The 61,547-nt window shown below is 33.9% G+C and overlaps 1 protein-coding gene across 2 annotated transcripts; it reads left to right on the plus strand.

Annotated features, from left to right (window-relative positions):
* The first annotated feature begins 21,724 nt into the window (after positions 1 to 21,724).
* Positions 21,725 to 56,507, plus strand: LOC123549463 (probable methyltransferase-like protein 24). 2 transcript variants are annotated; one of them, XM_053545346.1, is made up of 6 exons: positions 21,725 to 21,859; positions 38,299 to 38,342; positions 43,213 to 43,341; positions 48,952 to 49,026; positions 54,196 to 54,334; positions 55,585 to 56,507. In XM_053545346.1, the coding sequence occupies exons 1-6, from the start codon at positions 21,752 to 21,754 to the stop codon at positions 55,939 to 55,941; spliced, it is 852 nt and encodes a 283-aa protein (XP_053401321.1). In that variant the 5' UTR covers positions 21,725 to 21,751; the 3' UTR covers positions 55,942 to 56,507. The 2 variants fall into 2 exon arrangements, with proteins under 2 accessions (XP_053401321.1, XP_053401322.1); XM_053545347.1 differs by lacking the exon at positions 21,725 to 21,859 and adding an exon at positions 31,143 to 31,476.
* Positions 56,508 to 61,547: the final 5,040 nt, after the last annotated feature.

Genomic DNA, 61,547 nt, shown 5'->3' on the forward strand with positions numbered 1-61,547 from the left:
TTACATTAACAACATAAAATATCATTTTCTGGTGCAAAATTAGCTAGGAACACCAGAAAACCAAATCATTTATTATTTTATGTAAATTGAAAATAAAATAACTGTTATTATTGCAATAGTAAAGATATTAAAATAGTACGGACATAATATCCATGTATATATATTATATTTACAACTTGTTCTCCCCACCATCCATTTTAATATTCGTTTTGGCATCACAAACAAACTATATAAACTGGCTTTAATGCCATATAAACATTAGTTACAATTTTATAAAAGCGGTGTGCTGTATCAATATGGTAGAAATAACTCATGTAAACCATTTATTCTATCTCTGTGTAAAGTTATCGCTCTTAGAATGAATATGGTCTCGGTTGTGCAGCTTATTTACGCGTTTATATCAATATGTGAAAGAAGCTTTAATCACCTGTGTAAAGTCTTGCAAACATGACAATGAAAAACTGACTAGATCAGTTATTTGTTAATTACTGTTTACAGCGTTAAATCGAATTTATTTTCTTATCATTGGCAATTAATGAATGTAGGACATTTGAATCCACCCGCCCCAAACCCAGGACATTTGCCTGTACTGAAAACGACGGACAACTGGACATATGTCCCTCAGTTACAATTGTACATTGTAGTAAGCACATTTGCCGCCATCGCTTTTTAATGGGCATTCCCAACCCCATCCCTCGATTTCATTGTCCTATATGTCTTTAGATATCGCGATGCTCTGTGTTGTTTTATCATTTAAACTACTATAATACTATTAAGCAATTTTTGTCCCCATAGAATCTAATGTGTTTACTGGATGAACATTCAATCAATATGTTAAATACATAAGTGGGAAAGTCTTACCTTTTACATACTATATAATATCAAATGACGTATAAAATATCTGACTGATAATCAATATTTGAAAAAGATTTAAAGCTAGAGATACCCTCTAATAACCACTATACATTACACATACTGTCAAATGAAACTAAGGAAGACTAGATATAAAGTATAAACTCGATGCTTGAGAGACATATCCTTTCCGCAGCCGAAACGTACTAAAACGTATTAGCGTCTGATGGCCCTTTCACGCTTCCGTAGAAACAACATTTATTACACGAAACTTATTTTGAAAATATTTCTGAAATGTCTAGGTCTGCAGCTCTCAAATACGGTTATATCTTACATCTGAGGCATATACTGACACTCTCAGACAACATCAAAAATGACATTTTGAGTGATTTGTAAAGTTCCAAAATTATCAATGTACGCTTGGTCCGTTACGGACCCCTGTGGGATTTCTGTTTATCCAGAACTCAAATATTTTTTCATAGATTAAAAGCTGACATGCTGTACTAAAGCCCAGGTAATTTCAATTCGTAATAAAGTGCTGAACATTGGCTCCCCAAAAGCAAAAAAAAAAAAAGAAAAAAAAGAAGAAGTCCACGCGCATACATTTAGACGGGGTGACCCCTGCGCGTGACCCCTGACTATCTACGAATCAAAATGCGGCTTTCGTTTTCAAGTTTAGCGTTTCTACTTTCATTTTATTTACTTCCGGAAATAGCTGAAGTTCGAGTAACGTCATTTTCTGTGTTGTCAAAAACATACATATGCCTGGCGAGATTGCATAAATATGTGCTGGCCGTCCTAAGGATATAGTATGTGAGTCAGTGGCGCAGTGGTAAGCAGGTTGGACTACAACGCCAGCGGTGTAGCGCGCCTGATATCCCGACTAGTATATTCAGTACTGAGTGATTTAATTAAATTGGTACTGTTTCCAGCAGTATCGGCCTAGACTGGATGCTGGGAAGGTAAATATGACGCCTGCCGTGGGCTCGGCTGGAAATTAATTGTTCCATTCCAGATGGGGACTTTCGTCGACTTCCCACGTTAAACAAGAAAAATCTTATGGAATTTCTTCATCCAAAGTTGAGTACATGGTATCGTCTCTTAAAGATTTATCTGTCGAACAACTATTTGTTCAAAATGGCGAAAACTTCATTTTTCTTCGAATCAGTTGTCAACAGTTCCAAAACAAATTTTTATTTCTAATAAGCAATTTGAAATGATTGTTTTATTCAGTAATCCAGTGTCAGTTTTAAAATTAATACTTGATCTTACGGAACTGGGAAAAAGTATTTACTTGCAAATTTCAAATCGTTGGCAATACTGTGATATGCACTGTCAAGTGATTAATTGATGTATAATCACGTAGAAAGTACCACCTGTGACATCTGACGTTAAGTTGTACAGCTTGAGATGACACCTCGGGTTGATCGTTCTTGGACACTGTTTTACGTACACAACTCCACCAGTCAATGTAAAACTAATTCTAGATAAAGTATTTACTGTTCTTAGCATGCAACGGTAACGATAAAGATAGATTCTGTGAAACAATTTGTATATTACACCTTAAAACTTTCATCTGCAACAGAAGATTGGAATGCATAAGATAAGGACACTATTGTCTTGGAGACGGTCAAACCAGTAAATGATGAATTGGGTTATCCTTGCACATTCTGCATTTTGCATTAGAATATTCTGATGTTGACTGTTCATATTTATGGGTTGTGTCCGAGCAGATGTTTCTTCAGCCATATCTGGGCCTTGCATGAAATGAAAGTTTTGATTATTAGTCTTTGTGGGCACCTGATTTCTGTTAATAAGTCAGTCTATTGTAGTTGACATATTGGTTCCACAGTGGAAATTCATCGTGTATAACCTTTCCGTTTGCAAATATTTTGGCAGGGTACACGATTTTCACTTTTGTATTTAGATTTTTGGTTCGGTAGTCTTTAAAAATGGGCCACAGTCGAGCTCTTGCAGTCTGAATTTTCTTAGGATAGTCATTGTCAATGGATAAACCAGGATGCTGTTTCAGCATGTAGGCCTTACTCAGTATATACCCTACATCTCCGTAATCACAGACGTTCACTATTATGGACCGCTTGTGAATGTTTTTACCTGGAACTCTGGCTCCTAGTCTGTACGACCTCGCTGTATATACGTCATTCTGATTAATGTCTTATTTTGTTTCCAGAAAATTGTTGATATGTGACTTTCACTGCTCATCTCTCATCCCCGATACTCCTCTGAAAATTAAGTTATTTCTCATAGATCTCCTCACTAAATCTATAGACTTGTACGCCAGTGCTCTAAGCAGTGCTGTTTGAGAATTTGTCATCTGTACAACCTGGCCTACTTTCTCATTCACCTGTGATAAGATTTTTTGAAGAAAAAATAACAACAACGATATTCCGACAACAATCTACCTGTTTATATTTAATACATTTCAGTCGTCAATCGTCAAATATGTGCACTAATTTATCATCCATTGTGCTAGAAATAAAGTATTGCCTAGCAAATCCCGTATTCTGTCCATTCTGTTGAGCACCCATTTCCCGCTCCGTGAACATTTCAAATCTGTTTTGAACCGGCACACTAAAATAGATGAAAAGTTCATTTTTTGACTAAACCGTTAATATTTTCCACTCGTAGCAATTTCTTATCCCAACAGTAAGCAAAGATTTTTTTAAATTCCCGCACGCTTATTCACTAGGAATTAAAAATTTTATCCCTGCATAAATTTACATGTTCACACTGTCCGCCATCTTTAATCTCTTAATGATGTAAATCGTTTTGAATTGGCCAATTTCTGGGTCTGATATCCACTATCCAGTTTCGGAGCTGTGCTTGCTACAAATATCTATCCAGGAATTGTAAATAAGGTTATGTTTTGTTTCAATGTGGGTGTTATCATAGCATAGCACACATTTCGAGAAGTTTTACCAATTTACTGATGAAGATCTACAACAAACACAAAGAAATATTTGAAAAAAAAAGACTTGATTTTTTATTTTTTTTCTCCTCACCAAAATTGATTTTTTTTTCAAAATTACAGTAATTATTATAAAAATGCATTTTATGTGTATGGACTAGTATTTTGAATAATTAGCAAGGATGAAATCAATGGTTAGTTAATGAATGCACTGCAAAAAGCCCCATCGAATAATTAATTATAACTTTAAATTATTAGTAGTCATTTTGGCGACATTTTTTGATTTTCTCGGACCGCACCATGATGAGGCACCATCACCCTCAATTGTCCTGTACTTCAGCTGTTTTTGTAATCATTGATCTCGTTCACACAGACCTCCCCTAGGGCTGCATTAAGCGCTTAACCAAGTAATGTTAGGATAAGGCATACAGACACTAAATAGCCTGAGCACCTATGAAAAAATGGTAGTCGCATAATGGCGGATTCAAATAGTTCTCAGTTTTTTTTGCTGTAAGAAGGATTTTCCTTGAAATCATTGCTATATATTGGTTGAAATCATATTGCATGCCTATACTTGACATACTGGTATCATTTGCATGTTGAAAAAAGACTCCAAACTGATTTAACATGTGAAATTTATTCATACACCCCTACCCTAAATTGTGATTGTCATTTCAGTGTAAAAATTACGGTGTGTCCGTTTGACCAGAAATATTTTTCTTGCATCAAACATGACCCCTACTTTTCTTTGGATATTTTTACAGTATTAATGTTGATCTACAAGAAAATGTAAGCTAAAGAAATTTAAAATGGGTCTAGGTGTGTATTGCAGCATTGTGAAAACTTGTCATTTTGTATAGAATATATAGTGGTGGCTATTTAGTGTGTTATAACCTATAAGAATTGTCACCCGGTAGAATTACTAAAATTTTCTGTCGTCTGCAAATAAAAAAAAATTTGTAAACATTGCACATCAACCCAGACAATTGATTTTTGAAAGAATTAAGCAAAAATAAATGATAATTCTATACCGGTGGGGGAAAAAGGGTGTCGGAAATGGCTTGGTTGTACGACAGTAAATAAAAATCCTAGCTATGGAAAAATAACCACAAAACTGCCTGGAGAAACTGTCAGAAAACAATATTATATGCACAGACTTATGTGTCAGGCCACTAGAAATATTTTAAAAATACCCGAAGGCCTACACGTGTCGCATATATGCCATTTTTCTCTTTGTGTGAACCCGGAACATTTGAGCAGAAATGTGGGGACCAATGCTCAGGCCATAAGTTTAGGGAGTTTTCTTTCAAGGACTGTATTCTATGGCATACAGTAGTTTACTATTTTTGTATAATATTTTTGATAAATATAGCACTATTATATACACAACTTATACAAGGCTTATTTACATTTGTGCGGTTAATATAACTTGTTATATGTGTGCAGTGCCGGCTCAGCTGGCCACAAGGCAGCACAATAATTTTACTTATAACCATCTTTATTTCATCCTAATATCACACTCTATGCATAAGCATGATCTTTTAGGTGTGGGGTGCTAGAAAAGTCAGGCTTGGGGTCAGTGAGACCCTTTGAATAGTGTAAATCTGTATGTAATTTGTACCTATACTGGCGTGATGCAAAACGACTGCGTCTTGCTCGCGATATGTACCTAGTAGTTTTACGCAACTTGTCATAGTACTCTGTTCTTAAAAGGTGTCTGATAACAGAAGAGCCATGTGACAGTTTTACACCATTTACCCTAGCTTTAAGGATAACAGTGTCAGCAAGCCCATGATTTAGTCTTAGAATCTGGCCATGGATACGGCCATGGCAGTTGCGGAGATATGTAACATTTTTGGGCAAGCATGCATTGTAGGATCTGTTCACTGCTTCACATTTCTGTGTAGATGTTAAAAATTTAGTTTTTTCTATGCTTTCTGGACCAAGGAGAATTTCAGTACATTTCCTGAGTAAAGTCTCATCATCATCAGTCATTTTAAGCCTGACATTGTCTAGCATATAGTTTTTTGCTTTTCTGTAGTTGCCAGAACAAACCAAGCTGTATTTAGAACATGAGGTACCACAGTAACCTTTGAAACATAGTACTATTTCTGAAATTATATTAGGCATTTTGTGTTTTATTACTTTCAAATTGCTTTTGTACTTCTTATGTGCACTTGATAGCTCTGAAACACACCTAGATTTAATAGATAGAGCAAATCTGTTTTTAGATTAGACTTCTGTTTACCACGGAACATTTTGTCACTAAATGGTGCCCGGTTAATTTGCCTTTTTAGAGAATTTGCTAGGTGCCTCACATCTTTCAAGTGCACAGTTTTAGTTCCTTGACCTTTGTCTACATCAGAATGACCTTTAGAATCTCCATCACCTGTGTGGTGTGAAATCTGAAGATCTTTAGTAATATCCTTAGATACCATTTCATTCCATTTGAGCAGAGACCAGGTGTGCAGTATCAACACCTTTTTAGTTACATTTTGACATGAATAGTTGGAGAGAACTTGAATACCATGGCCATGAGATATGACTTTAGCTATAGAATGCAAAAATATGCAGTATTATTGCATTTGAGATGAAAAACAAGACAATTTTCCCATTTTTTACTGAAAAATAAGCTTTTTTTTAACCAAAAAAATTCACTAAACACTAATTTTGTTCTATATTTTATCACAGTTGCATAATTATAAGTTTTTTTCAGTGTGGTTGTCTATTCCGCACTTGCTAGTGGTATATTTGATGTAATATCTTACGGGTTTTTTGAAAAAACAGCGTTTAATGACTATATGTGATTCAGCCAAATTTAACGGCTTAAACCGCAGTCTTTGGACAAAATGATGGCTGTACAAAAATAGTGATTTTGAGAAAACTACTGGTTTGTTTGGGCTGAAACTTGTTTTATAAGCTGAATATAGATGAAACTTCACATAGAGAGCAAAAAAGCTGAAAAAAAAATTCATATTTCCTTATAGGCATACAGACACTAAATAGCCTGAGCACCTATGAAAAAATGGTAGTCGCATAATGGCGGATTCAAATAGTTCTCAGTTTTTTTTGCTGTAAGAAGGATTTTCCTTGAAATCATTGCTATATATTGGTTGAAATCATATTGCATGCCTATACTTGACATACTGGTAGCATTTGCATGTTGAAAAAAGACTCCAAACTGATTTAACATGTGAAATTTATTCATACACCCCTACCCTAAATTGTGATTGTCATTTCAGTGTAAAAATTACGGTGTGTCCGTTTGACCAGAAATATTTTTCTTGCATCAAACATGACCCCTACTTTTCTTTGGATATTTTTACAGTATTAATGTTGATCTACAAGAAAATGTAAGCTAAAGAAATTTAAAATGGGTCTAGGTGTGTATTGCAGCATTGTGAAAACTTGTCATTTTATATAGAATATATAGTGGTGGCTATTTAGTGTGTTATAACCATAAAACTTATCGATATATTTAAAAAGAAATCAATACAACGACTTTACTGAGCAGTGAATCAATTCTTATATACGAACACTGACTTTTTGTAGTACTAGAATTTATAAATTTTATTCTAGAGAGGACAATATTTGTACAATAAAAAGGATTTCATAATTATGAGAACAGAGTTAGTAAGAAATATGAAAAATAAGTATGCAATTCTTTTGATATGGGGCTTAGTGTTATGTAGTTTTTTGGGTTTTGTTTGGAAACGACATGAATACACTACGGAACCATCATTACCAAAGGTATTCGATTCCTTTTATTTACAAAAATGTACAAAAATATTTCTGTTATCGAATTTATACTGTATAGATACAAAATACTGTTCCTTCAAGTTTTACCTTATCAGACATGAGTCAAATTATTGTACATGTTTTTAAATATATGACTTTACAGAAATCAAGTCAAAATTATAGATATGTTATGTTTTACATAGTTTTTATTTTCCACTGACACTGGTATCCAAGCAATATAGCCAAAGTCGGGGTATATTTTCCAACTCCGAGAAAAAAAATCTCATAGCTCTATTATGAACTGCTGTAATACGAGAGAAAGTTTTTTGACCCCAAACTGAAACTCCATAACTTACAACTGGCCAAACTACAAAGATGTTATATCAGTAAACTACGGTGTTCCGTTGGGGCCATCGCAGTTTCGTGTTGTCGTCCTTAGGGCGAAATCGCGAAAACACGATATTTTTACACGAAAACATGATGCTATAACGAGAAAACACGAAGCAAAAAATATCGCGCTTTCGCGCTGTTAATATCGTGTTTTCGCATTTTCGCCCTCGATCTGACATCGTCTTTTCGCCTTCGTGGTAAGTAGGGCGAAAACGCGATAACACGGTATTGATAGCGCGAAAACGCGATATTTTTTGCATCGTGTTTTCGCGTCAAAGTATCGCGTTTTCGCGTAAAAATATCCTGTTTTCGCACTAAAGACGACAACGCGAAACTGCGATGGCCCCAACGGAACACCGTAGTAAACTGGTCAAACTACAGAGTCATACAGTTTAGTATAGACATCATATGGAACATCACCAATATCCTTAACTTTGACAATGAGCAAACCCAATGCACGACTAGCACTCGGAGCCACCATCTCGGCAGTAACATTAAGATCTAGATAGTCATTAATTGATAAACCAAGAAATTTGTACTACTTCATGACCTGAACATTATAGATCAATTACAACTCTTAGTTGCTTAGGTAAAATACTTACTGGGGTTTTAAATGAGAGGTTTACTAAGTTTGTTGATACATACACATGTATCTACGAACAAGGCCAACAATAATAAAGAAAATCTCTACTTCATATATAGCCTTGAAACCGCGTCTTCTAGCGTGTTACTATGGTGGAAATCACACATGTTCTTCTGCACTTTGTGTGTGTTGCGGTTTGTGGAGATATGGGCCGCCATGAGAAAAATATTGAGAAATATAGAGACCTATACCACACTGTAGACTGAAATGAGTTATTTCCCATGTATATCTTTCCGGGTACGTTTTGACGTCATAAATATTGCAGCTTAGGAGAAAATAAGAAATCCAAAAAAATATATGACTGCTTAATAACTGCAAGTGACAACGTCTTCCAATATGATGTAATAATTGTAATATTGAAACATGCAATGAATTGAATGTATATTCTAAAAAGCGCTTTTTTGGGAGAAAAAATGATGAGTTTGATTATGTTTACAATGAAAAAATATCTATAATTGTCACAAAATGACTAAATAACGAAATCAAGTCAACATATATTTACTTTATGGTGCAGCATGTTCGATTAAGACTAGAAATAGTTTGATAATCTATCATTTCTATCGTCAAATTACGTATTTATGTATATTTATATACCTTGTGTTAGTTCAGGTTAATGTGGCGACACTGTGGTCAATATGCGATCTCCATCGAAAAAATAAACAAAAACACTTGAATATTATAGCCGAGGGAATGTTGTTTCTGAAACATAAACAGCTTGGAAACAAAACATTTATTTACATAATATCGATTCTCCTATTAGAATCTATTAAAATTAAGTATTTCCACCAAGACCTGAGTTTACTTTAAGACAACTAAAGACGGAACCGCAAGAATTATTCTCTATATATGTTTTTGTACCAACAGACTAGATCGTCAATAAATGTCATCATCGATTAACGTCTGCACTATATTTATGCTATACGTAAGGAACATTATAGTACTTAGGCCTGCACCTTTAGTTTTTCCACTAAACAGGATTTGGTCTTTAATCACGTCACTGAAGTTTGTTCTTTCAAAGTTCGAATTAATGTTCAGCACTATTTGATTTTCCGATGGGTGTTGAATTCTTAAATTGAATAAAAAGATACATTAAGCTCGTTTCATTGCTGATGTAACATCTTATACCACTACTTATATGTTTAATCGCAATTTTTTTTTGTCTAGCTGCTATCAAACCCAACATAAAAAGATATTGCGTTAATGTACGTGCAAACTTTGAAAATAAAAACTATGAAGTCAGTAAAGAATCTGGAGAAATTCTATAAAAATTACAAGGTTTCTTCAGTCAATACATCAGATTTCTTTAGTTTATATATCACTTTACCACATTATGTTACAAATGTCAAACTAACCGCTTTCATTAAAGACATTTTGCCTCGGAAAATATTACATTTCGGGAATTTAAATTTAATACAGATTTTCTGCTTGCAACATTGTTAGAACCCTCTCCGTTATCTCCAGATATGGCGTGGAATTTCCTGACAGGTAATTTGTATTTCGTTGGGAACTATTTGTACCTAACTTGTCGCAGAGTTTTTATGGTTCAGAAAGGCTTAAACGTTTGTGTGTTGTAAACTTTCAGTATTTAGATGGGAATGTCCCATAATGCTTTAGTACAACTACCGTTATAATCAACAGCGGGAATATTCTAGCAAATGTTACATCGTTATTCATATTTAGCAATTTAAAACCACATCTGTGACAAGGTATAGCAAAATACTGCCATTATGAGTAGTTACGTAACAGCTTCCATGGCAATTTCCCCTGTTAATGTATTTGGTAAAATAATAAAATATTCGTAAATGTTTAGATAATTAAACTTTTTAGAAGATATTTTGGATATAAAGAACGTAACTTAGCAAAATAATGGGACTAGGTTAGACTGTGTTAAAGAAATGTGAAACGCCTTTCACACACCCTCGCATAAGCTTAAGCGGTATTCTACATTGATCATATTGAATGTATTCCATAATCCTGAAGGGTCAAAAGTATTTACACCAGCAGTTTTGTGTTTGACATACCATGCCTTTAGTTACCATTGTGTGTATAAGGCGTAAAAGCAGCTGTCGGGGTTTGTTCTATAACCATGTAACATGGAAGGGGTGAAGACTCTGAGAATGTTTTGCTGAATTAACTGTTGTAAACACAACAACGTTGTTTTTGTAGGCGTTCCTTTATTTGTAAGTTTTGATATTGTTGTCTGCGTGATTTAAACAATCCATATTTTTACCATTTTCTAAACTATACATACGTGACTGTATTATTAAGAGGCAACGTTTTTGAAACGTTGCATTAACGTGTAAATTACAAAGTATCACAATAACGTATAAGATGTGTGAAGGTTCGCCCTCATTTGCAGAAAAAAAAAGATTGAAAAAAGAATATGACATGATTGCATTGTTCCAGTTACAACATTTCCATGTACCCTTGATGCCCTTCTGCAATTAATTGAATGTGATAATGAATGTACATGTTAAATACAGTATATTGTAAATGCGGGAGTTATAAATGATTCTATGCGTAAATAGCTATGTTTGGCTAGGTTGAGGACGAATTAAGTAAAACACACTTGGTGTTAGGGTCACGTATGAATGAATATGTTTGTACATACTCTCGTGTGTAAATAGCTGTGTTTTTGCGGGTCTGAGGCAGAATAAGTGTTGGAAGTGAAATTTGAATAAAGTTTGGTTATCATTAATTTCAAACTTAAGAAGACTATTATGCACATTACATTAAATTAACTATTTCTGTAGAACTTCTTCAGACACATTTGATTATATTTACATCAGAACAAATTACGATAGCCAAAGAATACATGCAGATTACACATAATCTAATTATAATAGATAAAACGTTCCTTGTGTTTATATTGATTTGTACTGAATCATTCTAGGTAATGCTTTACAGCAAATTTCGGTAAAATGTATTCGCTTATTTTATGTTGTATTTCTTTTAACTTTCGGAAATAATCGTATTTCAAATTAGTCTCGGCAAGAATTTTCGAACATTATGAAAATCAAAAGGTAATAGCGACATGTAAAAATGTTACGTAAATAAGATGGTAGGGATACAAAGGAAACCGGTAGAAGGATTTAGTACATTTTTCTTATAAGCGGAAATATGAATATCTAAAATGCCAAATTAGATTTTTTTCGTGGCATGATATCTGATATCATAAGCCTTCCTATTGATTATTTAGAATTATTTAGCAGTATTATTTTCATAATCAAACGCCATATTTATGACGTCATTTACGGATCCAATCGCGGTCGCCAGAACAGATACATGTATATTAATTTTGTCTTAGAGTAAGAAATGATTTGGTATTTGTGGGTATATTTCTAAAATGTTTTCGAGCGGGATTACGCACGCACGACGACCTTGTATATCTTTAATGGTATTTAACACGCATCTCGAAATCTCGATTTGCATGTGCTTACTCAATACCTTAAAATTGGGAATACAAATGGTAAAAACTGTTAGTAAATATAATGATATCAATTTATGTGTAAATTTAATGCATTTGACATTTTGTACTTTTTGTAACTTGATTCAACATTAAATCTTTTCTCGAAAGATAGTAATGTTTTAGAATTTTCATGAGCGTAAATGCGAACTTTGCCGCAACGTCTATTTACAACGTTTCCATAATTTTATTGTTATAACATTACGTCATTGCATTATTTCAAAAGTAACTGCCTGAAGATATGTTGAACATTGAAAACGCTTGCAGTGAAAAAATAAAAAAAAAACTCTGCTGTTATTTCCTTTCTGGTGAACTGTAAAACTCTTGCTTATATATATTAAGCTGTCCATCTATTACCATAAAGCAAGTGCTTAACAAATTATGTTGTTGTTTTTTCTGCTCCCATGAACATTTTTCAGTTTAATCTCTGTGGTATAGCTTTGTGAAATATTCTTATATTTTTGCTTTATTATGGTAATTCTGTTAAATATATTGGAAGTTTGTGATTATTATCCATTTTTAAATAAATACAAGAACTGTGATAAAGATAAAAGGAGATATCTTTTCATCCTGGATCAAAGTGAAAAGGAGTGGGGGTGCTTGTCTACCAACGCCCAAACTCTCCTCCTCCCACGTCCATCACTCTGATACCCCTACTGTGCTAATGGATACCTCATACGATAATGATATGAACCGGTATATTCATAACTATTTGACCGCGTGAAATAGCTCAAAACTAATAATAAACAGTCCTAACTGCGTTAAATAGCAAAAAAAAAAAATCCAGTTTTTTTCAAAATTGTTATATCAATAGTTTACACACTTCCTAATACTGAGTAACAATCCTAATAAATCCGTATCCGACATATTTACTATCTTACAACACATAATAAATTTAATGAGGTCTTTTACGGCAGATCTGTATATATTTCTCAAGCATACCAAAAATGCGAAATTGATGAAAAGGCGCCTTAAATTAACGGCAAAATATTATTTTTGTTATAATAAACAGAGTTAAACATACATGATATTATCATGACACTAAATGCAGTTTCCGAAAATGTAAAATATCATGAGACGATTATACTTTACCTGCCGATTACTTGCACGCAAAATGTAATTCAGAACTGCAGAATTATTTTGTCATATGCGAGTAAGTATTAAGTAATTAATATTCAGTTTCTTATCAAATATGTTTCTTCTGGTAATTATCTAAATGACTTTCAAATGAAACATTCCCGTTGGATTTTCTTGCCAAGGTAATTATTTTCCATGGACAATTATTCTATAGGAAATACACCCCATGGCCAAGATATTGGAACGATTTTCCAGTGGAAAATCTAAAAAATGTTAAAAAGGTAGCTTACTTTTCCCAGAAACATGTAATTATATGCCCGGTGTAGTATAAGTCAATCAAATAATGATTTTTCATTTTTAGAAATATGTATATCCCATAGGAAAATTTACCACATGTAACAACACTACCCTGGAAAAACCGCATTTCTATGGGAAAATGGCATTAGATAAAATTGAAATGAAAAGTATGGCTTGCATGAGGACTGAAAGAGCTTTACTTTAGTGAAAAATTGTTTTTTTTTAAGATGGCATGTACAGAGTTATTTGCTGTCTTTGCTAAATATTGGCGTGGCAAATTAAAATTGGCGGTCATTATTAACAAATCAACAGACGGCCTTTACATTTCTTATATGCTGTTTCGTTCAGATATCTAAGCCAGTTAAAGAAGTCGAAGTAAAGATGTAAAGATAACGGACTTCATATAACCAATTTTAACGATTTTATGACCGAAAGATTTATGATGGTATTTATAAACTATGAAAATTATAATCATTTCGAAATGCGTAATATCTGTAAACCATGCACAAAGCCTTAAAATATTACAATTGTTAATTCCGCCCAAGTTGTTAGACCCTTATCAGATAATTTGAGTTAGGGTCCGCCTTTTTCAACTTTAGATCAATGACAAATTAGCGGCAGATTGTGTCCAGTGACCATGGTAGGGGCCTGACTTTGAATTATATGCAAATATATTATATATTTATGTACGTTTACTAAATATAAAGTGCAAAATATAATTTATTGAAGATACTCGTATATATGCATGTTATATTTGCTGCATTTTTTATTCATTATATTTCATTATTTAATTTAAGAATGGACATGATAATACAATTATATAAAAAAGTTGATTATGGGGTGAAATGACTTTTAGCATGATTACTTTTTATTTATTTTTTATATATTAACATTCTTATTTATTTAAATAGTAAATTAGATTGTCGTAGTAATAGTTCTTTCTAATCAAAAGATACGTACATACTTGTAAAACGCATTTTTTTTCCTCAATTTAGTTTAAACAATATTTTATTAATCACAAGTAATTTACATGTACATATATCAGGAAGCTGAAAGCTTATTTGAAATTCTCTCCTTAATTTCTTAATTTAACGACATTATTACGACATTATGAGCTATAGATAGTCAAGCACTGTTATTATAATTTCGCGTTTTGTAATCAGTGATATTTTGTCATTAAAGACACTGATTCTGGTATGCCAGGTATGTGACCTATGGGGATCTTCTTTTTCTTCTTCTAGTTCGCGACTACACTGTCAGACCAGTAGCCTCGATGAAACTTGTGGTTTGCCGCAGATCCTCAATGTCTCCATACAGTTTCTGGTAAATTGAGGTATCTATCGGCCAAGTCGCAGCTCGCTCCTGGTCATGCCTTTTGCATCTCTGAAGTATATGCTCCGCAGTCTGATCTTCCTTACCACATGGACAAATTGGCGATGATGCTAGTCTGTATGTTTTGAACATGTGAGCATTGAGCTTGTTGTGCCGTGAGCGAAGTCTGACCATCATCACTTGTTCAGACCGATCTATGAGATGAAAAGCATCTTCCTCCATCCTTGGTCTCGTTAGTGCCTTGATGATGGTGACTTTTTCCTTGTAACTCACAGGTTTTGTTGGTTGTTCTGACTGAGCTCCTAGCTTAGTCAGTTTCTTTGCCTCTTCATTGCCCGCAAGTCCACAATGGGATGGAATCCACCGAAGTGCTACTTTGCAGGTTATACTCAGGCTCTGCATTCTCCTGGCTAGCTGCGAAGCTTTATTGTTCATCAGAGTTTCCATGACAGACAGTGCATCTGTGAGAAAGACGAATGAGGAGCTTTCTTCAACCATTGAGACGGCCTTCATGAGCGTTTCTGTCGCTGCCTTGTAATTGCTGCAGTACTTTCTTGTGGCTGCATGTAGTGTTTCTCTCTTGCCAGATGGGTATTGAATGAAAACTCCTGCTCCTCCATCTTTGACGGCGCAAGTGGCTGATCCGTCTGTATAGACATGAGTCCATGATTCCAGAGGATAGTCTTCATTGATTATAGCAAGTGTGAGGCTCTTCCAAATACCTTCATCCTCTTGCTTCCCACGATCAAGACAAGGAACAGCAAGTCTCACAGTCACCGAGGACAGATCATTCGCTAGTGGGTTTATTATGTGCTCACTACCTAGGGGAGTCGTTGGTATGTTCAGCTCAGTTTTGAACTCTCGGTTGAGTTTCTTTGTTTCATGAACGAAGCTGCTATATTTGAGCCGATTCTTTGTGTAGCCATCTAGCTTGGCTTTCATGGGATGGTCTTGAAAAGACCTGAACTTCTCTGTCTGAAGCATGACCTTTGTATGTCTCCTGTCTTGTAACGGCTGTGTGCCTATAAGCTTCTCCATGAAGGAGATTGGTGTAGACTTGTAGCACCTGTCATGATCCGCAATGCTTGGTTCTGAACCTTGTCTAGAGCCTGTTGGTTAGTTTTGGCAGTAGTGGACCAGACAGTTGAGCTATACTTTAAATGGGGTCTCACTGTTCCCTGATATACTGTCTTGTGTATTTGCCCATTTGTTCCCCACGTTGTTACAGCAAGTTTGCTCATCATGGCAAGCTTCCTACGAGCCTTCCCTTCTGCTTGACTAATGTGGGGTGTGGCTTCAATGTTAGCCGTTTGTCAAAGGTCACTGCAAGGTATTTTGCCTCGTCTGCTTCAGTCAGCGAAGTATTTCCCATCTTGATTTTACCCGCCCTCTGCTTTGACACAGGGAGAATAGTGTAGGACGATTCCTCTGTATTGATCGATACACACCAAACTTCAGCCCAAGCTGAAAGCTTGTTGATGGCTTCTTGCATCCTGTACGTGGCTGTAGTGGCATGTTCTTCCTTACACCATAACACCAGGTCGTCAGCGTAGAGTGCAGCCTTAACTCCTTTCGGTAGTTCGGACACCAGATCATTGATGAAAAGCGTGTAGGGGATAAGACTCCGCCTTGTGGGACACCATGACGCAACAGGAACTTCCTACCGCTGGCGTGTTCAAAACTGACGCCTGCTCTCCTGTTGGAGAGGTATGACTTAATCCACCTCATCATGTGACCTCCTACTCCACTCCTCATCAGTTTGACGAGGAGTCGATCAGTCCAGACTTCGTCAAACGCTCTTTGCAGATCAATCCATGCTGTATGCACGACTTTCTGCTCTTGGAAGGCGTCCTCTATCTCTTGCGATAGATAAGTTGTCTGGTCCTCAGTGGAGCGGAATTGTCTGAAGCCAGGTTGTTGCGTTGAAAATAGGTTATTAGTCTCCATGTATCACTTCAGGCGTGCATTCACAATCCTCTCCATGGTCTTTCCAACATAGCTGGTTAGGCTGATTGGTCGATAGCTTGCAGCCTTCTTTGGATCCTTCCCTTTCTTGCGGATGGGGATCATGACTGCTTTTTTCCATATCTGTGGAAGCAGTCCTTGTGTCCAGCTGTAGTTATAAATTCCCAGGAGTTTGCAAATTGCTGCAGTGCCTAGATGGGTCAGCATTTCATTTGTGACTCCATCTGGTCCAGGAGACTTCTTTGTCTTCAACTGCCTAAGAGCTGTCTGTAGGTCATGCAGTTTAAGACTCTGCTTCATGCATTCTGCTGTCACTTGGCTTGTCTGCCTTTCCCTTTTTTTCTCTTCGTGCTTTCCTTTTCCGTTCCCTGTTGATGGGGATGTTGGAAACATCTTTGCAGTTAGAGGCAAATGTGTTTGCCGCTTGTGTACCCGTCAACAGTTCACCATTCTCTTCCAAAGTTACTGAACCCCTTCCTGTGTCTTCGACGTTCAGCTCTCTCGTCAGTCTCCACAGCTTTTGGCCATCTCGCTCTATGTTGAGCGAGGCTGTATTGTTTCTTCAGCTCTTCCTTTGTGCTTCCCGTTTGTGCCTGAGGAATTTGGCCTTGGCTTGCTGTAGAGAGAGGTTACTTTCTTTTGAGGGATTGTGTCCTGCTTCCTCCCTGGCTTTTGATAACTTTGCCTGTAGATTCTCCAACTCACCACTCCAGTAGGGCTTATAGTCCTTTTAATGCTCCCCTTGGAATGGCGCTGTAAGCAGGCTTTAGTATACTATTGTTGAAGTCTTTGACAACCCGGTTGATGTCTCTACCTTCCACTCTGATGTCTTTACAGAGCTCATCACTCAGATTTTGGTAAAAGGTCCATCTGACCTTTTTCCATCCGGGGATGTTAGGTGAAGTAGAGGCTATACGGTCCATAGTAAGATGGACTGGGCGATGGTCGCTACCTCCTAGTTGTTCATCGACTTCCCTCTTGACATGTCTATGTATGTCATCAGTACATAAAGCAAGATCAGGGGTTGATGTTGTTCGCCAGCTTCTGGAGTAAAATGTTGGGGGATCATCTGGCTTGTTGATAAGGTTTAGCTTGTTATCATCTTGCCAGGTCTCCGTTCCTTTCCACGTTTATCCAGGTGGTCATATCCCCAGCTTTGTGAGTGACTGTTAAAGTCTCCTACAATGATGAACCTGGTTTCATCAGTTGTAACTTTGTCAAGGGACAGAGCTTTGTCACTTGGATAGTATATATTCACAAGTTTCAAGTTGAACTCGTTCTTTCTGAGGCTCAGAACTTGGAACTCGGAGTCATCCATATGCGTGTTGGTCTGGACAGCGCTGATGTTGTTCCTGACCAGTGTCATCATGCCTCCTTTTCGTCTACCAATTCTGTCACAGCGAAAACACTGGTATCCTCTGACTTTGAAGGATTTCTTTGGCTGTAGATATGTTTCCTGAATGCAACAGACATTGATGTCTTTCTCATGGAGGATATGCTCAAGTTCAGCTTTCTTGTTGAAGACACCTTCCGCATTCTAATACATCAACCTGAAAGGCTGATGCGGATTGGTTCTTCTCCTTGGTATGTTCTTCCTCCTTCTCTTTGCATCTTGTGGATTGAAGGAGGGACCCCCAGTAGCTGTGGGTGGACTCTGTCTTGGCTCAAAGCCCGGCACTGAATCCCCCTGAAGGGACCTCAGAGATTCAGCACCACATTGTTGAATACCGGACCGCTCTGTAGTCATAGCGATATTGCATGGTGCTGTGGTTCGTTTAGAGAGCGCCAATGGCTCAGCACCTCTGTCTTCAACTCTCTAGGTTTCTGTCGGGGCTACCTCACCCTTAGTTCCGAGTTCATACCCTGCCCTGGGAACACAGGGGCTATTTGTCCCATAGCTGGGGGTCTGTTCATAGGCATCAGGGCGTGTCCACACACCGGTCGGCCTGGCATGCTACATGTCTGGGGGCAGATCTCCTCCGAGTCCCCTACAGTTCTGCCTTAGGCCGCAAGGTGTTCAGTTACCATGTGGCGCCAACTTGGAGGCACTACAAAAGGGCTTGTCTGCAGAGAGACTATATACTGGCAGGGAAGACTTACGCACTCGGCTTTTTGTTCACCAGAAGGCTAACCAGCGGTGGAGGCTGAAAGCGGAAGGTGACAAACACACAACACACAGCACATCACACCTGACGCATCAGCAGACCAATGCCACATACCTATGGGAATGATAAGGTCTGCGTATTGGCGGTAAGGGCCAATATACAAGGCTGGACCATTGATACACTTGCTTCTGTTTATCATAATAAGCTATTGCATAGCTATTGTTCGACCGCGTGTTTTGAGCCGTGACTTATTTATGCAGGACAGTTGATTCGCCAAAAAGGGTAGGAACATATATGTAATACATAGTTAAGCGGTACAAGTTGTCGATGAGCGTAACAAATGCATGGCCCAAAGGATATGACGTCTGCTTAGTCTTAGTTACCGTGTAATATATAGTGATGATTAAACATATAGAAACAATGAAAAAACAAATAAGTCAAACATTATTATTAAAATATATAAAATGGTTTTCAAAAAGAGTCTTCAAAGATTCTTGACAAAAATAAAATAAAAAATAATGTATACAAGAGAAAAACTATGGCCGTAATATGGGTTTGAACTCTCAGTTCACGGTTTGTAATCATTACGCTCTAACAAATGCGCAAGCGATTTAATCAAGTTCATTGAAAACAAACACTACGTATCAACTAACTCTATAGAGATTTTTCAGCCAGGTATGGACCGAATATCGATATAACCCAATTGAAAAAGTGTATCATTCAGCCACGGCTCAAAACGTGTGGTCGAACTTAACTGTGCAGTACATAAATTGCAGGTGATATATCTCACCTTTATAGCAAACCAGTTCTCATCTTTATAACGAGTTTAGACAGCTTGATTAAACTAGGGCTAAATAAACAAAGTGATATGATACAACAGTGCTTTTATTATATTTTTAACAAATAAAGTTTGTTTTTTTACAATAATATCTCATCATCGCTGGATTTTTTATCAAAATATAAGAAAATGCATTCAGGCGCCCAGCTTTTATAAATGATAAATTATGTGTATTTTGAACAATGGTATTTCTTTATTGCTGGATTTTATTATAAATAAAAGAAACTTTGTTAAGGCCACACAAGGGGAATTATATATTTCCAAATCACAGTCCTTATCCTATAATCAGAATTATCTGCAGTTAATGAAGTTTTCTTATATATCAGTTCAATTAACACGGGACCCATAACACATTAAAAATGTCTCCAGCCCAATATTCTGTTCATCCACCGTGCCCATATATAATTCTTGTAACTATGTGCAAGTCTGTTAGATCCAACATTTTCATTCCAATAGAGAATTGCCACATTACTTCTCAGCATATAATTTGTATCTCCGAAAGCACCGATTCTTTTATCTTCGAAAACATTCAAAGTGTTATTGCCACATTCCTTTTTTATTCATTAAAAATGCAACTGGACGGTTCTTTAATTTTTACTAAAATCCAGCAATGATCATTTTTCTGGTTTTATTTTATTACTTTAGACCATAATAATTGAATGAAAAAACTTGTAATTTCTCTTATCAAGTTTTAATAATCATTTCATTTTTTTATGAAAAAAGGTGAAAGTTTTCTAAAAGGGGTGAGAATTGCTTTGCTGTAAGAGTTATAATTTGATTGGTCAGAACATTACTCAACATGACTGAGCAATCAAAATTTCAAAATTAGTGTATTTATAGTTAAAATGATTTTGTGTACATTCTAAAGAAAAAAAAATGCATTTCAATAAATAATATGCAAAACACAGGAAATCGCCAATTTATCTGTACATATCAATAAAATTTATTAGACTACATGTCAAGTCTTCAGGGGTTCTATGGACCCTTATCAGACTGGACCAGACAGGATTTTGTTAATTAGGGATTAAGATGTCTGGCATTTGAGGGGCGGGGATGAGTGGGGGTGGGGGGAAGGGGGTCGGGGACGGGTCACTTATATAGGATATTTTCTTTGCCATTAATTACAGATAGAAATAGAACAAAAAATTATAAGCAAATGAATACAACATCACCCTCGTTGCATTAACATATACAAGATGCGTATATTTACAAACAAAACCAACCGATTTCTTTCATTTCCTAACTATGACACGTAATAATAACATATATAGGCTTAAAAACGATCACGTTATGACAATAAATCACGTACCATTCTGTAATAAATACTTCAAAAGGGCCGAAATAAGTTTATTGAAATCTATAACAACCAAAGGAAAGAAAAATTGCAAAATGCACTTAAATTTTCTCAGTATAAGGACTTCAATATTAGGCGGGGAAAGAGTGAATGTTGAATGTAAATCGTTTTGAAATGACCAATTTCAGGGACTGATATACTCCATCCAGTTTCAGAGTTGTGTTTGCTAAAAATATCCATCCAGTAATAAATAAGCTGATGTTTTGCTTTACTGTTGGTGTAACCAGGTTTTGCATCGATTTTTTTTTCACACCAAAATTGAAGACTTTTCAAAATTACCGTAATTATTATAAAAAGGGCATTTTATGTGTATGGACTTGTATTTTCCATAATAAGCTAGGATGAAATAAATAGTAAGTTAATGAATGCGCCACATATCGAATAAATAAGGGTAATTTTAAAGTATTGGCAGTCATCTGGGCGTCTTTCTTCGACTTTCTCGGACCGCACCATGGTGCAACACTATCACCCTCAATTTTCTCTGTACTTAAGCTGTTTTTGTATTCATTATTGTGGTTCACACAGACATCCCCTTACTTGCCTAACTAAATAACGTTAGGATAAAATGTATCGCTATATTTTTAAAAGAAATCAATACAACGACTTTACTGGGCAGCAAATCATATCACTAGCAATTTCTTATATATGAACACTGAAAATACTTTGTAGCACTAGTATTTATAAATCTTATTCTAGAGAAGACAACATTTGTACAATGAAAAGGATTTTATTATCATAAGAACAGACTTAGTAAGAAATTTGAGAATGAGAATTAAAAGTGAAATCCTTTTGATATGTGGTTTTGTGTTGTGTAGTTTTGTGGTTTTTGTTTGGGAATGGCATGAATACTCTACGGAACTATCATTACCAAAGGTAATCGATTCCTTTTATTTATCAATATGTTCAAAAATATTTTTTATCGAATTTTATACTGTATAAATAGAAGAATAATTTTCCTTCAAGTTTTACCTTATCAGACCATTTGCCGTTAGTCCAATTATTGTAAATGTAGTCAAAATTATAGTTTTGTTTAAACATAGTTTTTATAGGATTCGATGGAAATATGGAATTTGAACATCACCAAATCATAGAAGGGAAGTAACTATATATAGGAAATACTCATTCATAAAAATAAGCGTAAAGTGAAACCCTTCTTCTGCCAAACAAACATAGTTTGCTTGCTCCAATCATGTTCATTTACATATTGTAAAACATGTAGATTTACTTTTCAGGAGTTCATCTTATCGGGTCAAGCTAAATTTCTGCTTATACTTTGGGTATAGTCGGTAAGATTGGTCCGCTTATGTTCAACAGACAGGCTACAATCTATTGATATCTACAGTATCAGGGATGATGTGGGTTTTAATGGTCATGGCAAAATATGTGAATATTACAGATTTAGCTGTTTTACATGCTAAAATAAAGCTTTATTTAACGTTTTTCTTGATGTGAATGGTGCATATGAGTTTATTAGACACATGTAGGTTTGAAACTGCCAAAGGATTAAGGTCAGGTTGTTTTGTGGAAAATTTTGAATTTTCGCAAACTTCTGTACCTTTTTTTACCATTTAATTTTCGTTTTTTCTTTTCTTTTATTTTGACACTAACAATAGTTCTGCTTTTATTAAGAATTAACTGATCGTTTTCTTTCTAAAAAATGAATTCTTGGTTACGATTTCAAAGTCGGTCTTCGTATGAGGAGTATTTTTTCTCCCATATGTTTTGTTTTTACTGTGGGACGCCCAAGAGAGGTTTTCTCCTACTTTACCATTAACAGGAGTAAAACCATGTTGAGCTTTTTCTTCATTTTCAAATCAAAATATCTTTTTTCAAATGCATAGAATGCGTCATGACACTGTTTTGTTATTATTCTGAGTTGACAAACTACTTTTGAAAAAACTCCCGTATCCATTATGGGAAGAAAACACCCGTGGAAGATTCGATGATTTTTAAGACCGCATTTGATATGTCATTTTTACTAATATATCCTATATATTTCAACATCAGTTTAAATCAAACTTTGGTATGTATTATTGTGCGAGATAGAACATATATATATATATATATATATATATCTATATATATATATATATATATATATATATATATATATATATATATATAGAGAGAGAGAGAGAGAGAAGAGAGAAGAGAGAGAGAGAGAGAGAGAGAGAGATGCGAAAAGGAGGAATATTCCTACCTGTAGACCTGTATTCCCCACTTTTGCAGAACTTGAGAATTCATGTGTTCACGATTTTATCAAAAGGGAGGAATATTCCCCTCTTTAAATAACTATACAATACTTTGTAAAACAGGCATATATTGTATTAATGTAAAAGGTGGAACGTTCCTCCCTTTTGAGAAACTTTCAACAAAACAAATTTCTTTTAACAAGAAAAAAGGCGTACACTGTATAAGGATGGAACATTTCTCCCTTTTTCAAAACTTGAGAATTCATGTCTAAAAAGTCTTTATTTTACTTATTTTCCAAAAGGAGGAATATTATTTCGAAAATATTGAAAGAGGGAATACCGTTCAACCCGGTTAGTTGCAAATAAGATGTGGCTTCTACTAAATGGAAGGGTGAAACATTTCTGCATTTTGAAAAACATGTTGATTGCTCCCTTAAAACAATAAGACTCTTTTATAATTGATGACTTTTTTTCCATTATAAATTGCTAAAATGACAATTAAAATCATTGGCTAGCAAGAATCTTTTGTTGCTTTTGTTATTTACTTCACATTCAATATTACTTGTGTTTAAATGGCTTCAGAGTTGCAGTTGAAAGAAAATTCCATATAATAATTGTTCAGATTTCTTTGGTACAGATTTATGTTATTGTATATACACATCTGTATCTAATGTTTTTAAAGCCCATAAGTCTTATTTTGTCTCAAAAATGAAAAACCCGTTAGTTTTTACAAAGTCATCGCACAATTTTATTTCAACTAAAATATATGTATGTGTATCTCTTATTACTACTTTATTTTGAATAACTAGAAGACGTGCGCAAGTTATCAATGCATCAAATTAATTTACCCTCCATACTGTTTTCCATCTAGTTTTAACGTATTTATTCATTATCACTGGACCGAAAACTTAATAAAAAATATTGAAATGCATATATTGAAGCGACATTATATAAATGATTAAAATTCTGTTAATCAAGTAAATGCCCCTTAAACCATTCTCTCTCCCACACCGATTAAAACTTTTCAAATGAGATACTGCCGCAAACAAATCCACCTTTATGAGAGGGAGGTGGTCTACGAATGTGCACATCCAAAACTAAAATGTTTTTAGACGGTATAGTTTTCAGAACTAGTTGATGCCAGACGAACATTGAACACATACATGTATTATTGAATTTAAGCATCTAAAATTCAGTAAAAGCAGTGTATGGGATTTATCTGCATGGAATAGAAATAATGTATATTCACACACTACTTTAGCCTTTATGTTTATTTATTTCATATTTAAGTCAACTTATATTTGCTTACATTCATAACCCAGAAATGAAAACAGGAGGAAATGTAGAACAGACTTTTTGCATAATCAAAAGCATAATTTTCATATAAAAGAAGAAACTCCATACGATACATACATATATATAAGTTGATACACGACATAACGCTAAATATGTTGTATAGAGGTTTCTACACAGCATCAGACAACCTCATATTACATATTTTGACATTTTCGGTATACTTGTAAGAAATACTTACTTCTGTAAAAACAGAATGTGTGAAATTATAACAGTTTCTGTAAGTTCATTCTAAAGGTTACACATTTCAGTCTTCAGAATTTTTGTTAATGAATTCATAATCACATACAATGCTTTTTTAAAGCTCTCAAGCGGCTACAGACTGCGTCATCAATTTAGGCTTTAAATACTTATTATCCTCATCATACTCTTAACCGAAATGTTCGCTGGGTATGGGGGTGGAGTGGTGGATAAAAGCTGTGACTTCGACTTCTGTTGAAGTCAAATTCGCCATATCAATCATTGATGAATTAGTAACAACACAGAGCGTTTGGCCTACCACAGCAAAGCTCGTTTACCGAACTGCATCCTTTGAGTCAATACTTAATGCCAACAACAGTGATACAGACTGCATAGTTTTGTTTCTTTAAAAATAAGCGAGAGGTAGTAAAAGGTATCTGACATCATCGTCTTAAACAGTATCTTCTTGCCCTTGGTGCAACAGTGAGTATGCGGAATATCTGTCAGTTATGCAATACACAGAGTATGTATGTGATAAAGTATTCCTTGTATATAATATAATTAATACCTTGATAGTTGTTATTTGTGAATGTTTGGCCCGTTGTAAAGAAAACATATCTGCAATAAAATTTGGAGAATTGTGCATGAGAAGAACTATAACATCTATATGTGGACTGTTTAATATAAGGAACGTTGGTCAGTGAAGTATATTGCATGTAGTATAATCTGGTGTCTGTCTCTCCGTTTTTGATTCGAAGTTATTCATCATACTGTCTGCAAACAAGCATTGGTGATTTTAACGATCTTATTAGAAGAATGATTAAAAACATTAAGACACAAAGATTAACCCATTCAAATGAGTAAAATGATAATAATAGGAGTGTACAGTAAAATACTTTATGCACACATTTGACCTTTGGTCTCATTATATTTTAATGAGAAATCATAAAAAGGATATCCCACTGTAAATATCACGTTTGGTCTGAAGAATCACATTTATGATAAATATCCAAGAATCAACAGAGAATGCCATCAGAGGTCACACTTTCCTTAGATATTGGCAGACTGTGCCAAAGAGTGTCATAAAATTGTCAGAAAATTAAATGTTATCAGCCCCCCTCACCCACCTCCATGCCACTAATTAATTCGAAAATTAGGTGATTAAATACAAAACTGTGATACACTTTCCAAACACCGTTCGAGCCAACGTTTATGCAATTTCTTTTATAAATCACTTAAATATAGTGGCTTTATGCCATTCCGTTGTTTTGATCTGTTTCTGCAACATGACAGTTATGGCACCCCGCACGTCACCCGCTATTGTCGCCCCGCCGAACGTCATTTCATTATGGCACATTACCGCTGAACGTCGTCTCTCCCCGCCGAAAATCGCCCAACCAAACATCGTATGTTGGCCTTCCGGAATGTAATAATTGTACTGATTAGATTAGAGATAAAAGGTGGTTATAGGTTTAATATATTTGTCAGTCCCCAACAGATAAGTGTTTCTAAAGTCTAACCCATCCTGAAGGTTAACATCAATTTAGATGCGCGGTGACAAAACTAGTTAATTGGACTAAAAGGTCTCCCTCAAGACATTCAAGGATTTTCATCAAGTACTCGAATTGATAAATGAATGCTACTTGCTTGGTTTAACTTCGCACCGACACAATTATAGGTGTTATGGCAACTTTCCAACTTTAGTAGTGGGGCAAGATTCAGGTGATTTTCAGTGCATTATTTCATAGTGGGCGGTCAATCTTCTGTTAACCACTCAAAACCAGTTTCAGTATACGACAGCTGGAAACAATGCAACATAATACGAAGGATGATTCCTTTTTGTACAATGACCGGTGGTAAAATTAAACGGAGAAGGCATGAAACATGATATCAAGGTTATAAACATTTCATCAGAACCTCTAACGGAATTGCAATTTTAAGTAAAGGGCTTAAATTTACACCAACACTTTATATCATTATAAAACTAAGTAAATCAGAAATTTTAATGGGTTGGAAGAGAATGATATATTCATTGTAAAAGAACAAACTTTAGCGACTTTTCACCACTGAACAAGAGCTATCGCAAATTGTAACAAATGCCCTCGCAGCGCCTTGACCTTTAACCTGGTGACCTTGACCTTTGACCTGGTGACCCAAAAGTCAATAGGGGTCGTGTACTCAATAAGTACTATTAGCATGTGAAGTTTGAAGGTCCTGGGCGCAGTGGTTCGCGAGTAAAGTGCCTTCATGCAAAAATGTAACATTGGCCCCTGTGACCTGGACCTTTGACCTGGTGATCTTAAAGTCAGTAGGGATCGTGTACTAAATAAGTACTATCAGCATGTGAAGTTTGAAGGTCCTGGGTGTAATGGTTCGCGAGTAAAGTGCCTTCATGCAAAAGTTAATATTGGCCCCTGTGACCTTGACCTTTGACCTGGTGACACCAATGTCAGTAGGGGTCGTGTACTGAATAAGTACTATCAGCATGTGAAGTTTGAAGGTCTTGAATGCAGTGGTTCGCGAGTAAAGTGCCTTCCTGCAGAAAGTTAACATTTGCCCCTGTGACCTTGACCTTTGACCTGGTGACTCCAAAGTCAGTAGGAGTCGTGTACTTAATAAGTACTATCAGCACGTGAAGTTTTAAGGTCCTGGGTGTAGTGGTTCGCGAGAAAAGTGCCTTCATGCAAAAAGTAGATAACTTTAAAAACTGCTTGATGCAAAAAGAGTATAACTACCTTAAAACCTTTGAGGTGAAACAACGGAATTTCTATGGTCTACCGAAAGTTCATAAAAGCCAGGAGATAAACAACGCTTGGTCTTGGCAAGATTCAGAGGTGGTGACAATTACGAATGGCAAAGATTCAACAATACGTCCAATAATTGCTGGAACGAATTGCCAAACTCACATATTAAGTAATATGTTAGAGTCTCTACTACGTCCATTGACAAAATACTTGTAGAACAATATTAGAGACAGTACGGATTTTCTTAACATACAACCGCCTAAAAACTAAACTAATGAACATATTATTCTGGTCATTTAAAAGAACTATCATACATGGAGGTAGAAAAAATATGGGGCTGAATTCAAAAATATTTAATACATAACTGAAAATGTCTTTTAGATGCCATTTTTATTTTATGGCCAAAATCGAGAGAGCAATTAAGCATCTTCAATATAATATTAAATAAACTTCATAAAGACTTAAAGTTCATCATGCAAATCAGTACAGATGAACTGCCTTTTCTGACATCTAAAAGATAATCTCTAAAACTAATTGAAAATGGAATACAGAGAGCATTAATTTATCAATTGATAAAAGAAGAATTGAAAAAGACCAAAAAATGATAAAGAAATAAAACCTTATGTATCAACACACATTCCGAAAATTTTGGATTTTTAACATAATAAGAGGAATCTACCAATTTTAAATAACGACACTACAATGAAATCAATTATTTCACAAAATAAAATTATTAAAAGCAAGAGACAACCAGCCAACTTGAAGAAACTATTGACAAGAGTATCATTTTCAGAATCAGCAAGGAAACAAGAAATAAAGCAATGTGGAAAGAAAAATGTGGACTGTGTAAATTTCTGATAGAAGGGAATAATTACCACTTCAAAAAATGGTCGAAAATTCCGGTACGTGTGAAATACAAAATGTCATATATGCAACGAAATGTTCCGGATGTTCAAAAGACTATATTGGAGAAATCGAGTATATCTTCTTGATAAACATATAAGGAATCCGGAAAACCAAGAAACAGACAAGTTCTAAAGAAGTAGAAAAAACTTTATTAATTAATAATTTTTTTGTGTAGAAATAAATGCAAAAAAAAACCACTATTTTTAATACATAGCAACGTCCCTTGAAAACACTCCGAAGAGTAACGTCACTTATTACAATAAAACGACGTCGTTACCAAGCGACGTTACTTACGTCAACATTCGAGTTTTACTCCTTTACTCCTGAAGATCCCGTAAACGGGTAAAACAGTTTAAGTAACATTATTTTATACTAGTTAATTGGATTAGAATTATTTAATATATAAAAGAAGTTAAAGGCATCTAGATTCATCTTTTCTCCGCTATTGAATATCCGTATTGCCAGTCAATGCATTTTATATATAATACATCAAAATGTTTAAAATGCATGTGAAAATCCCCTCAGCATCATCATTATGTTCTTCTGATCATTCTTGTAGATTTTGATCTTTTAATCGCTGCACATACCGACAAAAAGAATTAACGGGTCCGATATTCACAATCAAACCAAACTTATTTCTGTATGTATTTAATTCTGCTTTCGTTACAATATTTTGGTGACTAATACTATCATGATAAAATAACATCTGATGACATTTCTTGATATATTTATAATCTGGCATATTCATTATTCAATGAGTGAATACTTAATACAACGTTTCGATTACACATACATAGAGTTTCTTTCACAATCGCCAGCAACAGATGCATTACAAGATGTGAAAGGAATGGACATAATTTGTATAATCTAAACCCAATATTTCCAATCCATGTGATAATACTGGGTTAATTAAGAATTAAGTAACATAAAAAATATAGTTTTGTCACACAACTGCTACTAATCTCGTCTTAAAGCACCACATATTGGTGCAAAGGAAAAAGCTATTGACACTACAGCAATCACCAGGTTTTAAATTGTAAAACTTAACAGATTGTTTAATTCTTAATTTGACATTGCTTCTGAAATAGGATAATTAATGACAATTTTTCTTCCGGTTTTCAATAACTTTGTTACAATTTTATGTAAATTGTGATATTAAGAGCTTCTCTCTAATTTTGGAAGTTTGCAAATTTTTCTATATGTTTACATCCCAACTACATTTCGATGCATATATACATATATGGTCGTGGGCTTAACTTTTTGCTAGACTGATCTGAAAAGTTTGGACCTAACACAATTCTTCATAATTGGGGTCTATGGGAACAGAACAGAACATAATTTTTATTAAGTCTTATGTATATACAGCACATCGACATAAACCAATATTCATATTAATAATAGCATGATAGTGACAATAATGGCAATAATAGTAATATAACAGTCATGACAATTAAATTGATGAGAATGTTTAAAAAGGTACACATTTAAAAGGATTACTTGCATAAAGTTAATACACAAGTTAATTATTTTTATACACATTTTACACAATCATGTCGCATCCAATATATACATGTCTTTGCTTGAAAGCTTTGATCAAATAAACAGAGATCTTATGCAGCAATAGTTTACTATTAGTTTTCAACATGTCTACTAATTTAGCCATACTTGGTCTAACTCGATAATATCTTGGTATAAGAATAATACGTAACTCTTTAAATACGTCACATTCCAACACAAAGTGATACTCGTCTTCGACTACTCTTTTATTACAAAGTTCACATATTCTATTTTGTCTTTCTATGCCTCTATGTCGACCATATTCAATATTAAGCCAATGAGATGACGTTCTCAGCTTTGATAAAATGTGCCGATGTTCCTAATTTTAAATTGTTAACAAATATTGAGACATTACATAAGTTTCTTTCAGCTCTTTAAATAACATCGAGCTAGGACTATTGTTAACATTAATCCGCCGTTCAGAAATATAAGTGTCTATCAGCCTACTCTTAAACACAGGTATAAAATGTTTAACATCTACCGAGGATGGAAATAACCATATTTCACCAAATCCTGAAAGGTTTAACATATTTTTGACTTTACAAAGCCAGTTATTATCCCCATTCTCACAGCCCGTAAGCATATTACTATACACATTTTGTAAAATAAATTGGACTTATTATTAACAAGTTTAAACCAGTATCTTATTATTATGATTTTCCAGTTTATATAAAGGGGTGTTCTACCTGTCTCACCATAGATCGCTAGATTACTGGTAGACATTTTCACATTTAATATCCGTTTTATAAATTTCCTATGGACTTTTTTATCGGCAGTTGCAAAGCCCCATATTTCTGATGAATAACGTAATATTGAAGAAACGTATGAAAAAATAAATTTAAGTGAATATTAATTGGTATATCCATGCCTTTGGTCAATGTGTAGATAGAGTTCATGGCTTTTAAAGCTTTTCCGGCTAAAGTGTCAATGCCACTGCTTACAACAAATCCCAAGTAGTTGAACAATTCAGCCACATCAATTTCTACATCCGAGTACGTCCAGTGTTCATTTTGCGCTAATCTTACGCCTTTTCTGAATACAACAATTTTTGTCTTATCAATGTTTACAGTCAATTTCCATTTTATACAATATTCTGCCAATAAACCAAATGGGACTGAAGACCCTCGGGCGTATCACTTAATAAAATAAATCGTCAGCAAACAGTATGAGATATATGGATATCTAGTCTAGATTTATACCGGGAAATATATTAGTCTGTAACGCAATTTCAAGGTCGTTTATAAAAAGAGAAAATAATATGTTTAGGATAAATCAGTATATTTAAAAAGAAATTAATACGACAACTTTACTGGGCAGCAAATCATACCACTAGCAAATTCTTATATTTGAACACTGAAGACGTTTTGTAGTATTCATAAATCTTATTATAGAGAGGATAATATTTGTACATTGAAAAGGATTTTATAATAAAAAGAAAATAGGTAGTAGGAATATGAAAAATAAGTATGCCATTATTTTGATATGTGGCTTAGGGTTGTGTATTTTTGCGGTTTTTGTTTGGGAACAGCGTGAATACACTACGGAACCGATACAGAAGGTAATCGATTGCTTATTATATAATAGCAAAAATAATAATTTTTATCGAATTCATACAGAATTATAAACTGTTGTGTCATGTAATCAAGGTCGCGTGCGTAAGTGTGTATTAATTCGCCGTGTACTACTTTAAACAGGATCGAGTTTAACAAGTCAATATATGCGGCAAGTGGTGTTTTATGTGTTTTGTCATCAAAATTGATTTTGATGATTGTTGTTTTTCGCAGACAAAAAGCGACCGATTGTAGAAATAGGTCGGGGAGAATTTTTATTAAGGATTGTTTTTGTTACGTCGGCAAGCATCTGAGGATTAATTGGATTTAATTTAAACGGTAATTAAAAGGTAATTAACTTTAATTATGTTTCCTTATTGTACAGATTTTTTTTGGCCAAGAATTTTTGTAGCGACTATCATTCTTTCTAGAAACTTTGACATTACGGGTGTAAAAGTAAATCATGCCTTCCGAAAAACGGAAGAAAATTCAACTCCACAACGAGCGTGCTGAAATTGCGCAAACAAACAAACAAACAGGAGTTTAACTTCGTTCTTTAAAAGGTAAATAAATCTACATTTTACTTGTTTACACTTACTTATGAAGTAATTTATGTTTCTGAAAATACAGCTTGGGAAATATTGATGCATCGTTCACGTCGTGACGTGCGTCATTGACGCGCGTCAAATAGCCCGTGTAAATTCATTTTAGTTTGTGATGCAGACAATACTGTTTACAATTTAAATAACTAAGGTAGACTTTAATTTCAATTGTTTTGTTACCTCTAGTCACAGTAATTCGAGGTCGTTCATTATGAGATATTTTTATGTTTGGTCATAATCTCCATAACGAAGGAGACAAATTAACAATTATTTAGAATATTGTTACCCCATAAAATATGCATTCTAACATTATCAGAAAATACAACACCCCAACGTTTTCTTTTTCATATAGATCTGCAGATCATTAAAATATTATAACTGAACAAAAGAGAAGTGTAGTACATGCGGCTGAGAACAAATTCATCGACAATCTTAGACAACATAAAGAGCCGGCTAGAGAACATCGACATTATTGACGCGATTAGCATATTTGACATGTCAGGGAAAGGGTCATTTGATAGAAATGATGAAATTGAACTGTTGGCTGAATACTTCAGTGAGGATGTAGAGTGGGACTCACTCAAAGACTGTGTGGCTGATCTCGACCCAATGGTGAAGGGTACCTCAGCCCTCCTCAAGACACTAATGACAGTTTCCGCTGCCATCGGAAACACCTATCCAGTTTTTACAAAATTGTGTTCAACAGCCGCTGTTCTCCCTGTCAGCACCGCTGAAGTTGAGCGGGTGTTCTCCAGTGTTAACAGAATCGTGACTGACCTGAGAAATAGGTTAACTGTTGAAAACACTAATAAACTTCTCAGTGTACTAAAATGATCAATTCATCAATTATCAAGCAGTGGTTAAGAGATGGCTGAAGGCAAAGCGTCGCAGAATTTGAAAATTAACATGATGATAAACACAGGGCTATTTTTCCCAGATTTTGGGAAGCAGCCCTAGCCTGTTTATGTTGGGAAATTCAATCTAAGTGAATGATTCAAGCCTGACTTTTAAGGAAATTAGTGAATTGAAGCCATATTGAATTGTAATATAAGTGATGAATTCTTTTTCCATAAATAGTTACTGTTTTTTGTATTAAAGGTTTCGTGTGACATGTATATACAATATATTTTTCAAAGTCTTATTCAGTCTAAAGCTTCAATAAGAAATACGACTTTACCACACTCGTACAAACTTTTATACAATATACAATGTAGCATAGAGTTTTCAGAAATAATAAAAGTATTTTGAGATAAAGATAAAGGAAGGAATAATTAAATTCATACAAACATCTTGATTGACTGATGCTGATCAAAAAGTAAATAACACGCATTTGATATTTTAAATTAAAACAAAACTAGTTCAAAATCACAAAATTTCACTAGATGTATTATTTCTAACGGAGTTATATTCTTTTAATACAGTATTTTGTTCTTGTGTTTTTGTGTATTTTACAATGTATTTTATTGTTTTAGTTTTTCTGTGTGCCTTGATTGAAATGTACTGACAGTTTCCCATAGTCATAGAAGACAATAATAAATAAATAAATAAATTTTAATACATATATTGTGTCATATATTCAGTAAGCATTATTAGAGAGAAGTACAATAAAATAAAATAGCGAATAAAATATGGAACAAAAAATGGCAAAGATGTTCTCATTTGTGAAGAAAGCACCGCATTTTGCAGGAAATTACTTTAAGGGATCCCAAATCCTACAAGAGCAGGAGAAACGATTTATCTACCATGGAACCTCCTTTTAAATCTATTTTAAAAAAAGAGATGTAAAAATATCTTAAAAATAGTTTTAAGCCTACCCGCTTAGCGTTAATTCGATCCCAAGGCGAGGCTTATGTTCTCTGGGACAATTTGATAAAAGACATTGTGTCTGAAATCATTTGTCCTCCACCTCTGATTCATGTGGGGATGTTGGCAGTTACTTGCGGAGAACAGGATTGTACTGGTACAGAATCAAGGAACACTGGTTAAGTTAACTGCTCGCCGTTACATGACTGAAATACTGTTGAAAAAAGGCGTTAAACCGAAAACAAAAAACAAACAATAAAAATAGTTTTCATTTAAATTGAAATTCATCTATATAGTAATGTTTCATATTATCTAAACATGGATAACATATTACTTACATAGACCGACAACCATTTGGTATACAAAATATAAAATATACAAATTTTACCCCTAAATACTCCTATTTCTCAAGATACATACTAAAAAGGGACATAATCAGGTATTTACTGTAATGTAGAATTTTAAAACTGACTGTAAAAAGAGGTTTCTTAAGAAGAAAGCATAAAAAATTGTATTTTAACATTATAAAGTAAATCAGGGAAGGATTACATATACGATTTGTTGGCTTGAATCAACCAAAAAATGTTTTATTTATTTCAATCAAATATATCTAGAACAATTTTCAAAAGGTTAATTCATGACCTTGATCAAATATAACCCTTGACACAAAATTTATTCAATCCAATTTTTATATACATTCAAAATACATGGCTCAGGAAAACTGATTTGAGGTCCTTAAAGGGAAAATTGTTAAAAAAAATCTCATTCAAAGGCAAACTAATTTATACTTATTTATTCTAAGCGTTAAAATATCATATTACTGAACTTTTCATAAACAAATAAACTGAATTAATGTACATCATGTAAAAGAGATCAACAAGTAAAAGCTATTCACATTTTGAGGTCCGTGAGGTATCTTATATAACATACTTTAATGTACCCATATGTACATGAATAGTCCGCTTCACAATTTTTGAATATTCAGTTTTCAATCCTGTTTTATACTAGTTTCATTCTTACATCCATTTAATAATAGTAACGCTGTATTGGTTTAATTTGAAGAACTGATTAACTGTTACACATGTAATTATTAGGGCAATAGGTTTATATAAAAAAGAGAAGCCCCTAAACGGATCATTTTTTAATGTTTTGTAGGGAACGTCAAAGTTAACCTCATTAATCTTTTGTTTTTTTACATTACAGTATATGACATAATATGTTTTAAAATCAAATGACTCATCCAAAGACCAATAAAATATAATAAACTGATATTTGCACCGCCTCAATAGATATTTAAGAACTGTAATAGGTTTCCAGTATTTCTCTAAAAAAAAAATAAAATCTGGTATTTGTTTGACAAATTTACTTGTCCTATACATGATTGTGTTGTTGCAGTGGCATTTAATCGGTTCTTTGAAGTGTACACCATAATGGAACTCAAGCGTTATTACTGGTTCATCCAGAGTGACAGGATTAAGCAATGCAAAGGTCACAATAGTATAAGATGATGAATTAAAGTAAACTTGCAACATTTGTTTCAAAAGAACTATCCAGCTTTTAACAGTGTTTACTGTTGAGAGGAAGACCCCAGGTGCCTTCTTCGGACATAACTTTAGCACTGAACTGGCGCCTGGATAAATCCATGAATTGTTCACAAAGCCAACTTGATGACTTACTCTTATCAGAAAACAGACATCTCGTGCGGGGTTTCGAACATACAAAGATACGAGCGGATACAAGCTACAGACCATATCCCCATGGTATTCTAGATCCGAATTTTACATTTGAAATTATGAACAAATACCCAACAAATCTATTGTGCATCCAAGTTTGTGCGGCAACGACCTAGCATTCGTTTTCTACAAACATACCAACATAACAGTAACCTGAGTAAGAAAAAAGTCACTCATGGTGTGATATTCAAGATTTATTTAAATGGTTGCAATGCAAGTAAATCCATCAATCTCTATCCAGATTTGTATACCGAATACCATTTAGCAATTCACACAGCTTTAATTTGCGTTTGCCAATATTATATGTTGTTAACTTCAACAAGAAAAAAATACGTTTCGCGTGAGAAAACTTGAAATATTTGCAATGTGTGGACAGGTGCATTTATCAAAATCCTGTCAAAATGAGGATGTAGAAGTCATGCATTAAATTAAATATATTTCAAAAACGATAACAACAAAAAAACTAGTATATCCTTAATGTGTAAGTTTTGCCTCTGTAACGAAAGGATATTAGGATATTAGATAACCAAATAAATAAAAAATGATAATAACAGCTTTGCACACGGTTCGAATGTGCGATTTGTTCACATGTGTATCAGTTGGGATTAGGTAAGAGTTTAGATGCAGTTACCCTAAGAGACACATTGTTTGGTTCCTTTGGCAATACACAATATGCTTGAAAGGGGCTTGGAAGTTGCAAAATAAAACATATTACAGAATGACATAGTGTTTCAGTGACGCAAGTATTTTGAAACATAATATATATATGTGTACTGTTACTGTTGATTTAAAGTGTGTCCTGAGCTGTATTGTATAGAGCAATTCACAAAACTCTGAGTTTTCAATATTCTAAGTCTGGCATAATTCATTTTGTTCTTTATCGTTGTATCGAAGTAATTAAAGGACAAATCTGCGAAATAAATATTAAACATTTTAAAATCGTAGATAAAATTCGTAATGAATACTAGTACGGACCGAGTCTCGTGTCAGAGCGATCAAGCTATTGATGCACACACTTTTCAGAGTACTCCTCATAAATATATATAATATGTGACAAACAAAATATATCAACGCTGGAATATAGCAAGAGAACGCATCTCTTGCCAAAAGTTTTTCAACATTTTCAAGGGGAAGCCCTTAAACCCCAATCCGCCGGGGGATGGAGATCCCCCTCCCACACCTACCCCACACTCGCAGCATCTCTGCTTGGTTCGTAGCTATGCTGCTCATATCTGGCGTACATTTCAAAATCATCCAGGCATTCCCCTGTCTGACATATATTGTAAAAATGATATTTCTGATGTTCTATAAATAGAAATAGTAGAAAGCCTACCTATCTTTCATCTAATTCTTTGGAAGTTACCCTTAACACACAATTACTGATGGTATTCCTAATACTATATTGGACAAAGCTATGATTATAATTAGGACGGTCTGCGATAGCCATTTCCGTGCTGAATGAGGTCCATCGGCTATACAGAGTTGCAGAATATTATACTCAACTCTGACCTACAAGTACAATGCTCTGCATGATCATTTCTTATTAGAGACATGATATTGTTTGGAACCTTAGATAAAAATACTCTGTTTCCTTATTTTTCTTATGTAGGATAAGTGTAGCTCAAATATTTTAGGAAGACATCAGTTATTTTAAGAAGACATTGTTTATAAACTTATCGATTAATCTTTACATCTAAATTTATTTGGCATGGCTTCCTTTTATGTCAGTATTATCATAATTATATTCATCTGTAGCAAAATTTTTATATGTAACTATTTCCGGTATCTATATATATATATTGACATTTTCACTTGGATTACAAAATCAATTAGAAGAACATGAAATATCTACACTAAATCACTATTTCGAAAATTTCATATTCACCCGAAAATAGACAAATTTCTATTTAACTGGCTACTATGATAATACCTTATGTAAAATTGTCTGTATAGTATATTTCAAACAAGTACCATTAATATGATTAACGGAAATGTTTCAGTTATTTTTCAGTCATCTTTGAGCTGTAGTAGACAGTACCCCTTTTTCTTTATTTGTCAAATTTTCACATGTCAGGTTTTAATGCTAATGCAGTCTAAGATTGGTTGAACTTCTTAAAAATCCGTAATACCAGATATTTTAGTTAGTAGCCACATATTTATTAATAACTCATGCGTAAAACAAATCATATCATCACAAACTCAAATCACGAATTCAGTGAAGTACAAATTCAACGTAATATATAATCAGAACGAAAGTAGAAAAATGTAAAGCAACTGGCATCAAGGACACCCTCCCTTGAAAAACATGTCCCATGTGACTTCTCACACTTTCCATTTTTAAAGTACCTGTCTTACAAAACAACCAGGAACAGAGACTTGCGACGTTGTCTTTAACGCCATCTTACACTTAGCGATGATGTTTCTTAGTTAAATCAGTATGAGAAAAACAATATCACATGAGTTTACTATATGTGTTGACACATTTCGGAAAATATGCCTAAATAGAGAATATGATAAAGATATTTCTATATTCGTAAATTTCCTGATTTTGCATGTTTATTTATCTTCTATTTTTCAAGTTGATTGTTGTTAGTTTGTTTCAAGTTTAACTCACATTTCTTTAAACTACTTGTTGGAAGTACATTGTCAGCAAAATGTAGTTACTTTACTTGTTCTTTTTTTCTTTCTTCAGGAGACAGGCAATAGCTTGGGAAAGATTTATGACGAATATCGGGGGTATGTTTATTTCATTATAAACCTTACAGAAATCTTATTTCAAGTGAACTAATCACCGCGGAATACGAGAATTATACTTATGAACCCTAAAATTCTTAAGTTTTGAAAATTGAGTCGTTAATTAATGTGTTTATACATGTTTAGTTTTAATTTTGAGGTCAAGAAATGCCTGGCAATAAGTTGATTTTATATGAAAGGCATCCTAAAGCCTTTCATAACGCTGCAAGAATGTTTAAAAATCAGATCATTATTGAAGAAGAAATAACAGTTTGAAATTGATGAAAATGTTTCATCATGGACGCCCTTTTTGTGTGTTAATGACGTCCTTTACAAACTGCTGAATTCTTTATTTTAGAAATAACCTTTTAAATAGATTAATTTCATAATATTTCTTGAGTGTAAGATGTAAAACTTGGTAATTTCTCATTATAGGTGGAAAAAAGTAGAGAAATTATTATACAGAAGTTAGTAAATAGAGTTAAAAAATGTGTCTTAAATTTCAAATTAATCCGCCATTTTGATTTTGTTGCCATGAAAACAAAATGGTTGAGATTTTGATCAAATATTTAAATGCTCATAACTTACTCATGTTTAACCCAATTTTGAAAATTATTTCACTTCTTTAAACGATTGGGGGCCTCCGAGGCCGAGTGGTTAAGGTCGCTGACTTCAAATCACTTGCCCCTCATCGATGTGGGTTCGAGCCTCACTCGGGGCGTTGAATTCTTCATGTGAGGAAGCCATCCAGCTGGCTTACGGAAGGTCGGTAGTTCTACCCAGGTGCCCGCTCGTGATGAAATAATGCACGGAGGGGCACCTGGGGTCTTCCTGGAAAGTCGCAATATGACCTATCATGTGTCGGTGCGACGTTAAATCCAAAAAAAATCTTTAAACGATTAAAGAAATCCTAGAAGATGACATCAATATAAGAACAACATTGCCTTTTTCTTTTAGATAATGTAAAATCATATCATAATGAAATGAAACGAGTCTGGGCAAAAACTCAACAGATAACCTCCGCAAAAGTAGACGTCATAGCAGGATCAAGTCCAGAAACACTGGGTTATTATCATGTGCATCTAAATTATGGCTAACAAATTTATCCGCGAAAACCTCTGAAGTTCTACTACATGTACAAGTCAATGAATACTAAATGTGCCTCAAATACACATACATACACTGTACTTGTTTAATACCACAGTCACACATACGGCGCAAATAGCTACGTTTAGCTACGGATAGAAACGTAGTAATCCGTATCGATCCGTACCTGAGCCGTACCGACTGGTACGGATTGATACGTGTTACTACTTTAAGGTACGGCTCAGGTACGGGTCGATACGGATTACTACGTTTCTATCCGTAGCTAAACGTAGCTATTTGCGCCGTATGTGTGACTGGGGTCAACACAATGTGAGAGCATGATAATACGATAATAACAAACAGATACAAGAAACGCATGTTTTTATGCTTATCAAACATTCGTTTCGCTCTGTTCCTCGTAATTCCTGCAGCGGCAGTTTGCTTGATGCCTACATGGTACGGACACGAACCATCCTGTACATACCGCCAGCGATTCCTGCGCTATATTTTTAATTACAGTGCCTTTGTATCTAATTTATTTGTTACTCATAAGAAAGTTTTTGTAAAGATATTTTCTAAGCTATATTATTTTTAATATCAAGTTGGTAACATATGGTCAAATTTAGTTGATAAAACCAGAGACATTTTTGGTAATATGACTAGATACCGTACCTACCGTGGCCCGGATACCTGACAATCTTAAATATCACTACCACTGGCATGGATACCTGACATTTGTACCATATCATCATCTTGGCTCGGACACCTTACAATGGTACCATATCCTCTACTAGATACATCCCAAAATTTGAATTGGGACGTAACCCAGGCAACATATTTTTTCTCAATTAAGTGGCTTAACCAGAGCGTGTATTTTTGTTGATGTTTTCAATGAAATAAACAATATATTAGGAAAAAGCTTCTTCAGCAAAATTACCGTTACTATAAATTACATAAATACTTATCAAAATAAGATTTGGTTATGAAATTTTAAATTAATTCAGAAACCTTTCCTTGAGAAGGTATATCAAAACTTTGTTTTTGCAGGGATTTAGTTTACAAACTTTTTACGACTTTTGGTTATCGAAATTTCCTAGCAGAATTAAAATGTTTTGTGTGACGGAATTGGGGGAGGTGTAATAGTTAGTTTTTAAATTCCTTCGAGACTGAGCTTTTTATTTTTGTCTTCTGATCTGTTTGTCGGAACCTTAAGGATGTTTTCCGTATTACTTGGACGTCTACAAAGGTATGGAGTATACGCGGTTTTGGTTCTTAAGGACTGCTTTTTTACTTCACAAGAGCATTTGTTCTGTTTCACATAAAGTGCCTTCTGTTGTAATTGTAACCAGACGCATACCCTGCGTTCTAGCTGGCTAGTAACAAATTTGACAATTACTAGTTTCAAAAAAATGGTAGAGATAAAGTGTTCAATTATAAGATTCGGTACATAGAAAGTAAAGAAAAATGATACAAAACAAACCTTTGTGGCAGACGCCATCAACATGATCATAAACATTAGAACTTGATTTTAAAATTCCGATTTTTTTCCTTCTACATATTTTTGATAGGACATTCTTTTCATAATTACGTGTTTAAATATTTTTAAATATTTTTGCCATTTCTAAATTTGTCATTAAGCGAAATTAAGGTGTAATTTACTAAATTAATTCAGTACATAATTCATAAACAAATTGATATCCGGACGCCTAGTGGATGAGCTAAGCTTCCGGTTACCGGATGGTTAGAACGCAGGATAGTCGTCCAATTACCGGACGGCTACACACTTCCATAATAGACCTTTCGAACGTAAACATAATTACGAAACGGAATACTGAATCCGTAACATTTTAGGCTAATTTGTGGTCTAGGGGAGACAATTTCATCCAATAGTAATGCAATAATATCTCCCTTAGACCATTGTTTGCAAATAACATTAACGGATTCAGTAATCCGTTTCCGATTTACGTTTACGTTAGAAATGTCTAATATTCATAACTGCTGAAGAGGAAGGCCGAGACGACCTTTAAAAACTTTCATTTGAATCAATTGCTTTATTAATTTTAAAATTAACAATATTTATGGTTAGGATGTTAGGTTAGGCATTTTTCAAAATATATCAGCTTGAACTATTTGTTTTTTCGATGGAGCATTTCCCCGAAACCCCGCTAGGATTCCGCACCCCATCTAAAGCCAAATTCTGGATTCTCCAAAAAGGCAGTAAAGTACCTGCCGTAGAATTAGTAAAAACGAGAAGAAAATTTGATATTTGATAAGAATTGAAATAGGTAATGATGCTACTGTATGTACCTCTTTGCATATCCTGTGCACAGTTATGTGTTGACATGTTTTGATATCTTTATTGTATATGTCTTTATTTATGAACGTACAAATCTATTAATCAAGATTTGATATTAGGCATTTAGGTGTGTTTATCATATTGTAGCTACATAATCAAGTGTCTGTAACCATGCAGATTAGCCTAACTCATTTGGATTACTGAAAAGCTTTATTTTGTAATCTTATTTTTCTAGTTTACACTTTTCATTTATCTAAAATACAACGACCACTAGAAAATACCACACTGAGATGGCCAGCAATTGGGAAAATATAATATTATTTTCAATTCTATGTTTGGTAAATGAAGCCTATAGATTACTTATTTAAATAATTATCAGTTCATTGATATGAAACGCCAACTAAATTTCCAATTAGCTACACGATACACACTGCACGTTTTCCGCTTATGTATTATTTCTTTGGCCACACGCAACACTTACTCGCGTTTTCTCGCGAGCAAATCAGTTAGACACGCAAAAAATAGGGAACTTAAACGCGGATGCTAATGTACGATTAAGAGACATATTTCATATATGAAGTTTACACCTTCATGGGGAAATAAACAGAATAAAATCTAATTGTTTTTCTATATAACATTTTGTAATGAAGATATAAATTGTTATTTACTAAAAATTATTCCACATAAAATATAGCTCCATAACCAAAATACATATAAAACAAATAAAATTGTTTATGTTATGTACGTGTAATGTGCAATTCAATCTACTAGCATAAACATATTTCTAAAAGTGTTTAGCTTTGATGAAATCTGGGATAAACTTCAAAAACTGAAAATTTCATTATAAACTTATAATCACTTTTATAACATTTCGTGTTTAATGCAATTCTATAAAACGACATTTTTTTTAATACACATGGTTTTATTTCTTTTCTTTCAAAATATAGAACAAACAGAAAGATGTGAAATGGCAAGAAGTGAGCTTTATGATTGAGATATGGGGCTAATTGTGTCTGAAAGGGATGGTCTTAGCAAATCGCTTTTAATGAGGGATGAAATAGCCTTCAAAGTATACGGATTCAGATTTACTTGTCGAGAATTCTTTATATATTTGAACACAAACTTATTTCATCTGATATCAACACACTACACAGACTTGCATATATACGTTTTATTACTAATAATTATGTCAAAAGTCAGTATGCAGAAATATTATCTTTTATGATTTTGGAATGGCAATAGCTTTTGCATGTTGTAGAATGAATATTTTATTTCTATTGAATTTTTTTTTTGCTTTATTCGCTTATGTTATTTTATGATGAACGATATTAAACATAACAATTGTCAACCCGTTTACATAAAGTAGGTCAGTAATATTTATTATTATAAAACTTTGAATTGAATACGTTCGTCAAAAACTATTGCAATTTCAAAACAAAGTTAGCTCTATAATTTTCTACAATTCAGTTTTATTCATATTTTGTCTTCTAGGTTTATAAGCACTGTTCAAGTAAAGTGCCAACATGAAACAAGATGTGGACCGAAAAGTGATTCGGGATACAGTGTGTGTAGTGACATGCAGTACGAACCCAGAAAGCCATGTCTCGTATATTCATTTGGGTTTGTATCTAGTAAATTCTCATTTATGATAAGTAAAGTGAGTAATTAAATCTTTATTTTAGAGGGTGGTTAATTTAGCTGATGCTAATCTTTCATGAGGCCCTCTCATGAAGAAAATACATAATATACAGAACGTAATGCATAAGAAACATGTCTGAGTACAAAGGCCTTTACATATAAACATAAAATAGATTCTTATGAAAACAAAAAGAAAATATTTTATGAAATTTTCATAAGTTGACACATGATGGTTTAAAGCATGAACTAGCAGATTTAACTTCTTAAGGCAAACAGTTTCCAAATAAAAGGACAAGAATATAGCATACTATATTTGAACAATTATGTGTCCGTATTTGGTATAAAAAATTCTTTATTGTGTTTGATCGCAAAGTGAAAGAAGTATCATTCGCTTGGGATATTTCACAAATGTAACTAAGATGTAAATTATTTGCAAATTTATACACAATACAAGCCTTTGTATAAAAAAGTCGCTGATCAAATTGATGTATTGATAGAGAACATAATGCCTGGTTATACTTTTCTGTATATCGAACCGCCCGTTTCTGTATTAGTATTAATTTGTGTGTATTTGAATACATTGTGTTTCCCCATATGATAGAGCAATAGTCTAAATGTTGTTATATGTATGCCGTGAAAAGCAAAATTCTATAATTTGTGTCTAGAAAACAGCAACCAAATAAACGACGCCAACTTTTTGCAGATAGTTTTTATATGTGAATTCCATTTCAAATCATATTGAATAGTAACACCTAAGAGTTGTTCACCAGATGTTTGTCCAAGTATTACATTTTTATTTGAAAGTGCAAAATCATTAGTATCATTGTAATAAATATAAGACGTACACTTGTTTAAACATTAAAAAAACATTTAAAATTGTCAGTCGAGATTGTTTGATGATAGTTGTTCTTATCTATAATGGTAAAAAGAAAACACCTGCTTTTTTATGCAATGGCCAATACATAATTATATATGTCTTCAGGTGCAAAAAGATATCTTTATGTAACATGTTCAGAGTTGTACTCGATAATTGCAGCATGTTATTTAAGTTACCTTAACGATTATTTGAAAATGATGAAGCTCGAATGAGGTGAACAGCCAAGCTCATTAGCATCTTGATTCAGTGAAATGCAGAACATGGTGTTGTTAATGTTCCCGCTAAGTTTTGTTTTTTTATAAATTGATCACCAAATTATGTCACAGCTGAACATCTTGAAAACCAATATCCATGGTTCTTGTCCCCCCCCCCTCCAGGGTTTTAATCAAATACGATATGTAAGAGCTTTAAAAAAAGTTTTGTTCTCTCAATTGATCATTTCATTTTGTAATTCACGTTTTTATTTGTTTTAAAAATACTGATATCAGTTGTTTCAATAGGTTTAATTGTCAAAAAAAAATACCAGATACATTTAAAATATAGTATTTTCATAAACATATATTTAAGAATTTAACATTCAACAGTTTTAAGAACAAGTACATTATCATTACAGCTAGTATACGTTACTAAAATTCACGATATAATCTTTTCATTTCGTTGTCAATTGATTGTTTATGTTGTCCTTACAATGAGGTTTAGACTTAGATAATGTGCGTATCTTATCAAGTGTGAACTAGTTTGATATAATTATGTTTAAAGAACAGCATTAACATTGTAGCTTACGTTGCTGAATGAGTATTTTAGTAACTGAAAAATGCATGCTTACAACTGTTTAACAACAATGAATTCACATTTTTTTCATGAATGAGAAAAGTTGTAGAATTAAAAATTCTTCCGTTACCTTGTAATAGGGAATTTAGTATTTACTGCGATTAACAGTGCTTTTCAGTTTCCCTCCCGCTTAAATCAACAAGTAGAGCGTAGATCTACGGACCGCGGGATTGTGAGTCGGATCCCTGGATGAAGCGTATTCTCCGTGACGATTTGATAAAAAACATTGTATTTTAAATGAAAAGTTGGCAGTTACTTGCGGAGAACAGGTTTGTACTGGAACAGAATCCAGGAGCACTGGTTAGTTTTACTGCCCGCTGTTATATAATTGAAATACTGTTGAAAAATGGCGATAAACTAAAAACAAACAAGCAAACTGATATTTGTAGTCACCTAAGTTATCATTACTACTATCTGTTTCGTATATGGTATCAATTATATTGGCCATCTCTACGTCTTCAAAGTTCTCATCAAAGTCATCAGAGTCATATATTGTTGGTGTTTTACAAATAATTTCAGCTAGTTTTTGATTTTATTGATTTTATTATTGGAACCCTAGTCATATTCCAACAAATTTCCGTCTACATGAATATTCTCATCAGCATGAAGCCAAACAATCACTTGATAGTTCACACGACGTTGTTTATGCATCTTAAATGGCCGTTGGCGCGGTGGCAATAGACTCATGTCTCTACCATTATATGTATTCAGAACATTTTTGCCAGCACGTACTTGATACTTTTCAAGCAACATGTCATTATCTACGTTTGTTAATGTCATTGTATTCTTTGTGTCTATTGATTGCACAAACAATTATTTTAATGCCGTTAAAGAGGTTATCAGATTAGTGATGTGTATGACCTAGTTCCGCTTATGTTGCAACATACTCCTGATTTTACTCGACCAATCTGATTTGTTCCACTTTCCCTGTGAGAACAAAAGCACTGCTTGTGTCACAACCAGTCAGACAGTGTATTGCAGGCAAAGCTAAGCATATTCTTTCTCATTTACTATTAAAGATGTTGTGAACATTTAAAGGGCGTCTCTAGTACCTGTTCCCGTGTCAAATAAAACAGTATTTCGTACTTTTGAAGAATATTTCGTCAATAAGATAAACACGTCTGTATCTTGGGATCTAACTATGATTGTCGCCTTTTGTTTCGTACCAGCAGTACTGATGTCTAAGCAGTTGAGTGTTATTCTTGTGTCTGCTTCTTACTGTACAGTGGTACATAAGGTCGACCTTGAACTTTGTTCCTACTTCACTTGTGAGCAATTAAGATTTTCACCTTTGATAATATACAGCATAGGAATCTGCTGTCCAATATTAGAAAACAAAATTGATCAACTGTGACAGTTTCAGCCACGTCTTGGAATGTTGCAGGGATGGTTACGAAGCCTTGCAGCAGGGCGTTACTGTCGAACAGGAAAACAATGGCTAGTTTTCGTCTCAATTGAAGAGTCCATATAGTGAAGTAGTTTTGACTTGTATGTATCACTGCAGTAGCTAAAGACCAGGGGACCGGTCCAAGAGGAAAATACAGTGTCAGTTCTGTCGTTCTGAGCAGCCAAAAGAATCAACTGTCAGAATGTGATACGTTCTTTTCTTATCTGTAATATTTTGTTTTGAGCATTGGTTACTTTCCTTTTAACTTAAGCTTTGACAAATGTTTTAAGTTTACTTTTCTGTATGGGCCCATGACAAGGAAATAAATTTTTCAAGTAATCTTCTTTTGTTAATTTCATTCATTGTCATTTCACTTCTTTCGTTGCATTACGAAGGTCATAAGTCATTTATGCATTCGCAGGAGTATCATATGACACACGGTAAAGTTTATCTTTGTTATTTTCAGTCTGGAACGGGTTCATGAAGGATTCTGTTGCCATCATAACCTTTTCAACTCCTTCTTTACTTATGTGTATCTGAGTAGGTTGTACTTCTTTGTGTTTGGACAGTTCATCTCTATTTATGTCTGCATTCTAAAGTGCTGCTTCAATAAACCTGGCGCTCGTTAATGACGGGACATGCACTGGTTGTAGTATGCAACAAAGTATCTACTGAAACAAATTACGTCAGGGTCTGATTTTGAATGTCTGTTAATTTTCTGCTCTATAGTAATATCAACAGCTTTTCTGCATTCCGGTACAGAGACCTAGATACACCAAAACAACTACTTTGGAGTAGCTCTTCTGTACCTAGATCAATTCATCGATGTTTACAGGTAAATTGAGATATATCGTGCACAGTTTGTACAGAGATGGTATATGTAAATAAAGAACATTAATCTTAGTTGCTTAAATGAGCATCAATATCATGTCATGTGAATCAATTCTATTAACAGAATTGAGCATTTTTTGCCACATTCGCCCTTTCCTCTGATTTCTGATTTGAACTGCTAATATCTGTTGAAAGTTATTTACTTCAAACACCTGAGGTATTGTTTTAATAAAACACTTACATTTATAAATTTGACTTGTTTTCTTTATAAGATATTACACTTGAAGAACTTAACATGTGGCTATATCTTCGGCGCATCTTTTGCACTATAACATCCAAATTTTGCGCTCGTGCTGAATTGGATTCAATCGTGCCATTCAACCAACAATATATTTTTAACTTCATGTTGTTTTCGAGTAAGTAAATTATCCATGTTTCCAAAGACAATAAAATTTCACAAAGAAAATCGTTAATTACATGCATACATGATTTTCGTGCAAAAACGGCTATTGTGGGGTACTGACTTCACGGTTGATTGATTTTTAAATTAGCATGTGAAGTTCTTCGAGTGTAATGTGATATGAAGAAAACAAGTGAAATTTATAAATTAAAAGTGTTTGATTAAAAATACCCAAGTTAAACATCTGGATAGTTTCTTTTGCTGTTTAGTATACTTCAAACACCTTTTCTTTGCATTAGCATTTATTTATTTATTCATCCATGTATCCATCCTATCCATCCATCCACCCACCTACCTACCTACCTACCTACCTACCTATCTATTTCATCTCATTTTCCTCTCGATGAACATTATTTAATTTTATACAAAATATTTGCTTGTTAACATTTATTGTAAATACTAAATAAAATATTTATTTGAAAAAATTATTTTACCATATCCTTACCGTTATCATAAATTTGAAACTGTAATAGTCAACAATATTACTATACTGTTACTGTACCTTACCGCTTACATTTTCGTGATACTTAGTAATGAGAAACTATGAATTCATATAACTATATTTCCTATTTTGGTTATAATTTTTGATAAAACAAATAAAAATAATTAGTTACATTTACGAACATACCTATAAGTGGCACTCTTACCTACAAAATATAAAATATTTATGGCAGTCAGTATTTACTAAACAGGTAATATTAACGTATAAAGTAGGCTGTAATAATAAAAAGAACCCGATTGCAGGATGACAAAAATTGTAGAATAATCATGCTGTATACTTTAAGAAAATTAAAGCGTAGAAATATCCCTATAGAGTTCGCGCGTATATGGGGAGTTTGGTTGGGTATAGTTAGCTCAAGGCCTAATGATGTATACTCGCGGAATAATGTAAATCTGCCTGGTTATCAAGTCAAAATGTTAATAGAACTTAACGTTTGACTTCGCTAACAAAAAAGGGAACGTCTTGTAAAGTATAGTATATTTTAGATGAGCCCTAATAAAAACACTCATTTTTTACTAAATTACTTAAATATATGTGTCTGTGTACTTTATGATAGTTGAATAAAAACAGTCAAGACAGTACAATGCTAGAATCACGGATAAAAACTGGCCAAAGTGTGCAATTGAAATATTTCAATATTTCAGCTTGGTATAATAATAACGAAACGTAACAGTTTTCGTTTTAATTTTTATTTTTTTCCTTAGATCACACTTCATATTTGGATTCGAAATTGATGTAATAAGGAAGTTCGAATGTGAAATCCATACATTTGATCCAAGGTATGTAGTAACTGTTATCTTTTCCATAATGTTTTATAAGAGATGTGGCAATAATCGTAAAAATAAAACACTTGTAAAGGCCATATTCAGGAGGTTAAAGCAAACTTTGATAATAGCGTGATTAGATATACTCGGACTCTTCGAACAAACAACATCTCAAATATCATTGCGTCGTCTAACAGGAACATTGATAGAGGATTACTTTAAGAATGTTCGTGAATATGATATGTTAAGCTTCAATATATATAGTTAGATATGCTGTTTGAAATGGAGCGTTTTCAGTGAGCTCATCTACGCATAAGACGAGCGTTGTTGATTTACGTGAACAGAGGCTTAATGCCTTTATTAGAAAAAAAACCTTGGTGGCATGAGGGTTGATATTTCAAATGATAAAATGAGTTTTCTGCTTTTTTGTTGATCCTTCGAAAGTTGTTTTGTAAATTTAACAGTTCATTTTGTAAGCATAACAACATAGATTAAATCTGGACAACTGAAAAGTAAACATGTTGTATTTGTTATGTCATTAGGATCATTAGCTTACGTTGACGTATATCGGTCAGTCTGTCACATGAAGAACATTTATATTTCAACGAAATTGAAACTGTGCATTTCGAAATAACGAATGTAGTCAATAATTTGTAAATCAGTGTTTAAGCCCATTTAAGGTCAATGATTTCATTTAGATTGTGTGTCATAACGTCATGAACGAAACCATGCAGCAGTATTTATTTGTACATAATATAATAAATATATGTTAATAACATGATAAAGCCACCAAGACCAAATGGTTTTGGTGTAACGTCGCACCGACACAATTATAGGCCATATGGCGACTTTCCAGCTTTTGGTGGTGGAGGAAGGCCCCAGGTGCCCCTCCGTGCATTATTTCATCACGAGCGGGCACCTGGGTAGAACCACCGACCTTCCGTAAGCCAGCTGGATGGCTTCCTCACATGAAGAATTCGACGCCCCGAGTGAGGCTCGAACCCACAAGATGAGGGGCAAGTGATTTGAAGTCAGCGACCTTAACCACTCGGCCACGGAGGCCCCTAAATGTACATGAAAAATTATAAACTGGAATTGCTTTAGAAAGTCTCCAGCAAAATCACATTTTTAGGACTTTTAACTGGTTACGTTTTTACAATCTTACTCAAATCAAAAATGTTAATTAAAACGCATTTTCTAAAGACTTGACTGATATTTCCACGAAACGTTAAATGTATATATAATATTATTGAAGTTTTAATTCAAGTTTATGTTACCAATACATTTGGTCATTTCTCTATTATTATTTCAACCTTTAGGGAGACCAGAATATACGTTTGCTCACATGTACCTTTCGTGGCTCGTCAAATGGCTTGTGAATGATTTATTCAACTACGTAACATTTGCATTAATTTGTCGTGTCAGGATAATAGCCGCTTGCTTCCGTGTTATGCGTTCTATTAGATATGTTGTGAATTGCATACCTATATATGTTGGCAAATAGGACAATAAACCTTTCCTGACTCGTCAAATGGCCGTATTTATTCAACTACGTAACATTTGCATTAATTTGTTGTTTCAGGGTAAATAAACGATTGCTTCTGTGTTATGCGTTCTATTAGATATGTTGTGAATTGCGTACCTATATTTGTTGGCAAATAGGATAATAAACCTTTCGTGGCTCGTATAATGGCCTTATTTATTCAACTACGTAACATTTGCATTAATTTGTCGTTTCAGGGTAAATAAACGATTGCTTCTGTGTTATGCGTTCTGTTAGATATGTTGAGAATTGCATACCTATATATGTTGGCAAATAGGACAATAAACCTTTCTTGACTCGTCAAATGGCCGTATTTATTCAACTACGTAACATTTGCATTAATTTGTTGTTTCAGGGTAAATAAACGATTGCTTCTGTGTTATGCGTTCTATTAGATATGTTGTGAATTGCATACCTATATTTGTTGGCAAATAGGATAATAAACCTTTCGTTGCTCGTATAATGGCCTTATTTATTCAACTACGTAACATTTGCATTAATTTGTCGTTTCAGGGTAAATGAACGATTGCTTCTGTGTTATGCGTTCTGTTAGATATGTTGTGAATTGCATACCTATATTTGTTGGCAAATAGGATAATAAACCTTTCTTGGCTCGTCAAATGGCCTTATTTATTCAACTACGTAACGTTTGCATTAATTTGTCGTTTCAGGGTAAATAAACGATTGCTTCTGTGTTATGCGTTCTGTTAGATATGTTGTGAATTGCATAGTTTTACCTATATTTGTTGGCAAATAGGATAATAAACCTTTCGTGGCTCGTCAAATGGCCTTATTTATTCAACTACGTAACGTTTGCATTAATTTGTCGTTTCAGGGCTTATGTGTTATATTAGTCATGTTGTGAATTGCATACTTATATTGGTTGGCATAATAAAGCTGAATAAGAGATACCTGCCTAGTAACACATTTCTTGGAACTTATACAAAGCTAACTTGATTGCGAAATAAATATCGTATATATTTCATCCTTTCAGCTAATTGTTAGAATATGAGAGTGAGATATAACACTGAAAATTATCGCAAATTTTTTTCACTGGTGAGAGGCTAAAGAATCGGTAACTTAGCGAAAACATGAATGATAAAATAATATTTGATATACACGTAAGATAAATTCTAACACGACCAGCAAATAACCTACATACATGTAGAGCAAAATCTATCTCGGGTTATTTTGCAATAAACCACTCGCGTGCAGTGACGTCATCCGATCCAAGTGCGTAGCACGGTCGTAAAAAGTAGATACCATTTTCGTTCTTATGCGAAACAATATATCACTCAGGCCTACGGCCTTCGTGATATATTCTTACGCATAAGAACCCAAAACACGGGTTATTCTATGATTATTATTTCTTAAATATCGTCTAATTGTGAATCATATTTTACATATACACTCGAGGCTTTGAAAATCGTGAAAATACTGCGTCGGGATTTCACTTGCTGTGAGATATTTCAATCCGACATTTGAACATTCAAATATTCTCTAAAAGAGTAAGTTCTTTTGACTAGAAAGAGCTTTGTACGCTCATTGAAATAGAAAAATATGGAAAAACACTTGTTGCCCAATACGACAAAAATGAAAACGTTGCAAGCTCGGTTTTATTAAGCCTATTCATGGACGGAAGAGGAAATGCAAGCTACCATCCACGCCCTCTAGCCCCTAACCCGAATGTGACAACTAAACATGAATCGCTAGCGCGATTCATGATTTGCCGATCCTATTCTGTCGTTCATTTCGCATGAACACCGAAAAAAAATTCATTTCTTAAATAGAGATATGAGTGTGCTTCAGTATGAGGTATATGATTTGAAGGTGTTAAGGGTTCAGGGTAAGGCTACTGAAAGGTGCAAAATCCATCAAACTCCTTAGCATCGGGTTGAGCGGAAATTATTTGTATCGTTTGGTCATTTCTAAAGAAAACGCACAATTATATGCGTCTCAATTCAATTACGTTTATTCTTATGATAAACATAAATAACTATTGTTATAATAAAAATGTAAATTTGTAACATATCATCTGTATATGCCTAAAGAAGAAAAAGTAAATATACGTGAAAGGAAAATGATTTTTTCTTGCTTCAATAGAACAATTTCTAAACAATCCACAGTTGCTGTCTACATTACTAGATTTTTATATACATTTTTAATAAATAGAATTACAGAATACATGTTTCGCAAAATACGACACCTATTTGAATGTTTAACTATATATATATTAGGTTACTGTCTTATAAATTTAGGTTTATTGGGTGAGTCAGAGACTCGACTTTAATTTTTTTTGTAGACAAACTTCATAAATTTAAATTTAAAGGACAGTAACCTTATGTTCTATCTATTGTAGCTTCTGATCTAAAATCATTCTTTAATTAAAATTCAAAATTTACCACCAACTAGATCCGAGTCTGCCTCTGCATAGAAATTTAATAATTAGTAAGCCCCACAAAATTACGCAAGTAGGTATTTAAAATAAAAAAGAAACTAGATAAAATAAATGCTGAAAAGCAATGACTAACCTTGTTTTGTTTTGTACCCGACCTCACTGTTCTGCTGAACATGAATGAATAATTTTAACTTGCTGCCAAGCGAAGTTTTGCCCGTTCAGTTGAGTTGCATGTCGGATTATCCATCCTCACCAAGCAATCGATAGACGTGACTTATTCACACGCTATAACGCCGCTTGACAGAACAAATAGACAAACCGTTTCCTCGATGAATTTGTCCAATAACACTCGACTCCAGATGCAATATATTTAAGGTTTAAGGTGTAGCAGTATATCTCAAAACAACAGAAATTATAAGTAAACGAACAACATCTTGACAAACAACTAATCTGTCCAATACATGTTTTACTGTTCTGTCCCATATAAATGGATACTTTAAATATTCTAAAGAGTTGTTCCCCTTTAAAAAGAAATGTCATTTTTAAATAAATAAATGTAAACAATTGTCAAAAACGATGTTTTACCTAGTTTTGTTAAGTTAAGTTTGGTACGTTGTTGCAAATGCATCAAAACGAAGACATATAATGTTTAAAGGCGCTGAAGAGTCCAGAGGTATGGCCCATTCATGCAGTCCCTTTCTGGAATTTAATACATATATGAGTAAATTGACAATGATTTTGTAGAATAGTATACATGTTTTATATGATGTTTAATTTTCATGTAAAATAATGCTTTCTTTCTATGATTTGGTGATGTACAAACTTTTTTTTCCGAAACATGGACCTAACTCTTAAGTGCAGAAAGCTAAAATCCTGAACAAACGCTATACATAAGTATAGCCCGTTTCTCCGGGCGTTTCCGTTATAAAAACGTTTTAGGGTAATTGCACATACTGTATGCATACGCTATATATTTATGACATGGTCTCGCGTACCTAATAAAGGCATGTTTATAAAAATAATTGCATAAATATTTCTTTAAGCAATTATTCTCAAAAACAATATGTCGTCGTTTTGTTTTTGAACAAAATCAAAAAGGAGTCCGCCAAGCTTTATCGAGTCATTGACCTGATAAAGCAAAATTTATCATACCCCTTGATTTTTGCCTTTGTTTTGCCTGAAGGTAGAATAAAATTATTTTACTTGCAGATTTATTATCATGTTAATACTTATAATATTTTAGTATTCCAATTGCTGGTCATCATATTCCGGAAGGCATTAATTTTCATCTTATCGGACTATCAGACACCGACTCAACTAACGAACTTGGATGGAAAATGAGACAGCTCTCAACAATTCGGAAGTCTTTAAACCATACTAATGTAAGTTACATTCGAGCTTTAAATATTCCCCTTTTTATAATATTGATTAAAGCGATATGTTTTTTGTTTCAGTCGTTGTGATGGAATTTCTTTTTGATATACATGAGATTTTGCGTAAAATATGAATACAAAAGAGACAAATTAAGCAATAAACAAGGACTAAATATCATCTACAGGCAGACATAATCACGACTTTGAACGGACAGTGAAAAAAGGCAGGTCTGGAAAATATAACCTCACCCTGGATTATCGCTATATCAAAATGTTACATAATAATGTAAATAACATTTTCCCATTAAGTGTATTCCTTTAACATGGAGTGATAACAAAAGGAATTGTATGTAAAACTCAAACATGTTCCTGCATGTATCTGTACAAATAAAGCAAGAAGACCAACATACTCGTGTACTTCGTTTCTTTGTAAAAACTATATATACCTGACGAACCAGACTAAAGGTAAATATCAAAGACTCACTGGTTTTTGAAAACTGCTTATCAGTGTCCCATCAGTCTCCCCGTCAGAAACAAAGGAGAAAGCTTTCGTATTAAAAAATCGAGTTTTCACACAATAATCAGCTTTAGCTTACAAATGGTGTTTTAACAACTGATCGCTTCAATGTGTTAACAATCTTTCTCAGATTATGTGTTTGTCCTTGTTCAAGTAAATATCCTATGACAATATTCTTCCTTTATGGAGTTGATGACTCTTAGTGCCACTCCAGTAAGTATCTAAGGTAACGGCTGACAACCGACCGTCTATAAGCTAGCTTGATTGCTTCCTAAATGAAAAAATTCTACAACCCAATGGCGGTTTCAATCCATAAAGCAAGTGATTCAAAAACAGAGCAGAGGCTACTACATGATGTATCAAGGCTTTACTACCGTTAGCGTTAGTATATGATAAATTAATATTAGTATTGAAATAATATTCAGTGAGTAACAAGTGCTTATGGTCTTTATGTACTCATTCTTTCATGAAATGCAGTTAAAATAAATACATCTATAAAAAAACCTTTGTAATGTTGTATCCTAAAGAAGAGAAAGGTTAATACTATATGCCTCCGACATGTAAGGTGTTAATACAAACTGTTTTAGAGACGAACGAAGTTTTTTAAAAAAAATACAGGAAATGGACTGAAAATTGAAAATTATATATGAAAATGAAGGTTCTTCACTCTGGCATACCATCCAAGCAAGTATCATAGTATTGATTCTTCTTCAAATCTGATACATAACTCTTTCTTTTCTAGACAATCTTGGATATTCTGAAGTTAGACATTGAAGGCTACGAGTGGAAGGCGATCCCAAACATGATTTCTTCTGGAGACTTTTCATTTGTCAGGCAACTTGTTATAGAAGTTCACTTTGGAAATGTGAAGACAGGTATGGGGAAAGATGGATACATGAAGGTCAAGTCCGAATACTGGGGAAACGTAACACCATCTGAACAACTCGAAGTACTTAAACAGCTTCAGTATAACGGTTTTCGAGTGTTTTCCTTTCAAAGAAATCCACGTACAAAAATAAGAGTTCCTGAATCTCATCACCAAAGTATATTTACATGCAATATCATTTCATTGATCAATATAAATTTTAAATTAAGTTAAAAGAATAAATATCAGAACATTTTCAACGATTTATGTTTTTTCCAACCCATGACTTTTGTTGTATAACATTTAAGAGACTATCTGGATGAGTTTCAAGTTCAGCATGACATTAAGCTTAATATATTCTCTCAATTCTGTGCTTTCATTGTTCCTTTAACAATCTTGATGTGCATTAAATGCTTATCTTTTTGGTAAGCGCTTATATTGATTTCACGAGTTCATCATTTAAATCAATAAACTCACATTTGTTTGAATTTTTTATCATATGAATTTTGTTCGAGAAAGCTGCTTTCCTAAATGTAAATCACTATGCATGTAAATGTCACTAAGAGTGTGAAGGTGGATTATTATAGATTTTCAAGGATTTTCAGTTGGTATTTGACTGAACAGTGTTCCAACATCAGGTAATTACTTTGCCATTGTAATATTGCCTGTGTGTAAAATTGTTATCGAGAGTGTCATATAGGATGTAGGCTGATAGGAGTAGGCAAAATGTGCTTGTGTTAGTTACACAAAGTAACTAGAGTCATGTCATTCTATTTTGATTAAAGACCAGTTATATCATATTTTTATTTATTTATTTATTTATTTATTTTTTCACTTTCTGTGTTCCGAAACGGATTTTCTTATTGATTTTGTTAATTGGAATCCAAGTGTCAGAAATTAAAAACTTGTAGAATAAATCTTTACCAGCATAATCACTAGGTTTTTGGATTTCATAGAGTAACAATTCATTTTTTATACCGTAGATAAATAGAAAAATGGTTTCAAATATCTATTCCGCATTAAGGTGTTAACAATTGCAGCTGGGCAGGCTTTCTTTAAAGTTGATGAGGATAGGATGGAAACTTTTTAATCTGAACACATATCAATATGCTGAATGATTTTTAAGGTATTGGTATTTTGTATAATATCTGTGATTCATAATGTCAAACATGCAATTAATACTTTATATAGACACGTTTTAGTTGATTAAGTACTACAGACATGTTGAAAAGAAATCGTATTGTATAACAATAGGAACTGGAAAGAGCTTGGTTCGTGTTCTAAGACTTTGACAGTAAAATACTAAGGCGTCTTAGACTTTAAAATGCTAAAGCTTTGTAAAACCGTTGCATCTTTTCATAATGTTTTTCATGTACAAAGCCCCAGTTTACAGTAAAATATCTGCAGTTTCAACGATGATGAGTAAAGATTTTGGTAATGAATTATAAATCTTGTGTGCAAATCTAAGTTCGAATTATCAGGAAAATCGAGGATTATTACATAAGATAATGAAATAGTTGAACTTTATGCTCACGCTTTCATAAGAAGAAGTACTTTATGTTTCATAACCAAACTGTGAGCTGTTAGTATAGATGGGTGATACAACATCCCCATTTTACTGTTAACACTCTATATGACTCAAGTATTTGTCTTTTCGATCCAATGTTAATGAAACTTGTTCAGAATGTTTTGCTTCAATAAATCTTGTGGAGATTTGATACTGTGCTATCTTGGGTAAAGAAATAGGCCACTAGGTCAAATCATGAACAAAGCCTGTTAACAGTTTTCACGATTTAGGGACTATATCTTTTATCTGCTCACGATAACTAATGAATGTTAAAATGGATTTCACTCTCTTCCGCAACCATTAGTCCAGAATTGCCAAATTTTCAAAAAGTTTGTTCATTTTCATTAAAATCGTCATTCACTTATTAATCTCCAAATATTGTTGTTAAAGTTTTCGTTGCTCCGCAAGACCATTAAACAGTCAGTAACTTCGGAAAACTGGAGAAACCGGGCAGGTTATTATATAGGATTCGCATTAGCACGGCAACAGACTGCTACGTTAGTCTAGCGGTAGAACGCAAGCTCGTAGTGCAGGAGGTCGTGGGTTCGATCCCTGGCCGCTTCATACCAAAGACGTAAAAATGTACTAGTGCCTTCCTTGCTTGGCGCTCAGCATTAAGGGGATAGTGCTAAAATGTCAGTCCGGTGTATATATAATGTGACTGGGTGGGTTATAATTTCACGTGTCTACGGCGTGATATTTTATTGAGGCAGCACTTTAAAGTTAGGCATTGCGCTCCCTGCTATAAGTAGACACCGTCTTCAGCGCGACCTGTGAGATCCGATCTGGCAAACATCCACTCGAGCCGAATATAGGATCTCAGATTGCGCTACTATTATAATAATGCTATTTTATGACCAATATCGCAAATGACAACTTTTTAAATATCTGACTAAAATTTTTGACACGCCACAAAAATCCATAAAATTACTTATCACCACCATAAACGTTAAAATCAATTTGCTGCAAATTTATTACACTTAATATATAGAAAGAAATTTTGCGAAGGCATGGTGTTTGATAATTATAAGAATAAATTGGGAAAGCTAGCTGACCAGACCAACATTGAAATTGGGGGATTATGTTAAGAGACAGACAATTACTTTAAAATCATATTACCTGGTAAACAATATTCAGCATTTGCTATGTCCAAATGTGGAGTAGACCTTATGATTGAAAGTAGAAGATATATTAACATTCTAGTTGATCAGCGTACATGTTCATCTGTACACACTTATTTTCAAACATCTTTGGAAGTTGATGAAACTTCGCCTGGATGCTCATTCGATGATCTTCTCCGAAAAATGTTAAACGGTTCCACCAAGGGGCCGCCAGAGCTCAAATAGAAAAACTCAAAACGGCATCCCCTACTTAATCGCTGTTCCGATGTTGAAATAATTTCACACAAAGAGTCCTTTTATCAAAGTTGTCGAAGAAAACATGACCGTCAGGGGCTTGGTCACTTTTCCCTGTCTAAATATTGTCAGAAATTAACAAGGAAATGGTAAAACCGAATGATGCTCCCCGATGCATGTGCTTGCCGCAATATGCGGAATAACGTATGAGAAACAAAAAATGGAGATAATAAAAACTTAAGAAGAAAATTGAAAAAAAAGGAGATAATTAAAATAACTAGATAAAGTAGAGTTTATGGTTCTTTGACACTGCACTTTCCGGCAATGGACTCTATCATTTTTTTAAGTTTCAATGTACGAAGGCTGTTCAAATTATCCTGATTTGTAAGATACTGTTACCGCAAGTGACCACTCTTCCCTGAACGTCGGTAGTGGAAATTTTGAAAATCGTTTTGCATGCAATAGCTGGCTCGATTTAAAATAGTTTCACACAAATGATCCCTGTTTGACCCTCTACCAAGATTTTCTTTTTTTCCGATTTGTTCATTCGTCAATACACAGGGCCACAAATGTGCAAGGTTATTTTTCATTACTTGTAAAAAAAAGTCTCCTATTTAGCAATTATAGGCCCGATTTAAAAATAATCACACAAAAATGTTTCTTTGGTAACCATAAAGGGAAGTTTTTCAAATTACTCCATAACGTCAAAACACATGGTTGTCATGGGTCTGGTCGCTGTTTACTATACAAATGATGTATGTTTGCAGAGGACAGACATTTCAAAAATCTCCTTGTTTTATATGTCTTTTTGTTTCCAATGTCATCATTCCCAAAAACTTTTACCCCCCCCACCCCACCACCACCACCTACCCCCCCATCAATACACACAAATACACAAACGCCCGTATTTATTTAGTAGAAACGTTTAAATTATTCATGTCAGAAAACACTGGCACAATTTCTAAATAATTTCACAGATAATTTCCTCGTATAACCATGTACCAAAATTATTCTAGCAAGCCGTGCAACTCAGGTGAACGATGAAGTGCCATCATAGCTCTCTTTTATATTTTTATACTGTAATCTAACACATGTTCTGTCAATGCTAAACACAGATAAAATTTTTACCAATATACGTTGTTAGCAACTCGTAATAAAATATTTGCTTCTTTATCATTGAACATCGCACAACGTGTGATATGTCGTTATATATAAATATAATCAGTTGTAAATATAATTTCTTAACTTTTAAAAAATCATTATTGAAAATTACAACAATTTGTACAAAATATCAGCAATACAGCCTAATATCCATTCAAAAATCATTTTATCACTTTTCAACCTTTAAAAATTGAAAGTAACGCTTACAGTTCTAAAAGCTTCTTCATTGACTTAAGGAGGTAGGTTACCTTATTACCAGGGTAAATTCAAATCAGTTGAACCGCAGCAATTTTTTGTATTTCGTGTAATATGATGTTTTTACTGCTACAATCTCAATTTCATTTATCTTTGTCCCTTCTAGTTCAATTTTTATCCAGGTTTGAAGAACATGACCCTCCACAGGTATTTTATATTGAAAGAAGAAGGAAAATACGGATATTTAACACTTTTCATTTATTTATTTATTTATTGTATTTTAGTTTCATTGATATCCGTAGAAGTCTGCATCATTGATAATTTTACTAGTATGCGCGTTAGCTTTCTAATAAGCCTAAAATGTATATGTCGCGGTGCTCGTGTTTCCATGGTAAAGCATTTTCTCTCATTTTTAAACAACTATGTATAAAAACGGGGTTTTCGACGGCTTCCGTGCCGTTCTGTTAAGGACCAACATGGAATATTTGGGTAATATTATTAGCAAAATACCAAGCACTTTACATGGTACCCTATTTTTCTTAAAGTTTAAAATAACCATGGCAACAGAGATGTTTAAAATAGCTTATATCTTGCTTTTTGTCGTAATTTCTTATAAAAATATTGAATAAAATTATCTTTCTTGTTAATGTAGCTTTAAAACATATTATTTCTAACGTAAGTTACATTTTCGTGTCATTTGCATTTATTCAAACAAAATTCACAGCTTAAAATACTTACAGCAGTACCCTTCGTCTGGCATTTATCATGGAAAAGTCGTTCGGCATGCTGCTATTATTCTCATGGATATTGTTGAAATGAAAATAAAAAGCCGAAGCTGTGTTTCTTAATTAGACCAGTGTCAACGCTTTTGAATTTTACATTTAGATAAATAGGTCACGGGCTCCGTTTTCATGGTAATATCAATTCAATTCAAGAAACCACAATTTTCTACTGTAATTTGAACAATTTTAGAGCTTAGTTTTAGTATATAAGTAACAAATTATCAACGGAAACTGAAAAATAGGTATTACAAATCAAACTGCCAGTTTCTTTATTTGAAAATGGCCGTAACAAGTAACCTTTCTCCCACCTATATTCCAAATAACATTGGTTACCATCATCCATTTTCTTACATTCCGCAAAACATTTCAATATAACTACATAAAAGAAGCAAAATATTGATTATAATTCAGAGCAAGACTCATAAAAAATATTTCAGCAAATAATGGCTGTTTGAAAATAGTTCAAATAAAGAAAATGCACAGAATTACGTACTTTCAAAATAAGAGCTATTAATTTTGCGCGGTAGCTGTCACGTAACGTCATGACGTCAGTGACGTCATTTTAATGCAACATTGTTTTGAAGCGTTTCTGTGGCAACTATTCATTATTAAACCAGAAAGCATCAGATCGGAGACAGGTTCATGATTTGTTTTCAGAAAATGGATATACAAACACATTTAGCTTGTCGTAAACATTGTCGTAAATCGTCACGTTAGCTTCCGGTTGGACATGCGCACATACAAATATTAAGGTAACCTACCTCCTTAACGCATTCATAA

Source organism: Mercenaria mercenaria, chromosome 6 (genome assembly GCF_021730395.1).
Source record: "Mercenaria mercenaria strain notata chromosome 6, MADL_Memer_1, whole genome shotgun sequence".
Taxonomy (NCBI): Eukaryota; Metazoa; Mollusca; class Bivalvia; order Venerida; family Veneridae; genus Mercenaria; species Mercenaria mercenaria.

Bases quoted from the DNA above. Each gene is read 5' to 3' on its own strand.
- LOC123549463 (XM_053545346.1), top strand. From the start codon at position 21,752: ATGAGAATTAAAAGTGAAATCCTTTTGATATGTGGTTTTGTGTTGTGT. The intron at 21,860-38,298 runs GTAATCGATTCC...TTCTTTCTTCAG, and splicing joins CGGAACTATCATTACCAAAG to GAGACAGGCAATAGCTTGGG. The intron at 38,343-43,212 runs GTATGTTTATTT...TTTGTCTTCTAG, and splicing joins ATTTATGACGAATATCGGGG to GTTTATAAGCACTGTTCAAG.